Source organism: Gavia stellata, chromosome 17 (genome assembly GCF_030936135.1).
Source record: "Gavia stellata isolate bGavSte3 chromosome 17, bGavSte3.hap2, whole genome shotgun sequence".
Taxonomy (NCBI): domain Eukaryota; kingdom Metazoa; phylum Chordata; class Aves; order Gaviiformes; family Gaviidae; genus Gavia; species Gavia stellata.
In genome coordinates, this window is record NC_082610.1 from 4,551,597 (window position 1) to 4,612,544 (window position 60,948).

Genomic DNA, 60,948 nt, shown 5'->3' on the forward strand with positions numbered 1-60,948 from the left:
CCATTAGGTCCTGTAGGCTGATAAAAGGCTACAAACCACTGCATCCTCGGTGTGACTCTGACCTAAATTAACACTAGTTCCCCTCAATGGCCACTGAATGATCTATCTGAAAATCATTCTCACTTGATGAGTGTTGAATGGCCTACCTGAAGAGAACCAGCATTTCAAAAATGTGTTCAGAACACAGGAAAAAAACCTGCCAGCATAATTGGGCACTAGTTTAGCAAACTTTGCTGTAGCAAAGAATGTATTCAACAAATTGGGAAATATCTTTTAATTCTTATATGAAGACAAAGGCCTTCATTGCATTCATTCCAATAATTTGTTCTGCCATTGTCCGTACTGCCGAAGTTCTACATGTTTTATGGCAGTTGTGTTTAACCTCCAGGGTATCTGTGAGGATAGAAGAAAAAAGAAAAATGAAAACTACTTGCTTGTTTCTTTGCTCCTTTAAAAATTTGGTCATTTGGTCTGCATTATCAAAATGGACACCTGCAATAAGAATCTTGTTTTCCCCAGTTTATGTCACACATATCAAGTTGCAAAAACCGGCATACAAAAGAGACCTTCACGAATACTTACTGACTGGCAGCTGTGTGTCAAGAGAAAGACAGGCTAGGTAGCAACTTCATTATTTCTAAAGCTAGTAGAAAGAATTTGTAAAAATCTATTATTCGAGCATGAATTTTCTTTACACACCTAGTAAATGCCTCAAAATATTTTAAAATTTCAAAACCTCTATCAACTAACAGAAAGCAGCAAAATATTTTATTAAAAGTACTCAGTTTTTTGGATTGATATTATTTTAATTATTTATTTCTCATTATTATTATTATGGACGGATTAATACTATTACAGCTGGTACTCCTGTTGCTATTATTAGATGTAATACAGGGTAGGAAATACCAAAACAGCCACGTCTCTATGATAGGACAGCCCCAGCAAGCCAAACTGGCTGTTACTGCCACAGGAGGAGGTTGTGTGTGGGACAGCAGCAGCTGGCGGAAGGCTGCTTCATCCCAACAGCATCCGTCACTGTCCCTCTCTTCCCCTTACCCTGCTAACAAGAAGTGAGGTACGGCTGACTCTTCGGTTTTATCGGCACTGCTAGGAAGCCATGAGACAACTGTATACAAAAATCGGCAAGCATAGCTTTCTTCTAGGGATGGTTGGCATATAAAAATAACATTGTCCTTCCAAAACAGACAGCAGAGAAAGTTACACCATTCATTGTAGGCATCTCAGTCTGTATCGTCAGGAACCCAGAAAAGGGTCTAGGGGTCTGGAGTTTGCTGCTGCTCTAGTTTCTAAGGACCAAAAAGAGGAGCCGTAAGACTACACTTTTTTATGCAGTCAGTCACTCCCCAGGTCAGATCTTCTACCTATAGAGGGAAGAAATGTAACCCAACAAGTTCAAATCTTTCCTTGACACCACAGGGCTAATCAACCATGGAATATTGGCTGGATACTCTGTATCCCAAGTGTAAATGCAGTGTAAGCGGTGGAAGAATAGAGAGCGATTTCCTCATTAGCAGTGATTAAAGGAGACTGAAACAAAGTGCCTTGAGTTCACTAGCCAAGAAAATGGGGAAGCACAGAAGAAAGCGCTTCTTGTATAAACCAGGCAGGAGTGAAGATTGCTATCTCCTCTCCCCGCTCCCTCTTGCTTTAACCCACCACAGTTTACTAATATTATTATCCAAGCATTAAGGTAAACTTATTTTGCTTTGTGCTTTCCTGGTGCGTGTGGCATGATCCTGTTGTCCCTGAGGTCTGTCAGTGTTCCAGCTAAGCTGAAAGCAGAATCAGTTGTATTCAGTCACTTTTCCTGTCCCTCAAGCTGGTGAGAGTTTGCAGAGCTGGCAATTATGGCACAGCTTTGTGACCCTTTCCTGTGCAGTCACTCTCGTGAGCCTAGTCATCCGAGTGTCCCCCTCGCAGGGATCCTGCTTCTGCAGAAGTCATTCAGAACTGTAACTGGTATCAATTTTCACAGCTTTGTTGGAGGTTATTGGTATTTTCTGATAGTTTCTGATGGTAGTCTTTTGTCATACAATAACTACCCTTCACCAGTTTCAAAGCTTGAAAAAAGATCAAACCCAGAAAACTTCAACTGATTCACAATATAATCCTGCTATTTCTAAGCCAATCTCATCCTTTCTGAAGGTCTAACTCACAAGTTTTGAACCGCTTGTGTTTGCAATAATCAAATACCAGCTGACGTGCTTTGGTCCAAAGTAAAACAAACTGATTCAGTTCACAGATGGTACACCTTTTCTTTAAACTAAAAGCATCTACATGTCAATACTTTTATAATATTAGTTGAGAAATATTGAAATATTGATATATAATGTGCAATATTTGATATCAATGTTAGTTATTCTTAACTTTCATCAGTAACTGCCATACAGATTATCTATTTTGGTTTGATGTGTATTACAAATCTGCAGTTCAGAAAAACTCACTGAGCATGGAAATTTCTTGTGAAATAGGGTTCTCAGCCACTGCCCAAGGTTCAAGTGTAATTTAAGGAAAGCAGTGGCCATGAGATGCCTCATGTAACTCCATTTTAACACCCTTATTCATAAGAATTCTCCATAAAGATAAAATTAATTTAAGAATAGATGGGGGAAAAAATTATTCCTATCCCCTGAAAGCATTACTTATTCTAAAACAGGTTAAAAAGCTACCTTGCACTCAAAGATAAACAAGCCAATGCCTTGTAGAAGTAGGACAGGACTTTCAGATTAAAGTCAACCAGCAGAAACCCCTCATGAACAACCTGACAGACATTCTGAAGGAGTGTCATCAGCCCTGCAACAGAATTATACAGACAGTAAATTAATCCCTCGAGTCATAAAGCCTTCAAATGTCCACATCCAAAACCAACAGGCATCTAGCTGTGAGATCCCCAGAAGAGAGAAAATAGGCGGAAAATTCATAAATTCATCTTAGAAGAAATTATTCTCCGGTTCTGCAACAGCTTATAGTCATCCACTGGCCAGGCTGCATCCATCCATCATCTCTCATACTTTGCTGGAAGCTCTTTAGAGCAGGGACCATCTTTTTGCTCTATGTTTTTAGGGCAGTTAACACAAAGCAATCCCACCCATGCCTACGACCTGAAGCCCTGCAATGCTACACCAAAAATTTTAACGACAGAGCAAGGTGTTGCTGTGTGTAATTAACAAAGCCTTTTACTCATGGCTAAATGTCAGTTCTCCTGTTTCACAGAGTAGGAAAAAGGGGGAGAATGAAACGTGTCTCACCAAGTTTTAACTGCTGTATACATTAGCCAAAAAGCACAGACCTACCAGGCAGGTATTCTCTATAGGCAATGAAGAAGGGAAGAAGTGTTTCTAAAGAACAATTCATATTATCCAACAAGAAATGTCTAAGGTATTCATAAGTTGCTGTATTTAAGTTGCTACTGATCCTCTGACAGTGATCCTGTCACTTCCTCACCATTCACAGCAACAGAATATTAGACAACTAGTCCAGACCAAAAGCTTTAAATTGCGAATCTCTAAATTGTGAAATAGTACTACAAGCTACAGAGCCTCCTTCGAACACACTGGGCTAATCTTCATCCTGCCACTCTCTCTTGGTTGCTGTACTCAGTCACTATCGACACAGACCTTGCATACCCTTCTGCAGTTAACCCTGCTCACAAGGTTAGCTGTCAGAAGTCGCATCCGCTCTACCTCAGTCTGGAGGAAACAAAAACTGTATTTTCTTTAGTATGGCAGGACACCACAGTTTACCATCCTGACCTGAAGACAGACACTGTTCCTTCTGGCAACCTCCTACAGCAATTACCAACAGAACAAAGTAATAGGAAATGGTTTGCTTTTTTTTTTTTTTCTATTCCACAGGGTATGTCAAGGACAAGCTTTCCTGCTCTTGCCTTTTTATAGCTGATAACTTATGTGGCCACAAATTCTACAAGAGAGAAGGAAATGCAAAGCTGTTTGCCAAAAGACAGCAAGCAAGAATTAAAAAAAAAAAAAAAAAAAGAGAAAATAATACAATGGAAAGGAACTTGATGCCTTGTAACAACAGAAGGCTGAAGACACTGGAAAATTCACAAGCCTTCCACTGCCCATCTTATGCTGGCATTAAGGGTCAAATGCTGTGCACCGTAGTAAATCAGCCAGTTCAGAGACCAATTACCCCAAGTTACAGCTGGAACAAGGGGAGAAAGGCGTTAAAACACGGGCAGTTGCTTTTGGTTCCTAAACCAAAAAAGCTGAATCAAATCTTGGTTTCATTTCTTCTGGGTTTCTAAGTCTGATTTCTTCCAATTTCACCAGAAAAGATTTCAAAGCACTTGTTATAAAATTACAGCAGCCACTTAGAGAAGTTGATGGTTAAAAAAAGCAACACTTTAATGATATTTTAACATGAAAGAGAGGCAGTCCATCATGAGGGATCTCAAGAAAACCAAACCAATTGCAAATTGAAAGAAACCAGTCAGTCTTCAATTGTAACTTCTCTTTCTCTTTTCTGTGTGCAGGATGTGATAATAATGAGCTATAGTACCTTCTTCCTGTCTCAGCCTTAGTACAGGGAATCACATTTTCACCAAGCATCTTTAACACAGGTGTAACTTTCTGAAAGTCCCAGAGTGTAAAAAGTCCATTAAACTAGTCGTACACCTAAAAACACAGGCACATACAACACCAATTTGATAAATTAGGACTAAATTTCCACTTTTTCTTTTCTATTACTCCAAAAAGCCACTACCTTTTTCTTACTGCAATCACTAACCATTTCCACAGCATTCACAAGAGTTGTTGAGTAATAATAATTATTGCTGCAAGAAAATCCAAACTGATCAGTCAAAGGAAATAATTGCTACAGAGTACTTCATCTCCATGTCTTCCGTACTATTTTTTGATTCCACTTGCTAATTAACTTTTAAAAAATAATGAAAAGTCCTTTGGACAGGGAAAAGGCTTTGTATCATTTCCATAGAGCACTTGTAATCATGTAGGGGCTGTAGAAAAAAAATTGACAATTGTATTTCCCTTATTTCAAGCCCACTTTGGAAATTATACACCAGAAAGAACAGGAAATCCTGTTCCTGAAATGCAGATGTCACAGTGGTAGAATACAGCTCCTATAAACACAGGACACTGAACAACATTTTAGGACAAAAGTAAAGATCGGAACAATAAAGTAAAATATACAGGAGGAATAACTGGTAAGAAGAATTCGTTAATAACGCTGAAATTCACAAGTGACACACCAACTCCTGAGGAAAGAGAGATCAGCAATACAGGTACTGAATGCAAAGTCTAACCCTTAAGCAGAAAAACATATGACTCTTTAATAGGAAATGCAAATGTAAAAAATACAAAAAATAAAGTTCTCTTCCACTTTGACTTTGCCAGTTAATTATGAAGTCAATTAATAAACCAGGAGGTAGAATCTCTCTTTAGTGAAATATTAAACTTGGTCCATATTATGCTTAATGACACCCTAATGCCACACCAGATATATGCACTCAATAAAAAAAGCTCAGTTCCGTGTAGGTGAGAATTCTGTAGAAAGAGGCTGTTAAATCTATAGCCGAGTGTACTTAAAGTTATACAAGCGCTATTTCATGACCCAGTGAAAAAAAATTATGTCATAGCCTAAACTGTCTTCCCTGAAGAAGCAGGCTGATCAGGCAACGCCATCGTCCAGTTTGGGGTCACGGATTTGAAGGAGCCTGTACCAGATTGCCAGTGACCAAATGGTGTTCCCAACTGACAGTCCTTCACTGAGCTACTTGAAAAAGAGTTGAAAGCCTGCGTTTTCTTCCTGACAGACAGGTGTTCCCCTGACACAAAAAACCAACCCATCGTTGCATTTGGTTGCTAACTGGAATCCTTATGGGTAGTCTCAAAGGAAGACAATGGGTGGAAATGACCATGGGAAGTTAATGACTCTTTTAGCCCCACAGATGGTCACTCTAACTCATAACTCCGGGAAATTGTCAAAAACTCTTATTCAATTAGAACCAAAACCCCAGAAAAATCTCAGTATGGTAATGAACAATAAATTAGACATGAGTTTGCCACATGATAATGTGTAGAAAAAAGGACAAAGACTTTTTGATACTTACCCAGGCAGAGAGAAGGCATTATGTGATACCATGGAGCAGGGATTTAATAATCTCCCACCACAGGGCTGTCATGCAGTAACATTTGAATTTTGTATTCACCTTTTACACATTTCACTATGAACAAAATCTTGTCATACTGGAAATTGTTCAGAGAAGTGCAACAAAAACAATAAATAAGCTGGTTTGATAGGAGAGGTCTCAATAACTAAATGTATGTACTTTGATTCAGTAAATTCCTAGTTATTCACATATTTATATTATTTCCAGATCTTTTAAAACAATCAGTGTTGTAACCACATCTCCTAATATTCAAAGAGTAAAATCACTAGGGATAAATAATTTAATATACTGAACACAGATGAATAGCATTCATGTGTCAAATACTGACATAACAACTAGATCTTTGAAACAGCGCTGATATCTCCCTCAGGAACAGGACATAACAACTTTTAAGACAAACTTTTCAAAACCACGTTCATGATTAAACAGCCCAATCTCAGTTTCAAGAGAGACCAAAGAGCCCAGAATTAAGTTTACAAAGATTTTGCAGTGCTGGGTACTTAGCTCTCATTGATTTTTGTGTGTTAAAAATGACCGGTTCAATGTTTATAGGTATTTGGCTATCTGAAGTTATCAAGAGAGTCCTAAGTTCTATTATATTCAATGGGATCTAAGCACCTAACTTGTTTAGACACTTCTGAAAATGCTGGTAAATGCTCAACAAGAATTTCTGAAATATTTCATAATATTGGTACGGACTTGTATAGACAGGGAATAGACCAGAATACCTACCATTTTGAGATCATTTCTAACATCTTTTATTCTGTGAGACCAAGGTACATAGGAAGAGGCAATTAATTTTTACTCCTGTCAAGTTAACCTCTTAAAAATAGAAAACAGAGACTTGGCGTACTTGAAATAAAAAAGACCTAGTTAATCAGGCACAGTAGAATTACTCCTATATGAAGGGGGGTAAGCTGAAGAAAAAAAAAATCGGGTTTAGTTCATCTGTTTTTCAGAAGAAAGGATTTAACCCACTTTTCTTGGTGAATTTAGACTTCAGCCATATTCTTCCGAGGTGTGTTTCCATCTTTGTTGCTAAAGTCTGCTTCCTGAGAGAGACAGATTTAAATTTAAACTCAATATGCTGGACACCCTTTTTAATTTCCATGGTGTCATTGTTTTTGTTCTGCACTTTAAGCTGCCTGACCTGAACTTACCAATTTATCATACTGCCCAGTTAAGAAAAAAGAGTGACTGTACAATGGAAAATGTTGCTGAGGGTCTACTTCTGTTGCCAAGCTGTATCTAAAATCATTTCTTGATCAAGGTCCAGCCCATTTTATTTTTATCTCTTTCATAACAAAAGAGAAACAACTTGGCAGAAGTCTGCAAACTATTGGTGGAAAGACAGAATAGCTACCGGGTACCAGAGTATCTGGCAAGATGTACAAGTGTTCCCAGACATAGCTATCATGAGCATGTAAATAAACACATAACTTACGTATAGCACTGCCACAGCGTGAGTGCTTTTTAAATCCATCTCTGAAGCTGTGTCCATTTGTGCCCGGCTCAGCTGAGGATGAATGAGAAGCAAAGAACAATATTGCTCTTCGCTGGCAGAATACAGAATTGCAAGGCTCTCAATTTGCAGGTCACAGTAAGCATCACAACCAGAAGGTGAAGGAGGAAGCTCTGAGTCACGGGAACACACTAAATGTTAAAACTCACTATCTTCTCTAAAGAAATAATAGCCCAAAAGCAAAATTAAGAACATTTTCCTCACTCTTCGTGAGGCCCAGACTTTTCCAGAGACTGAATCAGCACACAAAATGTCAAACGGTGATATATGCCCAGGACTGACCTCTTAGATATGACTTACATCATCATATGTTGAAGGTTTCCTGACGTTAGTCCAAAAATGCACCCAAATTTTTCCTTCCCAAATCCAGGTTTGCTGCCCAGAGCTTTGGTTGACTTTCTACTATACTGTGAGTTACTCCCCATAACTATCAGAACTAGATCCCCGTCAACATTCTTCTGCATCTATTAGTTCATTATGAACACAAATCAGTAAAACCAGAATAATTTCCCAATAGAGCAGGGGTAAAAAAAAACCAAAACAAACCAACCAAACAAAAAGACCCTGACAACTAAGAGAGGGAGAATGTGACAATGTTATCCAACTAAGATCTCCGAAGTAAAAGTGTTCTTAGCAGCAAACTTGTTTGTGACAGGTTCAAGAGGCCACAGGCCAATTTATTTTATTCAGTAATTTTTCTTTTGGAGCCTAAGAAAGAAAAAGCTCTTTTAATATAACAACAGCTCAAGGTGTATAGTGTATGTTTTCTTATCATCACTTTGCACGTTCCATATCTATCCATATCTCCACTCCCCAAGATTTCCTCTCAAGGACAATTGCTCTGCTTTGACTTCCCCCACATTCTCAGATTTTATACATTAGTTTCATTGTTGGTATTTAAATGGAAAGTCTTACATTGAAAGAGATCAGTCAGTATATCTAAGTGCCTTCACATGCATGAGTTGAAATATTTACCTACGTATTTGTATCTAGACACAAGACACCCACAGTTACATTCACACAATATACGCACTTTCTACATGTACAACTGAAACCCACACAGATTGCACAATCTTTGTCAATATGTCTTCATTATGGTGTTTTACCATCTTTTCTATATTAAGTGAATTAATATATACTATTCTGGGCTTACTTGAACACTTCTCTTGCTAGGACCACATGTCTTGAAGAACCACAGTTTCCAAAGTAGCATCTGAAAGAGATTAAAGTCTTTCCCTCCTCTACAAACTTCTATCCACTACTTTCCCAGCAAAGAGTGGTACACCAGGACAAACCAGCGATACGCATTTCAGGATCAACGGCAGTTTTAAGGTCTGGTATGGCACACTGTCTTCAAGCGAGAAAAGCAAACTTCTAGTTGATTAGCCTCATATATACAGCACAGGCACCTGACTTCATCTGGCTAGTAGGTGTCACTGACTGAAAATGCTTTAGAGTCAACTTCTGCTGTAGTTGGTCTTCACAGGCTGTTGAATCAGGCTGTTAACAAAGGACCAGCTAGTTTGACAGGTAGAGTGACAGGAAAATATGTGTTTTAGAGACCTAAAATGGTTCTCAAATATTTGTTCCTAAAATATGCCCTGTAACAACATAAAAAAGAATGACAAGATGAAGAATTATATTGGGATTTTTGGAGTATCATGAATAATTTATCACATACATAAACCCTTAACTTCAACCTGGTAAACTTTTTATATCACACAGAGCTATCAGGGCCTTTGCACATGTGTGTGTGCGTGCACACACACACACAAATACAAGGGTAGAGATATATAGAAAAAATTTTATGACCTCCCTTCAAAAACATATTTTCAGGAAAGATTTGTAGAAAGAACCAAAGCCCGAGCAAGGAACAGCAAAGAAACAGATAGGGAAGAACAGTGTAATGGGGGAAAAACAAGAGCAGTTCAGACAGGTCTTTGGGAAGTGTACCCAGCAGAGCAGGAGGAAGAACATAGATGATGCCTAGCTCACGGAAGAGCACAGTGCAGCTGTCTGGCGGAGCTCCGAGTGAGTCAATAGTCCATAAGTAGCATCATCTGGCAAATTTGCTCATGCACAGTGTCCCACTGGTGCAAGAGCTGCCTTTGTAAGCACTGTCTGTAGGGTATCTCCACCATGCTCCAGAGGAAAAACTGACAGGCGTGTGCTCGGACTGTCTTGAAGTGAAAGCAAGGAGGTTCAGTATAATATGAAAGGTGTGGGGAAGAGTTCAAAATCATATTTAATCCTTGTTCAGCACATTTGTGAAATATGTGAGTTTTGTTGAAGGATAATTTGGGATATTGAACAAATACTATGACAAACAGACCGTACCTGTTCCTATTTTTCTATCATCGGCAAATCAAATTTGTATTTTAAGTCCATCGGTTGCCAATATTTCATGGGAAAGAATATCTGACCTCTATGTCAGTATGTCTAAAATACAGGATGAAAACTAGTCTTAAATGAACCCTTTCAGTGAAAACCAAACAAGCAGTTACCTGCATTAAATAGATAATGCCCAAACATAGAAAATTGATTACAGGTTACAAGTAGTCCAGATAGGCAGGTACACTCGGTCTCTCACCCAACACAAACAGATCACAGTCAGAAAAGGAAGTATTTGATTTCTGTTGACTCAATCTATTAATTAAATTAAACATAAATATTTTCAGTCCTAGTCAATTCATCTATTTTTGGCCTAGAAATGAGTAATTATCTTGTTTGTGACTAATCTCAGTAGGAAATTTATGAGGGGCAAGGGCCACTTCGGAAACACATGGTCTAATGTGAGTACCCGAGACTGTACTAGAGGTATTTTTCTGCTTGCAAAGAGCAATTTACAATTATTAACCTTTTCCAGCTAAAAAGGAATGGAAAGAATTCAGGCCTCTAAAATTATATCCGACTTCATTTCTAATCCTAAACAGCCTTCAGATTATTTCATATCTTCCCCTTTTCTCTGTCACAACCTAATAATCATTTCACACACAAAGACTCACAAATCTTACGTGCATTCTGTCAGCTTCAAAACAGGGAAAAACGGAGAGGTAATTTTTCCTCTCAGTTCTCATCAAGGTCCTGGTATTATCCTGATTTAAGGAAACACGTTATTTTAAGCCTGACATCACATATATGGTTAGGTGTTGTGGGTACCATGTGGAGACAAAGGTTCAAGACCAATTTAATCTGCAGCAACAAAATTAAGGAGGTTCAGTTACCTGCACTAAGTGAGAAGATCAGTCTTTCCATGACACAAGTTCACATTGGTAACTTTACAGTGCGTATTAACCAAATAGTTTCCAGAGACATGAATTTCATGGAGCTTTCCAAGGATTCTGAGGGTGGAAAAATATGTTCCATTTTGGAATATATTCTGTCTGTGCCACACTGCCTGCAGCAGCCAATACTTTTTATACATCTACATCTAGATCAAAGCATTCATCTCCAACAAGCATGACCATTGACATCAACAGAGGTGTTCCAAGTTACTCCAAAAGAAGAGGTGTCTGAACATTTTCCATAGGTGTTTGAACAGAGTAAACTATGATCTCATACAAAAATAGCATTAAGAAAAAGTTAAGCCACAACCATACAGCAAAGCAGAACATTTAGCTCAGAAAAAAAATCCTCCCTTCAACCAAGGCAACTCCTCTTTCAGTACTACCTACAAGGTCAGCTTCAGTAAGTTGCAAAGTAGACATACAATAGCCAGAACTTGGCAAGCCTTTTCTGGAAAGTACAGTAGTGCACCTGGAAGATTCATGTATCAGACATTCCCTGTTTGCACTGTCTGTGATCTTGATAGCTTTGATTCATGTATCGCAGGATTTGTACAAAATCCAGCTGTTGGAAGCATAATGAAATTTATATGTTAAACCTATTCTATGTGTTAAAACTGTTCTTCAAAAAGGTTATGGCAGCCCAGAAAAATCGACTGGCAGGAATTCACCAACTGTGTATTTTACTAAATTCTAGGGCTTTGTACAAATGTGTGCTGTGTCGTAAGGCTCACCAATGTCAACACATCTGCAGTCAGGATAATATTCCCCTGTGCACTCTGGCCTTGTTAGATACAGTTATAATAGCCTGATAATAAGTATACCTCAGATTTACCAAATGTATTAAGTCTTTGGAATGCTTGGCAGGGATCAGAGCATAAGACATGTTAACTATTACTATTATGAATTATCCAAGGGTGCTAGGCAAATAAAAAGATTTGAGATAAAATCCTGATTCTCTTTAAGACCAGGATTGTTTCCGCTGGTTTGACAGAGCTGAGATTTCACTCCTGATCCCTGTCTTTGGAAAAAAAAAAGAAAAAAAAAATCAAAATAAACAATTGACAGCACAATGCTGGGACGTTGACAAGGGATGATACCAAATCCAGAGACAGAACCATGTGGTTATGCAAACTTATTATGAAACATCACCATGCTTTTTCAAAGCAAATAAAATAATGACCCAAAACAGAAGGAGTGGAATAAAGTGGCAGGACTGTATTATCCTATTTCATAAAAGGGAGCACAAAGATTCACAGAGGTTTGCATCAATGTCTTGGTTTTATGAAAACCAGATTACTTTGCAGCTGAAGAAGGAATTCAAGAAGGAAATTTAGAAGCTGAATTCCTGAGAAGGAATTTAGGAAGGGTTAGGCAAGGATTTTGAAAATATAAACTTACCTAACTTTTGCCCAGGGTCAGTTAGGAGGGCCATTTCCCAGGAGAGGGTTAGGGTTTTGAACTGTTGAGTTCTGACTCCCAGCCCCACATTCAAAATAGTAGATTTCAAAATACTAGGTACTCTCTAGATATTATGAAGATCATCTACCTGTCCTGGTTGTGTCCTTGTGTATGATGGAGGAAACAGAGTTCTGCATCACACTAATTTATTTTGTTTTTTTTCCCCAAAGCAGAAAAGGAGAGGGAAGAACGCAAAGAGGCTTGGTGAGTATCACCAAACTCCAACACAGAATTGTTCATCAAGGTCTGAGATTCCCTATTGTGGTTGCGCCAAGATTTATTAAAGCACAGCATGTGTTCACTTATTTCTATCCAAAATGAACTGAAAAGGCACTTTGCATCTGCTCTCAGGAAAAAAAAAAGTTTGCTTATTTGGCAAACTTTGTTTAAAAATCTGTTTCTTCCAAGGTTTGTCTCTTTAGTTCTTTTTGTTTGTTTGATTGGGGTTTGGGGGGCTTTTTTGATTTTGTACATGGGTGTGTAGCTTTCTTCCCCTCCTGTACCTCTCTTCCTCCATCTGTTGACCTCACTTTAGCACATAGTTTCCCATTTACTTTGCCAAAAAATGTATAAAACTTGGGGCGTCTGCTCCGATTTCTTTGTGACTTGTAACTGTATCATTAAACTAACATTTGCTCTGTTATAAAGAAGTCCCTGTAACTTTAATTAGGCTCTTCTGCTCCATTTGCTCTTGCGCAGTTGCAAGTGCGAAGTAATGCTTCCACATGGAAAAGATAGGGAATGGTCTTTATTATATACAAGCCGTGTGAAAAGCCAGAAACCTCAGTACTGAGTTTCTCACAGTACCTAGTACTATAGTTTCTGCATACAAGATGTTTTCCAATGCAAAATAATATTTCCTTTATCTTGCATTTCCACCAAAGCCCCCTTCTCTCCCTCTATTGCCCCTGAATTCTGCTATTCTGTGGACAGGCATACTCCAAATCCTCTCAGAGGCCCAGGAAAAATGGCCATTCCTTGAAAATTCAGTTTTCAGCCATGGGTATGGGCCACACTGCAGCTCACTAGTCCCCTCATTCTCACAGATAGGTCTGAGGTCTCTAACACTACCCTATTGCATATCAAGAGTTGGATTAATACCCTGAAAAAGAAAGATTTCATCAGCTAGATTCTCCTGCATCAGAAGCACTAATACAGGTAGGCAATAATAATATTTACATATGAAGCAACACTACATGATTAGTTTGGGAACAAGTTTCCATAAAGTCCCAACAGAAAATGACACTGAAATAAAGAAACGTCACTAGTATCAGAATTAGAAATAATTTTTCCTTATTAAAGTGATTCTTTACTAAATATAGTATGTACAGGTAGACCCAGAGGCTATAACATCTTCTACCATTGCAAGCAACTCCCTATTATTCCAGCAATTACACACTAGAGATCATGCAGTGTTTTAGTGAACATTCTTTGAAATCAGATCTAGTTATTTTTGTCGATTTATTACCTATCTCAGTTAACATACCTCCTTTGAGAAGGAATATGCTCCGCATGCTACGCAGTTTGACATGAGGACATTACATTGTTTTACCTTTTAAATGGAATGAGGACAGTGGTGTTTCCTCTTCTACTCTGTGATCCCTTCTTATTACAACATCATTTCTTATTCACATTTTTTGTTTATATGCATTCAGCAGGTGTTATTACTGCCCTGCAATAAAGCCATAATCATTACAAGATGTTCCCTTCCTTTGCCATATACTTAAAGAAGATTTTAACCCACATGACACACATTTGATTCAAAAAATAGAAGCCAATTCTCCCAAATCCTAATACTTTGGTTTGATAACATTATCTTGCAGTGTTGGCAGGTGGATTTTCCCAGCGTTCCCCTCAATTTCTGAAATGCAGTATGAACCCAAAGGTATGTTCTCTGAAGAGCTTATACCTTGAAAGAACAAAAGACAGCATAAGCAGAAGATCCATTTACAAATATGCTGGGCAGGCGATGACTGACCACACAGCAATCCTGAGAAAGCACGTTTCATTAGAAAATTCCCAGGTAGCTTGAACGAAGGAGAGAGAACACACCTGTGGCAAAACCAGGAAAAATGTAAAATCCTGCCTCTAAGTCCATTGTTTCTTGAACAGAAAATACCTCATTTCTCTGTTTCTTAGAGTAAAACATATCTCAAGTAGTGAAGTATCTAGAGACCACTTTGAAGTAGCCATTGTTCTGAAGTAGCCCCATCAACACAGAGGTCCAAGACGTGTCAGAAGCACATGAAAACCAACCACATAACATTTCCCCCCAAGACCAGCACTGACTATATCTATGCGAGATCTCGTAGAAAGGTACGGTCTGCCGATTCAGTCCTCCACTGTGCTCAGAAGCATTGAAACATCATACAAAGCGTAAACTCAGAAGATGTGGCTTCCTGGTCCTGCGGAAAGTGGGGCTCCTACGAGCAGGTGGCCTTGGAGGTAACCCCCAACCATGATCCCTCCCGACTCCAGGCACTCTAAGGACAACCCTGCTAGCATCCAGCTTTACGAGCAGACAGTAAAGCAGTAAGCACAGAAGATAAGAGAGACACTGTCATGCCAGCAGATTTCTTCTGGACCCTGAAAAGGTTCTAGTAGCCATCTTTACCACTGTAAAATTCACAGAATATAAAACAACCATGACACCTCAAAATTACTGAGCAGACAGTAATGAAATTAATTCACCTTGCTCATTATTCAGTCATGAGTCTGGGTGACAAGGTATCTCCAGGTATCTCTTGCTTCCTCCCTAGAAACAGAGATTACTTAGGAAAAATTGATAGATGTTACTTTTTCACTGACATACAGAAAGTGATTTTTTTTTTAAATAAAAATGTGATTTCTTTAAATGAGTATGAAAAGTATATATCAACCAACCACATGAACTTCCTTCTAAAGTCCTCACGCACAAAAAAGAGAAAAAAAACAATAGGCTGATTTCTAAACAAAGAGTTGTACGTTTTCCCATTTTAAACTGTTTATAAAAACTAAAATCCAGTCAAACTATACTGAGAGTGAGAAACAAGGGCTTTCAATTCATCCATGCCTCTTCCTTCAAGCGTGCCTTTCACCATCTAAGAAAATCCCAAACAATAACAACAAACTAAAAAGCCTAAACTTTTGGCTAAGTTTCCAGCTGCTAATTTTGTCTGTCATGAGCTGCTATTGTCAGTCTGAGGGAGGGATTGTTCCCAACTTTTAAAAAAAAAAAAAAAAAAGTAGAAGATGCAAAATATACTCAAAGTAACATCTGTGTTTTCTGATTTTATTAAAGCATTTTGTCTTTGTTATACAGAAATAACAAAACACTGAGCCCTTCCCATCAGTATTCATGACGTCTGCCTTTTCATACAAAGCCCTCTGAAAGAAAATTCCCCCTGGAAAAAAAAAATACTTTCCTTATAAAAAAACAGATTGTGAGACAGATGATTGCATTGTTTAATCAAATTTCCATCTGAAAACTCTTTTCCTAGTTTTAGATTTAGCTCACCCAGTAAGACACAGGCACTAGGAAGCACGTGGAAGTATAAAGTAGCAGCTCCTCCATTTTATTATCTCCCTTGAGCTTTGCAATTGGCAAATGAGAAAGAAAGTGAGGAACAAAAGTAGTGGACATAAATTAAGCCCTGCTTTTTAAAGTTCAAACCGCATTTTCTTTATTTTTCTACAGCTGTCAGATAAGCAGGGTAAAACCACTAATGCATGTTTAATATATAAAAACTCATAATGTTCAGTAGTATGACCTCTATTGGAGACATTAGTTCAGGCCAGTGAACTTGGAGCAAGCCAAGTGTGGAAATGTGGAATTGGGCCAGTGACCCCCACCAGTGCCTGTCATATTTGCTGAAAGCAAACTTGTCAAATATAGAAGGGGCAGAAGGAGGACAAGAGTATCCTTAAACCAGGGAGCAGCAAAGATGCCCATCATCTATTCACAGTTGTCTGTTGTTCAGTAATGGCTCTGGCCGTCTCGGGGAAAAAAAAGTCTGGTTGTAGCCTCAACCTTTCAACCTTGGCCAGTCTGGGGGCCTTTCATTTCACAGGCTCCCCAAAGCTGATGAGTGATCATAAAGCTATGATATGCTCCTCGCTGTTATCATCTCTTCAAACGTACTCTGTACCAGGCAGAAGAGGAATAGAGTATTCCCAGGACTGCTAGCCTGCCATAATAAAAGAGCCACTGTTCTTCCCCTTCAGCTACAAAAACAGTCTTTAAAAATAGTTGATCGGTTGTATTAATAGTAATACCTTAGGATTTTTTTTTTTTTATAAATTAAATCATTTTAAATATCTGCCTTCCATCCCAACACTCATTTTAATTTACTCACTGTATGCTTTTCCTTGAGCTTTGGCTGTCACCTGCTTTCTTTCTGTTCTCTCAGTTTCATTTACTCACTTTTATTCCTCAGCAAAACAAGATGCAACTGCAGGGAAAAAAATCCACCGTGAGCATGTGATTTCACAGACAGGGAACCAGTTAAACCCCGTCATTGTCAACAGAAGACAGCGAACCTATGCTGACATTGCAAAAAGACCAAGAAATTTGTAGGACACATTGAGCTCTCACATCAGCAAGCTTTGATGACCCAATTAATGATTTACATTGGTGTTACTGAGAAGAAAAAGTGACACTGCAGTGCCTGAAGGAGTTTGGTATGCAGTGGTAAGGGTACCTCTTAACGCCTCGGAGCCTACACCATGCTCTGCGTGCAGTGGGTGCTTAAAGTTCCCAAGACAGACCCTGAACTACCAAAGTTTTGGACTCCACTGGATGCCTTGCATCTCAGAGATCCCTTCCCCTTGTAGAAAGCAGCAACTTCTGCCTGGTTGGCAGTACTCTGCCTCTGTTAGGTATGGAGAACTCCAGCTTTTGACAAGCTCAAAGCTCCTGCACTTTTTCCTGGGATCAGGTGCTGCTGTCCTTGAAAAAACACCAGACTCCAGCATCTTGTCTCTTGTTAGAAAAGTCGTGGAAAGCACAATATTACTCTAGCTCATCCACGTGCTTCTCCCGTTCCCCCAACTGTCGCAGCATCACGTCCTTCCATTCCTGCAAGATTATTGTTCAGTGCTTATTTCTCATTTTCAATGTATCGCTTTCATGACTATTCTGTATTTCAAATTCTCCTTTTGAAAAAACACATTGCAAGTGATATGTTGCAAGTTAGGTACCTCATTCTCTCTTCAGCAAGACATCAGTGGGGGCCCTTCTGTGAAAGCAGATCTCTGGGGTGTGTTTTCACCTATGACTCCTGATAGTTACCTGTCCTACCTATCTAGTCACACATCGGCAATTTTATCAGACGTGAACGAGCCTTACTCACTGGGGAATACCATAGTTCTGCTTTTTTAACACAAGAAAGTCTGCTGAGACTTACCATTTCCAGCTCAAAAATATCAAATTATATTTTCTGGTTTGAGGGTCTGTGCAAAAGAAAGTAAGTTTGATTGCAAAACAGAAGACATAATTTTATCCTCTTCAATATTAATTCCTGCAGATCCGTCGAGAAGCCTGATGTTTCTTGCTATGCAAAGCCCCCTTTGAATATGTCCCCAATATCTTACACCATACTGTGCAGACTGCTTACATGTGTGGTTTTGATCACATTTTCTTATCCCAAAGATAAGGTTACACTGTGATGATTTTCAGACTTCTTGTGTCATGTTCCTAAAAGATAACTTCTTAGGACAGTCATTTCCAGGCTAGGTATTTTTTAGAGAATGAGTAACAATTTTAATTTAATTTTTCATTTTGTTTATTCTATTGCATGAGAACTTCAGATAAGCAAACCTTAGTGTTCTGAATGAACTGTACTGTACCAAAACACTTATCTACAGTATTTACAAACACAAACTTGAACAAAATACATGCTGTCATGTGTATAACAGTCCCAGAGAGGTAGGTGAGGCAAAAAAAAAATCGGTCTAATGTACCTAAGAATAGATTATCAACGCAGACTTTTAAGCAAATTATTTGTACGTGAGTGCCTCCTCTTGAGTTAACTTTGCACACTTGACAGTAGCCACAGTTCTGCATCCATGCTGAACTCTCCCGCCGCCAGACTCTCTGCAGCTTGACTAGTGTATGCACTGCATTTAAAACTTCAAGCGTGTTGGTGAACCTGTGGCTGTCTCGGAGTACAACAGGTGGGAGTTTTAATTATATGTATAGTTTGCTTTTTTCAATGTAGAAAGTTACAAACTAACTTATGGAAACCTCTAAATACAGAGGTGTTAAAAAGATGGCAAGATCAAGTTCTCAAAATTCAGAAAACCTGAAGAGTCAGAAGTAAGGTTGGCCACACATCCTTTATTGAATGCTCTGTATGAATGGATCTGTATGAAAAAATCATCTATCCCATCGGTGAGCCTCTACCCCCTCATTTATCACTCACCTTCCAGCTGATCAGGCTGCAATCCCGAGTCTTCGGTGCTCAGTTCAAGCTCATTCCTGAGCGGGTCTGTCTTGTCAACTGAATGAAGCAGAGGCCCTGTGGAAAAATCATGCATTAACATGCCATTAAAGACTGCATCATAATCCATCTACACAAGTGGAGCCAATTGTGTACAACAGACAGCCAAGCTCAAGCCTGGCACTTCTTAAAGGCTGAAAGCTTGGGTTTGGCATTTTATAGTTAACACTCTTTTGTGTGTATAGCAGTGTAAATGCATATTGCACGGCTCTGTTAAGCTGCAAGAGGCATCCCTTTGGAGAGAGAGGATTTTTTGACCACACAAGCTCCTGTCACACAGCTGGGGTAGTGTGGAATACTTGGCTCAATTTCACAAACCGTATGTCCGTGTGCCCTCATTCTCCTTTGTGTTTTTGGCTCTGCCACCCAATGGGTCAGAGTGCATTACTGAACCTAATGAAAACCTCCCCACATCTGGGCAGTAATCGCTTCCCTTTCACTGCTTGTAATACAGATAAGAAAGCAGAGGTTTACTCCAAAAGGTCAGAGTGTGAGCGAGTAGCACACTCGGAGATGGGACTCCCTTTTCCTGGGAGAATTACAGACAGCGCAAATTGAAAGGTTTAGTGATATTCTTTGAGCAGATGACATTTTCCCCACACCCTTCTCTACTCCCCCCTTAGATTTGTCTTCAGTTTGCTTTCTGCTTGTTATTTTGGGGGAATGAGGTGGGAAGTGCTTGTTTGTTTGTGGAGTGTTTGGCTAGGTTGGTTGCATACTTGAGTCATTTCCCATTACACTGATATTAAACATTCTTATAAATCCTAATGCCTTTTCCTATTATGTTCCTAGCTCACTGACTCCAGTTTTTACTCTAGAAACTACTTCCTTTCTGTGCTACCTGTTTATCCTAACTGAAGACCTCATCAGTTTTCAAGAAGACCCAGTAGACAAGCATTTAAAATATAGGACAAAGTATGGTAAATTCTCAGGGTTTCAACAAAATAGATGAAATTTGAAAGGCTTCTCACAGTGGTGTTTTATGAGGGCTCATATCTCACAAGGGTTGCAATACTTGATTTAGCTTTGTCCCTAGCAAGAGTTATATAGTTCTTTTTTCCTGCAAATAGTTATCTTTCTTGATTATTTTTAAGGTTTGTTTCTCTAGCTGATGCAATATATAACTTTGGGTTTTTTTAAGATACAGTGATAGGTCCATTTCAGTGCCAAATTTTCATTGCTTGAAAATTGGTTTGTCTTTTATTTTATGTTATATATTGACAATCAAAAGGTAGTCAAGCTTGTCTAATAGAACAGTAATATTTATCTGCAGTGCAAATGGTTTTATATGGTCAGAGTTCCTCCACATACTATGACCAAGTCTTTGTTCTATCTCTTCACGTTATCAGCACCGCTCTATGGTGTTTGTTAAGAAAAAAAAACAAAACATATCCCTTAGGTGGAATTTTATAAATTGTCTGCCAATTTTGGATGAGATTTTGGTAGGCAGATCTCTGTTTGGATGAGATCTGCCTACCCCAGGCCTCTTAAGAGGCTCTGAAAACACTTCAGATCTCTTGTATGTCAGCAGTTCAAATCCTAAAGATGTAGTTTTTCTTTCTGAGCGCCATCTCCTCATTTTGTGTCTCTCTGCTTCTCCCCTGTACCACAAACATGTGTCTCATTATACTACATAACATCCATGTTTAATTATCCTTAGCAGACTAAAATTTGCCAGTTTCCATATGGCTGATCTGTTCAATCTGCCAGGTTTTTCATGATTTATTCAGAAAAAAAATGGCAATTTACAAAAACAAATTCTTTGTTTCCCCACAGAAAGACCAGTTTCTATTCTCTGAGCCAAAAAACTAGAACTAAACAATATGTACAACAGAAGCAGATGTAGCTATTATAGTGTGGCCTGGTGCTTTGAGAAAAGGGACAGCATGAGTAAAATTAATGCATTAATACATTTACTTCAATGTGTTTAACCTTTTCTACTTAACATCACTCATGTGATTCTTTCGAGAGTAAAAAAATGTAAACTTCTTCACCCCAGTTTGCTGCTCTGCAGTCCCACCACCAGAACCCGGCATTGTTATGGGTATAAAAAGGAAAACATTGAGAGTGCACATTTCTAAATACAGTCAGCTGGATCTTTTGGCTCGTAAGCAACCACCGCTGTTGTTGTCAAATTCAGCATTAAACCAATGGATCTATTTTGTATCAATACATTTTAATTGGTTTTCTGGATGACATCTCCACAGAATAATGCCAGGATCAGTAGTGAGTACCGGGGCTGTATTAGCAGAGTAAACATGAAGTTATTGTGTCCCTTTCAGAGAGCACAAAAGTTACTCTAGCTTGAAGCCATATGGCCTAGAAGCATGTTGACATATCTCAGCAATAAAGGGTTATGTTACAGAAGGGACCATGTCGAGGAGATCAGAAAAGCTGGATCGGCTACTTGACCAGTGTCACATCACTGAACCCAGCGTAAAGAGCTTGAACAAAATGACATGAACTCATCTGCGACCACTGTCTAGGAGCAGAGACCTTTAACAATGGCAGCACCTGCCAGATCGCCGTTCTCCTCCCCAATAAAGTCACCAACAGCCCCCTCACTGTTCTGTCATGTGCCTGGCACAAGGCCCCTATTGTTACCAGCCACTCTCACTCCAATAATTTCTCCTCTAAATGACACTGCACCACCACAGGTCATTTCAAGGGGACTGAAAAGAAAGATTTTGCATCTGTTTTGAGTTGTAGGCACCAAGGGGGAGGGGGCTCGAAACCCCTTGATAGCTGGCAAATGGTAATAGCAAAATGTCTCTATTGTTTGTGTCTGAACAAACAACCATACTACATGAGAGTTTTTATTGTCCTCAAGGCAATCTGCCACGAATGCTCCCTTTGCCCATACTCTACAAAGAGAGAGAAAAAAAATCACCACAATAGTCACAGTTAGGAAACCTTAGTGAGAGTTTAATGACCAGCTACCAACTAATGGATGGTGAGTAACATATGGCAGAGCTTGGCCTCTTCACATATTGATTAAAAATAATTTAAAATTTAAAGCCAAGTTTGTTTGACAAAGTTCCAGCTTCTCAGCAGCCACTTAACAATCTGAATAAATCTGAAGGGGAAAAGATTAAATTCTAACCCAAGGCAAAGCAGAACAAATTCATTGTCACATTACATAATTGAATCTATTACATTCACCCAAGATTAACAGCCAACACTTAACGATTTTCTCCCTCTACCTAAAATATTTGCTGATGTAAACAGCAAAGCAACTCTTTGTAATATTTGGTAACCTTTTTAGAGTTCCTTTATTACACCCTCTTTATTAAACACAAACATTAATGGCCATAATCAAGACCTGTTAGTCACATTTTAACCACACAATATTATTTAATGCAATAGAATCATTCCATGCTTATGTCCTTGAAGCACCACTCAAGTTAAATGGTCATATTTTTATACACATCTTTGTGTCCTTTTCTAGAGTGATGAATGTCAGAAGCTGAAGCACTTGAGATAATTGTTCCTACTGAGTGGATTTAAATAAAGTCTAACTGGATTACTTTTTATTTGCTTTCAAAACTGGCTACACACACTAGAAAATAGATCAGATAACAGCATAGAAATTACAGTACTGGTCTCTACCAAGAATCAGATGTGCAGCTGAGAAGATTCCAAGTAAATGAAAGGAACAAAAAAATGCTGGTACTGATTTTTAAATGGTGATTATTTGGAAAAGGAAAAAGGAAATGTCCCCTACAGCCCAGCTATACCCACAGTAAGGATCTGGATAAAGACTTTGGATATTTGGCAACTGACATAAATTGGTAGCTAAAGCACTAAGTTAGTATCAGGAGCTCTGTAATCTGCTCCCGATTCAGGCGCTGAACTGCTCCATAACCTTAGCCACGTCACTTCGTCTCTGGCTTCTCTCTTACTCTTTTTGCAGTGCTGCTGCAAAATGTTTTTATCTTTGTCGAGGCTCTACCCTTTAATTCAACACAAAAGAGTGACCAAAAAGAGGGTTCAGAGCTGAGACTTTCACTGATCTTCAGTCCCACTATGAACACGTCCCTTACATGACAAAGGCAAATGCCAGGTATTAAAAAGTTAAAAATTTGTCTTTTGGAGAATATTACACCCCAAGTACTGCAGAGAATGCCACGGCCAACCTAAAGTAGCAGTGAGCCACAGTATCTGCAGGATTTCCGCAGGTTACCGTGGATCAGCTGAACTGGCATAAACTGCAGGATGTAGGGAGCACAAGTACTGACAGTAGCACAGATCACCTGGTTCCTGCAAACCATTGTCAGAAGACACAGCAATACCCAGAAGCTGTACTGGGGACTGCTTTTTCAGGTGTGAAGAAATGGCAGGTAATGGAGGGGAGGTGTTAGAAAGCACAGTACTGATGACATGATGGCGTCTATAAAAGGATAATGGCAGAAATGACGGGGAAACAAACCTTGTGTCCCTTTTCTGAGTAGTAGTAGCAGCAGCAGCAGCATGGAGGTAGGCAGCGCAAGGTTGGAGATGCAGTTTGGATCTTAACCAAGAGGTCAGTCGATTACATGCTTTAGAAAAGTGGCTTTAAAATATTTTAACAGGTTTGACTTCATTACGTCTGCTTATTTCTCTTAATGGAATTACTAAAATACTCATTAAGAACTCAGTTTATTTCTAGAGCTTTTCTATTATGCCAGCACATTAGTACATGACAGAACTTTGAAAGGGATTAAGGCACATACTGATGGAGACAGAAATAGAGCTCCTAAATTGCCACAGGAGTTAAGACCTAACTTGTTTAAATGCTTTTAAAAGAACAACAACTAAAAAACACTGGATGCCAAAACACCATCTTCAAGCACCTATGCATGTGTCAAAATCTGTCTACCTACCATGCATTATTAACTGCAGAGTGTTCCTCAGAGATAACAAAGAGTTATTGCTGCATTTTACTAATTGGAAAGTGGAATGCAACAAGAGATTTTTCCAAGGTCACACAGGAAAATCTGTGTCAACACCAGGATTAGAAGTGAGATCATCTGGCTTCCAGTTCCATAAAATCATCCTTCCTCTCCAAAAAAATTAGGTTTTCTTTTCTAATAATAAAAGCCACTACAGGAAGGGGTGGTCTTCTGTTTTTGTCTTTTAACTTCAGAAATATAAGGAATGATCAGCTCTGGTCCTCCCTGCATTTGGACTTCCTAGATGCTTCCTGAACACAGCCAACGCACACTGAACACAGGAAAGAAGTTAACAGCTTCATTTTCATCTCATTCCTTCCCCTTCATGCTCCCAAACAGCAAGCAACATAAAAAAAAAATCAAACTAATCCTTGGCACACCCACTTCTCTTTTAGGTATCTGTGCGGAATCTGACCACATCCCACTCTTTAGTGTATTTTTCAAATCCACAAGGCAAGAAGTACTGCTCTCCACCAAGAGATGGGGAACAAAGGTATAGACTAGTAACTTGCTAAAAATCAGACATGAAGGTAGGTTTTGGAAAGTCGTTTCCTAAATCAAGGCTAGTGCTTTGCCTGTTGGATCCACCTTCATCTCAAAAGACTGAAGGAGATAACTGGGACTCAATGTGGATGCCAGGATCATCTCATATTAATTCATATCAGCCAAGCGTAAAACACCAAATGTATATAAATTTGGGGCATTATTGATTGATTTTGGCATGTAGTTTATATCTGATACAGAATATGTTATATATGTGTGGTTGATTTTTGTATTTATGATAACGTAATTGTGCCACAGTGGCAGGAACACACAAACAACTTCTGCAAGACTGCAGCTGCCCTGTGAGCTTTCTAGCACACCATGGGTATTGACTAAATGTCCACTGAAATTACTTTCTTGACACTGTCATACCAAACATTATAAATCTGGTATCTTAAAAGCAGAATAAAACTGAAGATCTTGCAGAATGTACAGAAAATACGCTCAGAACATCAAATGTATCATTCATTTCCTCCCAGGCAATTGTATATTGCCCACAAACATTATTAGAGTCTATGTGCACACAAACAATCTCTAAATTATTTGTCATTAAAAGTTAATTAAAATCACCTGTCTGAAGAGAAAAATAGTACTACCTGGGAGTGCATTGGGAAGCCGTTATGGACGGTCCTTGTGCTCTACGGTTGGGCACATTGCAGCTGAAATAGCCATGTGTTAGCACAAGTGTGGAGGAGCAGGGAAACACATGACACTGAAGAAGGGCAAGGGAAGGCAGAGGAGAAGGGCTGCAGCCTTTGCGCTTCCCAAGGACCTTGCATCTTTCTAGCCAACGTCAGGACGCTAGAATGTTTCATCATGGCAAATATTCTCCAAGAGAAAAAAGAAGATGGATGAAGACGTCCTCAGTGAACAGGTCCAATCCCGCAGCTTACTGAGCACTGTGAAGATCTTCTGCCTAGGAAGTAAAGGAGAGCACTCAGCACTTCTCAGGGAAAGTCAGGGAAGCACAAGCATTTGCATAACATTTGTAAAAACTGCTTCTGCCGCAGATATTTTAGGGCCATGGAGGACTTCCTCCTCCCTTTTTTGCCCCCCTTCTCCCAGCAGGTCAAGTAGAAGTCTGCTGCCCTGAGCCCTGCTATCTTTCTTAGCAATCTGATTAACATATGGACACACTCTGGCTTACTAAAAACAGGAAATCAATTTGAAAGGCAAGACAAATATTATTTGCTTTCTTCCCATCTGCTGTGATATGTGAACACGCCTGCTTTCAGCAGTGATACAGGGTTATTGATTTAGGATATTTATAGTGGATATGCCGTTATCAGGCCAGCTATCAAAGGGCTGTAGGAAAGGCTGTTTGACCCTACAGGCTATTTAAATATGTAGTCGCTTTAAAAAAAGTCAGATTTTCTTATTCAAGTTGACAGCAATACTATTTCATGTCATGCCTAAAGATACCATTTCCTGCTTTGCCATCTACTTCTGTTTGATTGCAAGTCAAATTAAATGTAATTGTTAAAGGTCTCTCCTGTCTGCATGGTGACACCAACGCATTTCCAGGCTACTGCTTTGACCCTCTGGGTCTGCAAAAAGCTGGTTTTCACAACGCCATTGCCTTTTTACCCATAATCAGGCTGAGTCACTTTGCTAGAGGGAGCACAGAAAGCCAGAGGACGCTTTACCACAAGCACAGGCTGTCTTTTAAACAGACGAGTTTTAAGAAGTCTATATATAAATAATCAAACCCAATAATTCTGAAGTGGCCACAGATAACTATCTAAAAAGAGATAGCATGGTGTGCTCCCAGTGGTAGCCTGGGCCAAAATGTGAAATATTGGATTGTATCGCTGCTGAGAGTATATAAGCAATATCTTTCATAATAGTATTGCATTTGATCCATGAACACTTCTCCGCATTGCTCAAGCCTTACTAAAAAAACCCTCAAGTTGTCAGGAGGACTTATTTTGCAATATGAACCAAATTAATGAGAGCCTGTGCTCATACAGAGCTCCATACAGCAACGCGAGGCTCTGCCGAGGGACGTGGTCCACGCACACGTATCACAGTGTCTCCCACAGCTAAGATGTGCGCTAACTTTACACAAGGCTTATGCGCATCTGGTCAAGAAGAAAAGATATAATATTATTAAATATATGTCCCATAAAGACAGATCAGCTTTAGGACAATCCAGACTTATAGGGAAATCCTCCTGAATGACCCATATTTTCCAAAACTTTTGCAAGCATTAATTAATTCATGTCCAGGAAAATGAAATTTTCCTAATTTGCTGATCCTTCACGCCTATCACATGGTTAATGGTTCATACCACATGTTTTCTGAGATGAAGGTAGAACTCTCTCTGTTTCCCTTTTTTTAACTCTTTCCATGAACTGTCAAGTATTGCCATTTAGCTTACCTTCACCAATTCAGAATTTTTGTTTCAGACTCTTTGCAAACTCAGGCAGACATCCACACTTTGGTTTCCTTCACGTTGAAAACATCTTGCCTTTGACAAAGCAATTGGTAAGGTGTTTATTTGAATGAAGTCTGGTTGTCTGGAAAACTACCAAAACACTACCCTCACTTTTCCTGGGTAGCAGCATCTTCCAGGAGGCGTGTTCCGCAGTTCGGGTGCCCTTTAAAACCGGTGCCATTCTTGCCGTTAGCCAGAATAGAGAATAACTGGATTTGGAAGATTCCCTTACACACGAGCCAGGCTCCGGTCCCTGCTCTGCTGTTTTCCTGGGCACCCAAGCCCATCACCTCATGGACGATCCTCTAGCCCAGCAAGTATTCTTAGAAGAACAAGCACCTTTTAGGAATAGCTTAGTATGACTGATGGTTCTGGAAGTACTGGGCTGTTTCTGTGACCATCTGATGTCTCTTCCAGCCCTGTTTCTCCATCTTTTTAAGTAGGAAGTAACTTGAGAAAATTACAAGGTACCGGAATATAAACTATAAATGAATATACATTAGTTATTAAGTAAAGCATTCAATAATGATCATTTGTGAATCTGTAATTATGGATAGAAATTGGATATTGAACAAGTATTTCATGTGCGTCATGCAGATAAAGCACTGAGCTGAGAGACAGAAGACCTGCATGTGGTTCTTGCTTCTACCAAGGACTTCCTACAGTCATTTAATCTGCTTATTAGGGCTGTTCAGTGAACTCCCTTCTGCAGCAGATGATAACTGGCTGGCAAACATCCGGCTACAGTTTAAGGGAAGTCCAAGAAGAAGGAATTGAACTAGCAGCAGGGTATGAAATCAGCTGGGGTTATACCATGTTATAATGTTACTCAGACGCAACAGGGACTGTTGTAAGTCACTGACTGAGCAGCACCCTGGCAGGACAATTCCAACTCTGTGCACAGTTTGTTTCTACATGTCCAAGGGTTGTGCTGGGAGTTAATCACCGCATAGACCCTGCATTGGCCTCCTGCCTAGAAATGAATTTCGACTTATTCCAATTTTCACTGTCAGTTTCTTCCATCTTTCACCTACCAAGGCATCTTGCTATCCCCTCATGCACAAGAGGGTGTGAAGGATTGCAGTCTTTTCTAATAATAAGCGTAATTTGCAACACAAGTCACAGAATTAATTTTCAGGGTCAGATAACCCTCATGTCTCAAAGACTCTAACACATTATCATGGGAACCGCTTCTCCTGACCGGAAGAAGCATATAATAGGAAATACTGACATCTGGAAGAGCACATCTGGCAACCATAATGTTTCCAAACTTGCTAAGAGTCATTGTCAGTCTTTTACACCAAATTATTACTAACTTCCTTGTGTTATGTTCTTTCTTTACAAGGTGTGCCCGTATCACTCACATTTATTCCATTGAGCAGCATCAATTATATAGTAATCATCTGTTCATCTGTAGCACAGTGAAACTTTTAAGATATTCCTGGTGCTGGTGAAAAGTCAAGAGGTTTACGGTGAGTTGCTTCTCAGTTGTTCAGAATTATATGGCTGTTGAAAATATCCAGTACAAGCTAATAAAAAGAGCATAGGAGGGAACATAAAATCTTCTGATTCAGGCCTTAAGCCAGTCTCTGCCTATAACGGACAGGAAGAATCCCTCATGTATATATTCAGATCTATTTGACATGAGATTTCTCATGTGTTTCTCTGGAGCAGTCTGGGGTTGCTGCTGTCAAGCACAACACAACATGCCCACAAAGGAATCCCTATGATACTTTTAAGCATGACAAGACCATCCTTCACACCTGGTAGAATAAATTCTCAGGGAAAAAGGATGTCTCTAAACAGTGACAGAGTCTATCAAAACACTGTGGCATTAAAAAAAAAGTTTCTGCAGCCCTTTTACCAAAGTAAATTGCTTTGGTCTTCAAAGGCACCTCATTTGCCAAAGTTGATGTGACTTTTTCCTCTGTTCAAGTCTTTTCTTGTGATCTTTTCCATGTACCAAAACAAGCTTCTCCCCTCCTGGCCGTACAGTTCTCTACCAATGTAACTCAGAGACTACCAGCACATAAGGGCTTGGATCTCTCTTTCAGCCTGCTCCTCACTGCCGTCCAAACCCCTTTTCATTCATTGCTGTTCTATCTTGCCAGCACTTTGCAACTGGAACTGTACCTCTGTACTTGCTGATAAACATCTAGCACAATGTTTGCTGGCAAATAGCTGATATACAAAATAGCACATAGAAATTATGTCTCTGCTGTCTTGTGCACAGCAACAAAAACATACTGTTATTGCTCCAAATGTATATCAAAATGGGCCAAATCATAATGGTTTTTGCCAGATTTTTTTTGACTCTTATTTAATCAAGCTTTCTCTTAAGCCAAGAACAAAGTAGAACCTGAGACTGGATGTCCCCACGCCTGGTCCAACAAAAATTATGTTTTCTAGATGGACTTAGCTGAGAGGAAAGGAGTCCTATTTACAATAGTCTGTGCACCTGTGTAAAGCTCAGCTAAAATTACAATAACTACGTGATGCTGACTGTTGATTCACAGAGTCCTGAACTGACTAATTGTTTGGTTTTCACTCTGCAACCCCAAGTAATTGTCCTCACATATTACCTTCAAGTATCCGTGCCTCGACATTTCAAGAAATACCAAAGATACTTTCCCTAACTCAATGTGTGTTCCCTGTATGGACAGAGGGCATTTCACAGGAGTCGGTGGAACAGAAACATAAACAAGCCCCGGTGCCCTGGTTAGACCTCCGAACAGGAATGCCAAACACCTCCCCCTGCTCTCTGTCACCGATACCTCCATCCCCATGGGTCACTGCTGGTGGCCACAGCTTTTAATCACATGCTGGGCCTCCAATGATTTATCACCCCTTAATAGTTTTTGTGTTGAAGATTCCCAGTTGGCAGCTCAGCTCCCCTTCCCCCCCACCATGTAGCATTACCCAAGAGCATCAAAACCAAAGCAGGAAAATATACTGTCCATGTAGAAGCAGAATTAATGCTGTTTAAGAAAACTGTTACTGACACACGTTTTTAGCAAATAATTAGTGACACCATGAAAGATTTCAGGAATTATGCAAAGATTATAAAGTTAAAGACTTGAAATCTAGTATAGCGGTATAGCGTTTCAACAGATTGCATGACTGTCTGTTGCTCTCTGCATAGTGCATTTAAAAACACAGTCAGTCTTGCTTTTTGATAAATTCTTGCTACAAGATTCACTTTAGTTTTCAGCCCCGAGCTGCTTCAGTGGAACTTCCTTCCAACTTACAGTGAAGAGAAACACTGTGCACAGGAGAAACTCCAGCACTTATAGAGTGCCAGCATGTGATGTGGTATTTCTGATCTCAGTACATAACCGAGATTTGTCTCATAGAGAAACACTGATGCAGCATTTTTCATCCACAGGTCTCAAAAGTTTCCTACACTTACCTCATTCCAAAGCTGAGCCGACTTTCCAATTCACAGAGCGGGTACACTGCCCGAACCAGGATTAAAGCCAAGCTTCCTCAATCCCCAGCAAAAAGGCTCTGCGACAGACCTAGACATCTCTCAGGAATGGATAAACTTCTTCCACTTGATCAGACTCATTGGGAAGTAACGGTTACAATTCCACTTTGAACAAAGAATAAGTAACTTCACTCGATACCAATTCCTCACACCTACGTCTCGGATTCTGGCAGGAAAGGATTCTTCCCACTCAGGTGGTAATAATCTCTGCAGGTGGTGGTGCTGGCGGTGATGAGGATAACGTTGGTCCATCTTCTTCTCTGCTGGAGTTTGTCTGATGGATCCAAACAATCCATCTAGCTCCTTTTTCTCTAAAGCAAAGTAGACACACTTTAGTTGTGGGTTCTGAACACAGTTAATCTACCCATTGTGCACAGGAGCCACGTTATTTCAGCCATTGAATGGAGGAGTTTAACCATTTATTAGGATTTGTTCCAGTGGAAAAAAGAGAGGCTCTTTATACAAACAGGTCATATTTCACTCCTGCTTCTCTTCCTCACATCTCTAACACTATTCAGTGGTCTAATGAAAGATACATAATGTTAGCAATAGAAAAATCAGGTTAAAAAACGAAAGAAAGTAATAAATTTCAGTGACAAGCTTACACTCAGAAAATCTGCAAATAAAGCCCAAAAGGCAAACAAATCCAACGTGTCAGTCGACTATCTTGGAGGGAAATTATCTGGCACGCAGGGGAGGTCTCCCATTACCAAGGTCGAGGACGCAGCTTCAGCATGTCACTCCTCCCTTCCCATCCAGATCTCACACTCGTGGAAAGCGGGGTGACAGCAGGGAAAACGGGGATGGAGATGTGTTCAGGTCTCATCCCAGCATGGAACTGTGATGGAACTGGGGGACACATGCTGATGTTAAGAGCTGAGAAATGCATGCAGATGCCACATTTTAGGTATAGTTTTAGCATTTACCAACATTTTGGAGGTTGTTTACTCGTATGACGCAAGCAGCAATCGTTATGCAGATAAGGTGTATTCTTGATACATTTAAACATAATCTCAGTGGGCTTAGTTTCAATGACACTGAGCACTCATAGCCATAAACAAAATCATGCCATTCTTGGTGATTATCATCTCTAAAAATAACTCTTTGTTATATGTAAAGTTATCTGTAAAACAATAACTCAGCATATATCTAAAGACGTCTAAATACAAACGTGGTTTAGTTCATAGAACACAACCTGCAACACTACCTTCCAAACAAAGGTGCCTATACGCAACATTTAACCTACCCAGGAAGAAAGGCAATCCACCTCTAACACAGGATTACGATACAGGCTGCCTTCTCGCATCCAGTAGTGCAGATCACAGCGTTTCTCATCACTGGTGGATCAATTTACAAAGGCAGAGAAGGATAATAACTAAATACGATTGTTCAACTTAATTGCTAGCACACAGTATATAAATAGCATTTTTGCATTGTCGTACAGCTACCGTTGCCCTACACGGTAATGGGTCCTTAACAGATAGGTGTATGTGAGAATAAGGGCAGGCCAGAACCCTTACAAAGCAAACTGATTCTTTCTTACAGTTCTACCACTTGCCATAGACCGTGATAGAAGTGCTAAAATCTAAAGCTAATACACAGGAGGTTTGTTTATTGCATTGTACGGAGCAAAGAAGAATTTCCTGCATATGACACTGAAGACAGAGGGTACAAAAGTTCCTCTGAAGTCTGCAGAGAGCGTTGAACAGACCCTCCTCTGTATTAGCCTTTTGCTCGCATATCTGTGTTTCGAATTTTAACACAGCTGTGAAAGAAAAAAAAAAAGCAACACCAATAACCTTGCCAATTGGGCATTCAAATGTCAGAGACAAAGGAAAATTTGGTAAGAAGATGAGTTTGCTGTGGGCAATGACTGTGTCAGACAGCCAATGACATCACTCCCTGTGCTGTCTCCACCACGATTTTCCAGAAGAGGATTACAGCGATGACAGATTCCATTCCAAAACTCCCAGGCAGCTCTTTACATAGATGTTAGCAGAACAAAAGCATTACACGAGATTTCCTCTCTCCGTCAAGCAGCATTTGATGTTCTCTAATCCTCACCTTGGGAAAAGCATTCAAGAACCATATGGACTTGCTGAAATCACACAGGATCTCCTGTCTCGTAGCTAAAACTCATGAGTTAAGGAACCTCTATAGGGCAAAGAGGGCAGAGAAAGTAGGTCGTGTCTTTTATTTCCAAGAAGAGAGCAGGGATAGCCCCCAAATCTATGCACATCACCGTCAGGTGCACTTGCCACACTTTTCATAGAAGATTATTCTGGTGACTTAATAGGGCGTAATGGGGAGTAGAAAACCAGAAAAAGCATCAACGCTATCTGTTGTATTAAAGAATTCTTCAGTAGCCAGAAATAAGTGACAAAAAATTAAAAATTTCTTCTACTTCCATCTTTAAAAATTCAGTCCTCCACTTGTACAGAATTTTGACCACAGCTGATTGACTGTGGAAGTGTAGGAAGTCACAGCACTTGACATTTGGATGGATGCTTTCATTTAAAATTAATAAACAGTACTTTCATGCATTTTAACCAAAACTGACCCAGTAGTTCAGAATTTATGTGTTCAGTTAACCTAGTTCCCTTCTCTAATTCAATTACCTATTGACTTTTAGCATTGGCTATAAGCTATTCAATTAATATTTTTACTTTGTATGGAAACTCAAACTTATTTGTATTTATTGTCAACCATATCATCTTAAACGTCATCAACATTAATTGTCTGCAGTCTGCTGTGTGACCCTTGAACTAAGTAGAAATTTTTTCTTCTCCTTCATGGAATGATATCCAACGAGCAAAGGAGAAGTTTAAGTCACATATTCAAAATTTGATGCATGCAATTGTGCACATAACATTTATCCCATTTTCTTGCTCTGTATATTAGATAAATGATCAGAAGCTAAAAGCAAATAAAAATAACAGCACACATTCTTTTAGAGTTACCATTTTTTAAAACTACCCTTAAAATGTTATAGCTCTATCTTTTTCTCAGCCTTCCATACTCATATACCTCCCCATTGGTATTTAGTTAATGGAAAATCAAAGCAAGTTTAACAGGTGTTATTGTAAAGAACCCTTTACACTTGAGGCAACTGCTTCACGGTCATTATCTAAGTATGTCTTGCGGTTTAGAGCCACACTTGAAAGTTTAGATTTCTTACGTTACCCAGCGCTCTGTTCCCTGCACCAGCCTCCATTTTTTTAACACCAATCAGAACAAGCCTTATGTTTCAGATACAAACTCACATGAAAGTGTCTCCTAATTCAGAGCTAGCAATTGATTCAGGCCCACCTCTGCTTGTTGTATAATTCTTCTTTTGTTCCCTGTTGTATTCTGGGTGTATTCTAGCATTTCTGCAGTGCGATGAAATTAATTTAGATTAAGAGCACAGCTACTGGCATGCTGCCCACCCCAAATGACTGAGGCACCTTCCACTTTGCTACAGTGACCTCCCAAGTCCCCAGGATTTATCTGTGTAGACAACACAATCATAATTCATCGAAAAGTGCAAGGAATGAGCGATGTATCAGGAAAGTTTTTTAACTTTTAACTGCAAGCAAAGGGTTGTAATAAGAACGTATTACATTGCCTGGCATTAACAGGCATGTCACTGCAAGTAAAAACAGTTTCACATCTTGGGTAGTTTGAGAAGCAGACAAGTACCGTGACTGTCTTTTTCTTCTTGATGTCCTTGTATAATTGATCTTGAGCTAGGAACTTTGCATTCCAACAGAAGCCTGGATTAAAAACCTAGACCAACAACAGTCAGCCATCAATCCTGAGGCCATCTATCCTATCTGCAACCATTTGTATCAGCCATTAGCTATTTAGTGACTCTAAGTCTCAGGGAGAGAGATCATCTTTCAAAGAGAATAAGCGCTCAGTGCATATCCCCATTCATTCCTCTTATTCTTTTGCTAATTCCCATCTATTACTCCCTCAGCACTTGCAGTGAAATCTCATGCTCATTGCTTCAGTCATATTTATACACCACATTACTAAGCATCAGAAAAGAAGGATTAATTGCTTTCTTTTTCCAGATACGATTTCCTACAAAAATTTAACTATAAATTTTCCAAAAACATTGCAGATCGCAATGCAAAGATTAATAACACCTTCAGCATACATCCGTAACTACTTGCTTGTCAGTTACATTGATTTCTCCTTACACAATTCCTGAAGTGCAACGTGGCACCAGTGTTAAATATACACTCACTATAAGGGTTCTTCCTCACTGCCAAAGCAATGTAAAATGAGAGGTTAGTTAATATAAAGGAGACAAAGGCCTTGCATTAAAAAAAAAAAAGTACCTCTGCGTAACAGCCTCTTTTCTTCTTCAGAAATTTTTAAGTTGTTTTTACTGTGTCTGAAAATACTATTATTTTAAATACATATATTTTACTAAGAAAACATTCCAAATTTGCATTGAAATCCTGTTTCTGCTATACTCTAGCTCTCAAAATATTCCATTCTGTGACCTCTTTACCATCACAGACTACCTCTCCCAATAAGATAGTGTCTCTACACACACACAACCCATAAAATAAAAAATGGCAAAACGCTCTTGGGCACCTAGCACTTCCACCCAGACAGCCACGCCGCTTACATCTTCATCTGAATAACAGCGGTCTCTTCAGTCAGGAGCTCATGGGATTCATTTACGTGGCTATGACCATGCGATAGGTTTGCACCTGGCATAAATAGGTGCAACTGCTTCAGTGTTATTGCAGACAAGCTGATGTACAACAGAGGGTAGAACAGGTTGACGGCTCCTCCACAGCTCAGGCAAAATTACATTTTGCTGCCAAAGTATTGGTAGAGTTATACACATAATAAAGCATTTTGCCCTCATCTTTCTGCCAGCAAAGCTCAGTTTCTCAGAGCAAATGGCAGCGAGAACACACCCTGCAGCCCTGGGACCGCTTTTGCTCCTTGGCTGCAGCAGATCTTGCCCACTCAGAATTGCATCATCGGCTGCAGGTTTCCATCTCCAACCCAGGCAGGGGGAGACGGGACATGCAAGAGAAACACTGCAGGGAGCTCAAAATGCTGTCACTGGTAGTAGCAGGGAAGCACAGGACATGCAGACTTGGGGAAGTCTGTACCCTGCGGGGCCTGGTGAGTGCAGAGGCTCCCAGGCCTCCTGAACTGGGCTTTTCCCCTCCGCTGAGCTGCACGGTGAGGAGGGCAGGGGAGGCGCCGCAGCAGGGCACTGCTGAGAAAGGGTTCAGCCCTGGCAGGAGGCTGTGCTCTTCTTAATACCCTTTTCTTTCAGTCAGTTACGCTGCACTCACGCACAGACCAAGGACTAGGAGAAGCAATGCCCATCGCTGGGTCTTTTCACCTCCCCACTTCCAGCTGCCTTTCCCCAGGCAACTCCCTGCTTCATCTAATGCCCAAAAGAAGCCCCATCCACCGAGTTTCTGGCTGCGATTGAGTTAGGATTGCAAAACTCAGCCCGGATTTCTGTTCCTCTGTTTGTACTGATGGAAGAAAGATACTATTACGCTTTCCTGTGATGAGACAGACTCCTTCAAGCCAACTGGTCACGAGCGCATTATCCAATGCATATATGTAGAACGTCAACATACAGCATACATGGCCTGCTGTACTTCCTTAGTAATTATATTACTCAAGCTAATCTTTGTAACTGTTTAGGTAAAATTTTCCAATTGTTAGCACTCCTCTGGGGTTTTCCCATTGGAATTCTTGTTCCTAAAGAGCAACAATAGTCTAAAGGAACTTCAATTACTTTGGGACTGGTCATTAACATTGTCACATTGTTTTTTCTTCTTTTCAGATAACAATTACAGGTTTTAGAATGTTATTTCTTTTTTTGAGTACATGACGCTGAAGATCTTCACGACCACAATTTCCAGGGAATATGCAACATTTCTTTTAATTAGCTTATGATTTTTCATTTAGTGCACCCTGTTGAACAATTCCTCTAAAAGCACCCCAGAAGGCAGCAGCAGTGCAGGGAAGAGTACCTGGCTCTCCCACACACCACTTTGCCGTTCTGAACGCATCTTCTTTGCTCACAAGAGAAGAGACAGCAAACTGCACACCTTCTGGCAGGCACAACACCCCTGTCTTCATCCTGCAATTCAGTAAGCTGAGGCACAGACCAACAATAAATCAAAATGCCTGAAGTTAATCACATCACATTCAGACCGCTAACTACATTTCTAAGGCATCAGATTCACAACACTTTCTGTTAAAGCTAACAAATTACTTCAAGAGATGCTTTTTAACTTCTTACAAATTGAAATCAATTTGATCAAGCCCATGAGAGATGCAGTTTTCAAAATCAAGGAAGATCATCTGGTGTCTAATCATGTCAAAAGAGTGAAACCTTACAGACTCCTCTTTAAATTCCTAGTCCACACATATTCCTTAGACAGAAACAGCAACACTGGAGCAAAAAGGTGTAAGTTATATGCAGTTTTTTCTAATATAATAAAAGCAAATTAATTTGTTTCTTTTAATATAAGAAGCACACATTTTCTGGCTAGCTTTACTTTAAAAGCATTTCACATGCACAATTAAGATATAAAGCATGGGCCCGCCTATGTTGTTAGGAATCTAAGTGTGCCAGTACTGACAAACCATTGGCGCTTAACAATTCTGCCTTTAAAATCGTCATAATTTGACTTCAGAGCACTGCGAAAAGCTAAAAAAGTTTTTAAGAGCTGGAAAATTCCTTTTCTTTCCAGACTGTTCAGAATACTATACATTCATTGTACTTCTGAAAGCAATGTGACTTGTGAAACTGGCAACTTTCCCATCCATAGCGTCTTAGAGATGTTTATAGCACATGATATTTTAATTGTCTGATGACAAAATTATTTGGAAATATATCAGTTTCACAATGCATTTGCTTCATATTTTAAATAAAAAGTATAAGGTTTGAATAACACTAAGGTCTGGATATAAGCCCAACAAAACAACACAAACGTTAGGGAAAGGTGTTCATAATCCATCACCCTTAATGCATCCATGAACCTATACGCATAAGCTTAGGTGTTGCTAGGGATTCAAACTGGCCCATAAGTATCCAGGTGCTATAGACAGGCATCATGGGTGAAATCCATGGTCCCTCATTACAGGCTGAAGTTTATTCTATGCCACGTCTTCTTAAGGGTGCTCTTCTCAAGGAAGCAGTGGCTGCCACAGACAAACATTTCTTTTTTCTGCTGAACAAAACCCTAGTAACTTCTAAACAACTACTGTTGTTTAAAATATGGAGCTACTGAACAAAGACGACAGAGTTACTCAAGAAATGCATTGAGTCATTTTACAGTCGAATTACAATAATACGGTCTGATGGGCATAAACCAGGCCACAGAAATTCATCCAACAGACAAACTGGTTTTTTGCGCATATACAAAGAAATGTTTATTAAGTAGAGTCTCTCCCTAAACCCACAGGACATAGATTGTATCTGAATGGGGTGTCTACTGCCTTCTGAGCAAAGTTTGCCATCCTTGTTTTGATGTATAAAATCCTAAAATGGCTTTGGATACGCCTACTTGCAGGACTGACTTTGACTCTATGTTGCATTCATAAACCCAGAGTCTTCTGCTTTATAGAAACACTAATGGACATGATGATGTAAACAAACTCTTGCAGTTTTGGAATTCATGCCTCACTTTCTATAAGCACTTACATATAGATAATCCAACCTGTTAACCCCCCATCAGCAGATTTGCTGTTCATATCCCACCTTTTTAACAGGTAGTCAGGAAAGTTGACTAGCTTGGTGAGTACATTCAACAGAGAGGGGAAAAAGAGGAAAACATTTTGATGATTACATTTTGTTGCAACTTTTTAATTGGAAAATTCCTTCAATTCCCTAAGTTTTTGCTTGTTTTGTTTTATTTTTTAATTATCTTACCAGGGCATGTAGGTAACCTCACAAGACAAATGGAAAGTAAAAAATAAGGAAGAAAGTCTCTTCAATACAGTCCAGAGTTTTAGACTCTTGAAACTGTTTATACAGTATCCTGTATGTGTAAAGGCTAATTTCATGAGCTAATGGATTTTTTTGTTTTATTTTACAAAGCACACCTAATATGCACCGTAGTTAATACATGCACAACTCAAGACATCTGATCAAAGTCCTATTAACTGCACTTGGCGACTTGCAAATTTAGGTCCTGCTTAAATATCTGAAAGCAAATCCTCTTATGAGTATGAACTCGATTTATAGCAACTGAATATCTAACCTAAGTGTCTCATAATTATTTGTATACAGGAAAAACATGGGCCCCGCTCCTAAACTGGGATTTTACTGCACTCCTAAACTGGGATTTTGCTAGAACGCTGTTGTGGAAAAGGAGTTACACCAGTGCTCTTTACCATATTAGAGATCATGTTTTGTAAATGGTGACAGACCCTTCACTGTACCAACACTAGTAGGTGTCACTATAATTTATCCCCTAATGGGATTTCCTCTCTCTGTGACTTCCCTAGGCCTGTGGCCTTGTTTATCAGTTCAGTAGCACTTGTAACAAAGCATGCACGTATTTTCCACAATGTACGTCACATCCTTACAAGGAGCGAGGGTAGCCAGACACCCTGAAATATGGAATGTGCATTAGCAAGCGTGGTCCATAAAATTTCAAAGCCTGAGATCTTTTCACAGCCTGACAGATTTTCCCATATAGCTTTCCACATTCCTAGCGTAACCCAATACAGGCACTGCAGGCTGAATGATAAACAGAGACTCCTTCAGGAAGTCTTGGGAAAGTGGAGCCTCAGAATATTACACTTTGCTCTAACTATTCCACAGGTGACTGTTAAGACTGCATAGTCCGTTTTTTCAACTCAGTAGAAGACAGGCTGAGAAAGTGAGAAAGGAACAAAACAAATAACTAAAAGTGTTTGTTAATGAACTATCACTACCCTTGAACACTACCTTTTACAGAAAATAAAAATACTTCAGTACTTTCCAATCCTGGAAAAAACAGAATCAGTGTTTCAGCAGATACATGATTTAACATTGCTTTTGCATTAGGTGGACCAGTGAATTTTATTGTAAAATGCGGTTAGTGATACCTGCAAACCATGAGAAGCGTGAAAGCATAATTCTACTACTTGACTCACTTCTATTTCTTCCATTTACCAGCCGTGTGCTTACCAGCTATAGCTTATACATATATTCATTGCAGCCCCAGCCACAAGCAATGTGCATGCAACACAGAAGCACTCAGAAAACCAGAGTCTCAACGGAGCCAGCATACACTCACTGAGCCAGGCTCTCAGCAGCATTCTAAACTGCACAAAATGAGCCCGGAGTGGAGCCAAGGCAGGTACACGCTACCAGGGCTCCCCAGACCATGAGACTGACTATCCTCCAGGTCAAACCCTAGTGTAAAGCGGAGCATCTTCAGAGCTGTTCTGCTTTACATCAGCTGTCAGTGACTTAGAGCTAGTGCAGTTTTCAGGCATTGTTGGGATGTTTTGACCATACTCCCTTGCTTACAGACTTGCACACTATGTAGCATAGGACCTCTTACAACAACAGAGTGACAGCAAAGGATTATCTTGCTCTTAGGCTATCTTTCATGGTATAGATCCGGTAGACCAGTGCAAACTAACTACAGCATAGCCAAGAACCAGGGCCACGATGACTAGTAACCATCTTCCAAGCAGGCACAGCACATACTAAGAGGAAAAAATATAGAGGATTTTCAAACAAAATAATACATAATACAGCCCAGCCACTATATTGTGCCCATATTAGAGTGGGGAAAGCAAGGTTCAGCTGGTAATATTTTCAATAGCTGTTGTGATCAATAGAGCAAGTACGTAGTTCCCCATCTTACAAAACCTGTCATGCCTGTTATTCAAAATTGTCTGTTAAAAAAATATGTACAACCGTATTTCTGACCATGGATTTGGGCAAAACACTGAACTGGATCATACTTTCATCAGCTGTTATTCTTGTTTGTGACTGGACGGCAAAATCAGATCGCATTGCCTCTGTTTCCTCATCACACAACTATGTGTCACAAACAGGAAAGATTTCAAGATGGCTGAACAGTATTTCCAGGCTGGATCTTTAGGCAGCCACAATCTGCAGATTTTTTTTAGGGTTTCTGCTGCTTTTTGTAGTGAAGAAAGGTTTGCAGGCAATAGACTGAAATGCTGTGAGTGTAATTTAAATAATTGTCATGCTTTCTTTAGCATTCATTTAATTTGTATGCAAATGGAGAAAACAGGTTAATTAATTATTAGATACCAAGTACAGGTCCACATTCTTCACATACTCATACTACTGAGGTCAAGATGCTAAATGGCTAACCCAAATTTCTGGTATTTAGTACAAACCATAGGTATGTCAACATTTGATTTAATCTGGGAAATTATATCCCCTGTACTGAAAAAAAAACCCTGAATGGAATGAAGGAATATCTCAGCCCTCCTAGGTATGCTTCCAGTTCTGGATCAAAGATAATTCCACTATCATCAGCAACACAACACTGTTGTGAGAGGTTATTAACCTCTGGTACATGTAGCTGCCTAAAATACAACCTGTGGTATATTATGATTTCCACTGATGGAAGTAAATATCAGGAAGTAACTGACAATTCAGAAGATCATCTCTTTCAGTGATTTTGCTCACATAAGTAATGCAATGAGCTATTATTTGCATAAGAACTGACAGGATTTCCAGCTCTCCTCTAAATGACATCAGTTTAATCTGAAGACAAGGAAATAAAAATATTCAAGGGAGGTTCCTCCCCTTCCACACACAACACTAGACTGCGGCAATAATCCCGGCTTGTGAGGCATCTCCTGGGCATACAATTCCCAGGTAGTGGGCTGAGGGAGAACTTGGCAGGAACCAGTGCCCCAGTTCTGCTGAAGAAAGCTTAATATTTAAAAAAAAAAAACACCACCATATCACCCTTTCACTCCACATAAAAACATCTCTCCAGTTTTGATCTAGAGACAGTGATAGAGTTTAGCATAGCTAAAAATTCACAAGACTCACATAGGATAGTGTCAGTCTCTCATTTTAACAAGATGGAGTACGGATCTGGACTTGGTCTGTCAAATTTGAGGTGGCTGCGTGAGGGAGGGCATTAACTACACCAGAGCCCTGAGGCACAGTTGCCCCTCTTGTTTTGAGCTTAAATTTCAGGTTGGGATCAAAGAAATCTTTCCAAACAAAATTTTTAATTGAAACTTCTCCACCTTTTGAATTTGACAAGTTAGTATCTTCCTTTTTGAAAGCCTCTGGCATCCAGAGACACAATAACTCTCACATTTTCATGAGTCCTTTCAAAATGCAACTCAGCTCTCACGGTCACTTATCTCCTGGTTTGATTTGCATAGACACAACTTGTTTCCTGCACACAAAGCTGCTGATCCTGAGCTGTGCTGCCACAGAATGACAAGGCTCAAAGGAAAGGAAGGCATTTCTGTATTTTCTCCCTCTCCTATCTTGGTAACTACTCAGATGAGTTCTGTTATAGGCCACTGAACAAGATAGTATAAAATTCATACAACTCATTAGCAAAGAGCAGAGAAACACTGACTCCATTGTAGTACTCTTTGGAGGCTATAAACTTCAGTATCACAGCAGCTCACACAACAGGATCTAATGTTTTCAGAGTGTGAGGTACTACAACAGAAATAGTATTAAATGCATTTTTTTTTTCTTTTTGCACATACTTCTACCTATGTGTGGGTCAACGTAGAGGATCACCAGTCTGAATCACATAGGCATTACTGGCACATAAATTATCATCGTTGTATTTAGGAGAGATCTCACAGCTCCCAACACTGGTCTTTGAAATTTTTTTAAAGTAATGGAAAGAAGTATTATGACAGGTTGTCCAACCTAAGCCACAGCCTGTAAACGGTAAATATGTGTTTGTACATATAATTATATCAAAAGGTTATATATTTCAGAGTCATTATGTACTGCTGAACTTATTTTCTTGTTGATAATATTACAGTAACACTTACATGACAGAAACTAAATTCATCACCAATACCCATGCACTACTTTGCACCAAAAGTAAACTTAGCTGTTTTTATGGTGGAGAACTACACTTGGAATAACTCTACATTTTTGGAATCCAGCCTGAAACCTCAAAACTTTTCCCAAATGAAACTATGTTAATAAAAATCTCAAACTCATCAGCACCAAAAAGTTACACATACTCTTAGCTAGAGAAAAACATAATGAATAGAATTTGGGGGCAGTTAATTCCCCTGAACACACCAGAAATGTGGTAAGCATCTTCATCTTCATGTTCAGTAAGTCTTTTCCTGTCTTACTGAAGAATGATAATCATTCTTACATGATTGAAATATATTTGAAATAGCATTTTCTGAAGTAATCCACTGCTTGAACTTTCCAATTAATTCACGAGAGCCACGAAAATGCCTCACATAACATTATAAAATCATCTGTGGTCACAGAAGATAACCAAGCTAACATGTGGGCACATAATCTCCACCAGCGGTTGAAGACCAAGCCGCAGAACAGGTGATGCCACCATGTGGAGCCTTGACTGCTAAACAAGGTCAACTGACAGGCATTATTCTGAAGGAGGAGGACAGAATGGAAAGAAGAGCCAAGGTTGGAAAGGAAGCTTTAGGAGGCTGAACAGCAGCAACATGGGCAAGCTCCTTTTGTGCTTGAAAACATAAAGAATTTGACATCTGACCTCTCCCGGGAGAAACCCAAGCAACATCTCCAAAGTAGGCAGTGAAGCATGGAAGTGCACTATACACACAACAAAGAACAAATAAACTAATGCACACTGGAAACACAGATAAACAGGTGCTTGCTGGACGTCTTTGAGAAACCCCAAAAGATTCATGCTGTGAGAAACGGTACTTGTATATCACATGAAAAGTTCCTAAATATCACTGAGACTGCTCCTAAACCCTCAAATTTCACAGTTCTGTCTTGCATCTTTTTACAGTTTCTCGACCCACTTCTCCATAAGAATTAGCTACAAGCCTGATTCTTATATCAAGCTATATTAATATATTTGTATTTGAACATCTGGATGCCTGCTTAAGTGAACATATCAAGTCAATAAAATAATCTGAGCAGAATTCTGAGTTGTATCTAAGGTCCTTGTCTGCCTTTGGACCAGAAGCCCAGCAAAGAGTGAATGATCAGACTCCATTATCCAGGGCTCTGATGAAGCAGACTTCAAAATGGAAGGCTTTTGAAAGTGACTGGATTTCCTGCACCAATATTTTGAGTAGTGGCTTCTTCTGTCAATTATATATGACTCAGGGGAAGGTGGAGGGAAAAGACCTAACTGACTTGAGGCTACTAACAATGAATCCTGTCACACAGATTTTATTTCAAAATTTCTCTTCACTGCAGTGTAAATGCTCACATGCAGACTCAGGAGAGGTAAGTAGGTTTTTTTCCTTTTTTTCAAGTACAGTTGGCAGTGGATCCTACTCATGGTCAGTTGCTTGGCAACAAAACAAGTTTCTCTGGCTACAAAATAAATATTCCACGTCTGAAATATTTGAGAAAACACTGTTTTTCCTAACTACATTCCATAGTACTTGGGCCACAGGGTTTCCCAGAATAGTCTAAAATGTTAACAGGGTTACACAAAGGACGACCTCCAATTAGATTATCACTCTGAGACAGACAGAGATACGTGCCCCTACACAACACTGTTCACATATTCTTAAAATAGTATGTTAAATCTACTCTGTGGTCTGGTGCTCATATACAGTAGTTTAACCGCCTAGGAATAAATTAGCTAACTGGATCCTGCGCCCTTTTAAATGTAGGTGTGGTGGGAGACATTTTGCAGGGAATAAAAATCTGGAAGTTGCTATATTCAGTCTGAGATGCATGCCAAAGAAAGCACGTCTAAAGAAAGAGGCAGTGAGCACAGATATAAAATCAGATATCTCATCAACTACCAGATCCACGGAGGTATGCTACTGGAAATACCTGCTCTGGAATAGGTATAGATAGTGTTAAATTAAATGTCTTCAGGTAGCTCACAATCCTCACTGCCATCTTTCTCTTCATCCTTTCAGTACAACATCGCTTTGCTGAGGACACAGGCAGTAGAAGCAAGTTCTTCCAACCCTCTGAAAGCATTTGTCCCATTGACCAATTCTAAATAATGTAATGGACAGATTTGTATTTTTCAGGTGCAAAGAGAGAATGTCCTGGACCAGTAGAGAAGAACCCTGCAGAATCAGCTAACTCTACCATGTCTCATCGTGATCAACAGTTGATGTCTAAGAAGAGACTAAGAATAGGACAAGCATATAGTGATGCTTCTTTAATATCCTCTTCAGCTTTTGACATTCTGTAGCACAAGGACTTCCTGCATTCAATATCCCTTGATGAATCCATCTTCCATGAATTTGTCTTAATACAAAGATTAGGGAGGAGAAATATCTATTTCTAGATTATTTGTTAATAATTCCGAGAATACAGCAGTAATTATTTGGGGATATTTTTACAATCTAGTGACAAAGAAAAAATTATTCTTGAAAGAACAAAAGAGAGACTATCCACCTCATGAACATCAATTAGAAACTTTGATGAAGAATTTTAAGGCTGCCAATTCTCAAAGGGAAGGCAATCAGGAAAACAGCCTCTTAAGTCACATAAGCGAGTCCTAAGTTGAAGCATTCCTTTAAATACGGGACCTGGGCTCCAAATTCACCTGGGCCTTTCCAAAGAAAGGACTTAGATACGTAGCACTGATATACAGTCTAGGGCTCTAAGGCCAACATGCAAAACTAAAAATCTCCCAAGCATGCCTAAATGCTATGGATGTATATCCTACATAAGTTTCCCTTTTTTTTTTTTTTCTTCTGCATACACCCAGAGCACTTGCATCTCTGTGCTGAAAGCCCCACATCCATCACACGCTCAAGTACGAACTGAATCTAGAAAATAAGCAGTACTAGACATAGCTGGGCACTCATCTCATTTGAGTAGCCTAATCCAGTAGACATGTTAAGAGCCCACTAGCAGCTTAGAGAAGCAACTTCTATGACATGTGGGGAGGAAAAGTTATTTTCCCTCCATTTTGTTATACTCATTTGCCACATAGATTATTTTTTCCAAGGTATTCTTGCCATATTCAGTGGACAGGATGGACAGTGCTTGCTTAATGAGTTGTCATGTCTTCTTCATTATCAGTGCTTGGTCCCCTGTGCAAAAATAATTAATTTCCTCCTGAATGTCCTTTAATGTTCATGTGTTTTGCAGATGTTAATCAACATTTTCGTTATCTCCACATTATCTTTTTTTGCAATAAGAAACCAAAGTACAGAAGAGTTACTCTTTTTGCATCTATTTATTTTAGATGTCTCCCTTCAGATTCTCAGAATTTGAATTCTCAGTGTACCAGTTTATTTGTTACTGGTACTAGTTTATCCAGCCAAAAAGCAAAGAAAACATATCTCTAAGTGTTTTCACTTAGAACTCAATGACAGGCAAAGACAGAATTAATTTCCTCAACACTGCACTCAAAAACTTAGTCTTCCTAAAGCTCTGTCTTTCATACTCCATCTTTCCATTTCTGGAAAATTCAAAGCATTGTTCCTTCAAGCCTTAATCCCAGAGCATTTAATCCTGTGCAATAAATGAGCAAAAGAGTCTGTGGAAAAGTGCAGTTTAAGACTGTATCATAATACTCAGGGAGCAGAACAAAAACTGCACATAAAGTCTTGATTCTATCGCTGTCTTAATCTCAGTGCTCAACTTTGTTACATCCTATTAACACGGCCCTGTAGATGCTCAGTGTACAATGCTACACTGACACTTCTGTGTTTCACCAACAAAACTGGAGTACACAGATTCAGAGCACTTTATGCTAGAGGATGAGTGGTAGATGGGATGGAGGAATTTTTGACAGTAAGTTTCACAGAAATTTGCTGATAGCCAAAAAACAATGAAGCTTGAGTCCCAGGATTTATATTGATATTTTAAAGGGAAAACGATCCAGCAGACATTTTATCCAGCTCTTATTCCTTTGACAATTCCCTGGGCTTCTTGTTGCTGGTCAAATCACTTTGCTCAATAAATCCTAGCCTCCCAATTTCAGACTCCACTTTTGTCCTGTCTGCTAGCCCAAACTATCCTAATTTCATCCGGTCTGTCTCCTACCTCAGCCAGGTGTTCAGTCAACCACTCACCCACTTCTATGTAGGTTTTGCTTTCAGCCCCTATATCCAGCCACAGTGTCTATGTCCTCACTGGCTGTTCTCGTTTCAGCATCATTCCCTGCTTCTTTCTAGCTCTCCCTGCTATACTCTTGTTCCTTATCAGATCTGTACACACAGCCTCCCTCAATTCCTTCCTAGTATCCCATTATTTCTCTGCCCCAGTTCGTTTGCCTGAACAGTCCTTCATTCTCACCACCAGCCCAGTGGCTCCTGTCCACCCTCTTTATCTCTCTCTCTCACTCATAGTGCCAGTCTTCCTATGCGGTGCAGTCCAGCTTGCCTATCAACTACGCATGGCCCACTTCCCCTCTCTAACTAACACCTCATTACAGTTTCTTTTTTTCCTGCCAATTTCCTTATCCTCATTTCTCCACATCAGATCTGGTCTTGGTCCCCTTGAATTTGAAGTAGGTAGTTATGTAATTTCATTCATGTGAACAAGAGTTACATATTACTGATGGGGAAGGGGACAATCATCTCCCAGAACAGGACAACTACATCTTTTCAGAGAAAAACATTGCCAATAATTTTTTAGCATGGATAAAACAATGTATTTTTCTCTAGTCTTGTTCTTGGAAGACATTAAACTGTTCTGGCTCAAACTTTCTGAAGAGAATTCAGCCTGAGGCAGACACCCAATGCAACATGGAAAAATTTAGTTTGAAAAGCTACTTTGACAAAGTTGTGAACAGCTGAAAATAGGGCTTTAGGACTGGAAGTGCCTGGCAACCTTACTAATAGATGCTGTTACTAGCCCTCCCTGTAGTGAGAGTCAAAGGGCCACCCTATAAGGTCACCCACTTTGGTGACAATCAAACATAAACCAACTGCATTTTATGGAGTAACTCAGGGTTCCTGCTAACATAACCGAGATAAGACTTCTGCCATTTAATTGTCCAATAATTTGATGCCTACATGAATCTTGATAGAGAGATCCTAACAATACTTTTCTGTTTCCTAGGGCTGTGCCACAGAACATGAAGGCGGGTAGCAGCGCTGGCTACAAGATTTCCCCTGGGCCTCAGTTTATGATGTGGCAGTTCATTGTAAACAGTTGGCGGACAAGCCACCGGGCCCCCAGCTGTTGAGATTCCTTCTGCGAGAGTCAACATAATTGTAGCCCTACTTGTGTCTTCAGCTTCTCCACTCTGAAGCTTGCTGTAATGGACCTACCTAAAGTACTTAGGCCACCTGTTGCATTGCCAGATCCATTTAAGGGAGTCCTTCTGCAGTTTGGTTTACGTGGTTTGACAGTAATTGTTTAAGTGGATGCCATTGTAATGGCACTGCAAAATAAAATTGTAGAGTTATTTTAATCAATAAATATAATTACATGGTCATCAGACCATGAGCTTATCTGTAATTAGTTCTCCATACTATAATGCAGTCCATAAGCCCAACTTTTTGCACGTTACAGGATGTCGGACAGAAATGACATTTACAGATGACAGGATATTTACAACCAACTGAGCTTTTACAGCTCAGAAAGATTTTGAGCCCTGGCCAAAAAAAAAGTATCAATTGTGGAACTTGAAAATGGCTATTTGGTTTGGGGCCAAATTACATTACTACATTATATGTAGTGGGTTTTATTCTATGTATATAAAATATAATTAATTTTATATTAGTAAGGATTTTAATATCATTTAATATCATCACAGTATTTAGCTATTATTTTTCTATTTCTTTACACACACCTTTGTTTCATGTCCTGAAAGGGGGCTCCATCCTGCAATCTGCATTCATACTGTCCACAGCTCAAAACTGCCATGAGACACATGCTTATTTTTAAATATATCCTTAAACGCAAACAAAATCAGTGGGGCGTAAGTATCTTCTTAAATACCTAAATGAAATGGAATGAATTTTAAAAGACTCCGAAGTGATTTCCAGTCAAACCCAAACAAATCCCATTGAAATATGGGCTTCAAGATGGATCTTAAATAAGCTACAGCTACTTGACATGAAGCAGTTATTCCCCAAAATTTTTTCTTCTGCTGCACTCTGTCCAGTAAACAGAAAGTAACTTGTAAAGCACAGGAACAATCTAACCTTTGAATTTGAAAAAATAAATAAATTACTTTTAAAAATATTATCTTTGTATTATATTTTCTTGAAGGAAAAGGTATGGTTAAATCAGAGTATAACAGGATAAAACTAAGCCATCTGTGGCAAAACTCCTAATAAGCATAAAGGTACCAGCTTTCAGATGCCAGAAAAGTTCTTTGACGATACTTCAGAAAGCACAAAGCAGGGCCAAACACACCATTTGCGGTGAAAAATATCTTCATTGTGGCTACTTCAGGAGGAAGGTAGGTCAGAAGTCGGCTCCAGGTGAGCTCCCTCCAAACAAACAGAACAATTCTGGTTTGTATCCTGACTCTACACACCAACTCTTGGGAATAATGGGATGCTGCCTATCAGCATCAGAGACTCCCCACACTCCAGATGAGTTGGCCTCACTTTTTTGGGGGGCAGAGAGAAGCCCCCTCCAACTGTTACAGAGCCTCAAGGAATGCTCCCAAAACCACCCCTATTCTTTGCTACGTGGGAGTGGGGCCCAGGCATAGCGTCCCCCAGGTTGCTCAGTGTAGCGGCTCACACATACAACCTGTAATGACTAGAGGGCAACGCCAACCAAAGCACGGCCAGCCCAGCTGGTTTATCAACACGGCACAGCCCAGCAGACACGGCTTTGGGCCCAAGATTAGTCAAGACACATTGACACAGACTGGAGTGAATGGAGCCATATCTCTTTCAGGTCTAGAGCGAGCATTCTCTCTCTTAATTTGGGCATCTCGGCATAGTGCTCCACAGGATCACACCAGGAAATATTAGTAGAGACTTTCACATCATACCAGACCGACACTTAAAGGCCCTAGATTTTTATTATCTCCATGAAAAGAGAAAGGGCAAATGCCTATGGGAATAAAGAGGAAGATCCTCCTTTCCTTTATACTTTGCACTCTTGAAAGTGTGATAGCCCTAATTTTGTAATGACAGCACAAACAAGACGGCCTCCCATATCGAAAAGGCCCTGCAGCACTGGCTAAAAACCATACGAATCCACAGAAATTAACCAAGGTGCTATTAAAATTACTTTGAATGCATAAGGAATTTAATAGGTAACAAGATCCCAATTAATTCTTTAGTCAAAATATATATTTTTTTACTAAATTAAATGGGCCTCAAAACTTCAATGTTCTAATAAACTCCTTACAGTTCCAGCCAGTTTTACCTGTATAGGATGCAGTCCAATATTATGCCAAACACTGGCCAGATCATTCTTATAATCAGAGTGAAATTCACATAACTCACAAAAGGTCCAAATCAAACAATTTAAATAGACAAATACCAACAGAACCAGCCCACTGACAGACTGTTCCCCATATCTGGCCAGTGCCCAGTTTTGGGACAGGGGTTGTCTACAGGATAGACACCTCCCATTCACTAAGTCTACCAAACAATAAGTTCATCCAGTACCAGCCCTCTTTTTCCCCATAGTCAATAAGGGGAATGCTTATGACTTCTCAGACATGACAACATTCTGATGATTCCCCACCAACTGTGCCACGGAGATCAATGAAAATTTGGCCTGTGTAAGAGTATGGTCCATAACAAGACCATGCTCTCTGATTTACATGGAAAACTTAAGATGCTGCTCTGCAGCGATAAAGGAATCAACGCTGTGAATTCCATACCAGTGTCAGTTCTGTATCTCACCAAAAGTTAAAAGCATTAACCCGCAACTTCACACGTACCATTTCTCATTACATCCACATTTTTAAACAATTAATACAAATATGACACTGTCAAATACAATTTAAATGTAATAAAAGGCACTACCAATTTCTCTACAAATTTTGTTTTGTATACAACAGCTAAGAATAGCGATGATTAACTGAAAGAAGAAAAATGGACCCCTGTGCCTATTTTTCCAGTTACTTATTATCACAGGTATGTCTGCACATCAAGTAGACAATATTTCACTTTCCCTTTGTGGTCTGCTGGTGCTGGGAAACAAAAAAAAGGTCAAAATCATCATCAAAATGAAGAACCACAGAAATGGACAAGGGGGTTAGTTACATCTACGTTTAATTTATTGTCACCTGGCTAGATTTCAAGTCAAGGACATGCACCTTCAGGCATTGCAGGCTGTTTTGTAGATTGGTCATCCACCATAAATAAAATCTGAGGCTGAAATCAATTGACTTGACATTTACCCTGTTCCACGGCATAAACACATACCACCTCTTATGTCTGAATTTCAGGAGGCTTCAAAAGACAAAGTGATAAGGGCTGATTAACAGTTACTAATGAGACAAGCCTGTAGGAGTGTGCGAGTCACGAATGGGCCAGAAACTCTTTATGGGAATACTGTGGGTTTTTATCTAGGCTGAACTCTGATATCATTGTATGAGCTACCAAGACATATAGAAGCCAGTTTATGAAGCGGCAACCTTCATTTTTACATGACATAGAAAATTGTCAACCTAAAAAGGACTTTTTTTCTTTTAAAGGTGACTGGGCCACTGCATTTCTCAGGCAAGGCAATACAATTTTCCTACTTTTACTGTAGAAAAACTGAGTTCTTAAAAGCAGATGTTAAATTGAATGGTATATGCAAGTAAGATGTTTCGATGTTTGACTTCATATACATCCATTTGAAAGCAGAGAGTTCACTTGGAACCACTTATTTCACTATGCAAGACAACCTAACCAAAAAACCCTAAGTCACTATAGCCTTGGTGTCCTTCAGTGTCCTAGTAAGCTCCTTATTAAAGGCTAGAAATGAAAGTACTTTCCAGGGCTTTAGAGTCAAAACTCACTGCACATCATGCTGTCATGTGCCTCCCACCCCTAAGCGCTGCCAAAACACAGCTAGAGTCTGTCAGACAGTTTCTGCAGCACAGATCTGTTCTTCATGGAACAGACTACTCCAGTGGTGTCCAGCTCGTTCCTGTACGCAGATATATCACTTGCTAAGACATGTGAACATTCAGCAGGTTATAGTCAGTTAAAAATCAATTTGTGCCAATTCAGATCCGACTGACCAGGAGGAACCACGAGGAATTTGGTAGCGAATCAGCCAATCAGGTAAAAACCCACTCCTGCAAGTCCACAGCATGGCACGTGGACACTGAGCTGGGCCAGTAATCTTCAGCTTCATTCAGGTGCGGTCAGTTGTTGCATCCAGACAGGCTGTGCAGCTGACATGTTGACATACAGACCAGCAGTTACTCCAGCAGGCAGCACGCCATCACATTTCACGTATCAAGACTGGGCCACTGGCAGTCTTGGACTGCCCAGCAATAGGATTCCTTCCAGCTTGTCCAGATCATTTAATTGGCAGAAGTCCACAAGTCTGTTCCCAACAAGAAATTCATGCCCGAGTTTGACAGGAAGTCATTTGACTCAATCAGTTGTCAGTTTTCCTCCCCCCCTCTGTCAGCAGGAGGCTTTCTGAAGAATCTTCACTCAGTTTCAGTCTCAACAGGTCATTTCTCTCTCATCAGATCCCATAGTAAAATCTGCTCTAGCTCCATTTACCTTATCCAGTTCTCGCCATTGTCAATTCAAATCTGAACAAGCCTTTTGAAGTCTCTCAGTCCTCTTTTCTTGTGTCAGGAAACCTTCGGGACAGTTTATAATCTATATAAGCACTAAGACAGGACCACAAAATGAATCGTATTAGTATAATTACAACCAGTAAAATCATCAAAAGGGCTGATTCCATATTTAAGCTAGAATAATGAGGTAATGCAAAAAAAATACTCTGGGAGATCTAATTATATAATGCAGTATTCAGTTCTGCGTGGCCAGCCCAGCAATTCCTGTAACATTCCAATCAAAGTGATCTCACTAGCATGTGAGAGAAGAGTCCAGCTGACAGATTTGGGACATGTAACGTACTATTTAGTCAAGAGGCCCCATGTGCTATTCATAAAGAATTAACAACTCTTATATTGACAATGACAGTATTGTCAGAAGACCTTTGGAAGGGGGAAAAAAACCTCCATAAACTCCGTCTCTGTGAAGTTGGACTTTTTTTTTTCCCCCCTTTTTTCCAATGCTGATGTAATCTCCAAACATCTCCAGCAGCAGCTGCTCAGCGAAACCAGGCACCTTCTCCCTAGTCCCTTTCAGCAGCACACGCAGCACTTTCCAGCTCCCTCAAGACAATCAGGGCCTTTCTTTCACCAATTAGCTATCACTTCAAGAGCCCTGCGCTGTCCAACGAGCTCTTAAGAATGGTCTTTGCAGGAAACAACACAGGAGGAGGTTTTTTTCTCCTAGACAAATTAAAAGGGGAAGGCGGGGGGGGGGAGAAAAAAAAAAAGCACAACAAAACAAATCAGAACACAGAATCTGTCCAAAATGCATCGCTCATTTAGTACATCGACAAATGCAGAAACATCCTCAAGAGCCAGTGCTAGATAGAACAAGGCACACACACAAAAATGCTCCTACTTCCCTTAGGAGATAGTTTGTTTAGTTGAGTATGTTAAACAGGTTTCATAGAAAGAAGGGCTCTTGTTACAGCAAGTCTCTGAGCTATACAAACTAAAAGGGAAAGAAACTCCTGGAAGATTATGTTCTATTCCCTTATTTGGCTCTCCAAATGTAAAGCAGCATTATTTGAAGTAGACATTATAGGAAAGAACGTGGTTTAGCTCACTTTAAATATAGATGGATTGATGAAATGAGTAATTACTGGAACTGCTAAGATCTTTTTGAACTTACTCAACTAGCAAGCTCCTTTCTCCAGAAACCGCACTTTCCATCTAAAAAGAAATTAAAGCCTGATTCAGAGATGTAAAGCTCTGTGAATTTTACATTCATTTCCCTTTAAAATCAGGGAACAGGTACAGTAATACCTTGAGGTCCCCATTGATGCCAAGTCCCCATTAGTACAAGTACAATCTCTAGGACCCAGTTCAAGAAGAAAACAAGGAACTTTTATAGATGTTGAAGTAATACCTTGCCTGAGCCTGGACTTCAGCAACTGGACCTGGACAAGTGGAGTTGTGAAGGCAGAAATGTGAAGGATCAGCAGTAAGTGAAACGACCTGGACAAGGCCCAAGCAATAGCAGTGTCAGGACTGCTTCCCTGATTTTCGAAAACTCTGCATTAAACCAAGTGGCGTACCAAAATATTGAGAGACGGTATTCTCTTGCAGTACCATTTTCTGGTCAAGTTTGTCCTGATTAGGGTAACTTCGCAAGAGTCAACACATTGCTTTCTACAAGAACACCACAAATACATTTACATTACAATTAAAAAAAAAATAGTCTGTTCCCTTTTACTGACTGTGTATCAGGAGCAAAGCTCCAGGCTTTGTAAACAGTTAAATGGCATGGCAAAGCAAATACTTTAAGGGGTTTCAGGAGTTTGTTCGCACTAATGGATGCCCTTAACAACTACAGGGATTTTTTAATGGAGTTGGAAAGTGTCAGAACTGATCAAATTGCTTAAAAGGAAAGAAAGTCTCATGTATTACCCTATGTGCATTTATGAAGGAATGTGAATCAACTCAAATTCCTCTGCACAGGAAGGCTCAACCAAGGGATGAGTACACACAGTCAGGATTAAGAAGGAATCTTTGTGGAGGTGCACTGAACAATGAGTGTCTTTTTATACCTACAGACTTCAAAAGATGCTGAGTTTAAAGGGACTACTCCCTTCAGCTAGCAAAGATTTTGCAGAAAAAAATGCAGCAGGCTGAAGAGAACAAATATATATACCTATATACATTACTAGGGCTGCCTCCAGTTATAGGAAAAAGGATGAAAGGGACTCAAAAGGTCTATCAGCTTGTCCTAAAGCAAGATCAACCATGCCATTCCGAACAGCTGTTTCTCTAACCTGTTTTTTTAAGAGACCTACATCCACACAGATGAGAAGAAAGGAAATCTTCGTCTCATCTGAAAGGGATTTAAGCAGGAAAAACAGTTTGACAAATTGTTCAGTGTCTTTATCTGCTACAATATCACCACTGTAAGCCCACAGCCAGGGGCTCTACATTACACACTTACTTGGGCAACTGGCTCATCTTGTGGCTGTAAAGTAATTTATTGTCGAGGCAATGATATCTGCCTTTTTTCAGAAAAGCACAAATCTGTATGTCTGTCTCCTCTGGAGGGATGTGATTGCTATACGTGAAAGTGTATCTTTGGTGACAACCATCTTCCTTTACCTTGGTGCAATCCTGCTGTCCATACTCTAGCAGGATTGCTGAAAATCACTCGCAGGGTTTTACTGATTTCAATATCAGCTAACGGGACTGCCGTGTAATACAGCACATCCTATGCCTTGGCCATCAGCTCCAGTTCAATCCGTTAGCGGTGAGAAGCCCGGTGGTTACTTAAAGGCACGTGAGAGACGAATTGGTGGTTCATTCCAGTGCCAAGTGAACAGGTGCCTCCTCCCCGGGCTCACAAGTGGTTCTCAGCTATGCCATATCCAGCATTCCCCGAGAGGTGTCAAAGCCAGAACAGAAACCGCACAACGCTCATGCCTGGCGCTGGGCTCTGCTTGGACAGGCTGACAAAGCCGGGTAAGCTTCCACAACGGCTGCCTGGTCAATAGCAGTTCTATGGCTCCACATGCCCCGGCTGTCAACTTGGCACTCTTCATAGGTACTACATTTCTTCACACAAAGGAATACTGCATTTCAGTTGCTGAAGATGGAAGGACAGTGCTTTCCTGCTTAGATTTCACTTCTTAGGACAGATTTCCTCCCACAGAACGTTAATGGCAAAGCATAAGCAAGGCAAATCTACGTGCCAGATGAAAACATTGTGCGGCTAGATTTTAGGAAATGCATTTTAATATGGATAGCTGTTCTTCACTCCTTTGTAAAGGATTTTGAGACTGAGTGAGAAAAAGAACTAGGTAAAGCCTATATATTGATAATTATTATTTGGATTTTCCCAAATATACTTTTTTACCCAACAGATGTTCCTAATGTCTGGCACCATTTTTAATGATTTGCCTTTTCAAAGACTGTGTGCTGTATCACACATAAAAGCATCCTCTTTGTTCAGAGTTTATTTTGTTAAAATCATTTTTTCAACTAATCACCTCTCTAAAGAACAACGGCATGATAGAACAGTATTCCTGATGGGTGATATTTTATTACTAACATATGTTTTCATCACATAACCAACATTATTACCCTCCTCTGCTAAAAATATTTGTTAAAATCCTCTAATTTGAAACTATTTCCAAGACAAATTCCATATTTTGCTTTTAAGTTATCACACAATTAATTGTCCTGGTAATCAATTCCCATTGAAAGGTAGTTTAGCAAAAAAAAAAGTACATATTATGCTTTCCTGTTGACCTTTAAAATGCAAGACAACAGATTCCACATCTAATTTTCCAGTTCCAAGTATAAAGCAATCTATCTCCTAAAATATCACTACATTCCTAAAATTTTAAAACATCAAGTGAATTTACAAGCAACAAAGCAGATAATACAATAATCATAAAACATCCACTGTTATAATCAGTTTTAAATATATCCCAAAACATAAATAAATTAGAGTTAAAAAATAGGATATTTGACTTACTGTATTTACCACACATTCAAAAGTCAGGATAGCTACAAAAGAAAATGGGAAAGAGTTGCAGGTGTCGGCACGGCTAACAAGTTCCAAGTTCATTGTTAAGAAAAAAAGAAAAATTCAAGACCAGCACTTATCTCAGAAGCATGTGCTTTCTATAGTTATCAGAGTCAAAAAGGCACCTTGCTCCAGTTTACATAAGTGAAATCTCCTGAACAAGTATTCTACGTCATGCTGAAAATAAAATACCACCTAAAAACAGCCAGATCAAGGTATTCGTAACTTTAGAGGACAAAATCTGACATTCAAAGTCAATTCCTGCTTCAAATAACTTATGATAATATGTACATATCAAGATCATTCAATGTTGCATTGAGTCAAAGGAAGGCAAACACCTGCCCCACTGGTTTTCTACTGGAAAATCCCCAAACATACTCCTCCCACTGCAGTCAGTTCGATATGCCCATTTCCATGATCAAGAAAAACAAGGACAGAAATAAGATACTTCATTTATTATACACTACTTCTCTTCAGAATAACTTCAGTGTCCATAAAACCAGAAGTGTTTGTAAAATTCTAGCTCATCCTCAAAGGCCTCACAGTCAAAAGTGACACTAAAAGCAAAAAAAAGAACAGATTGTAGTAAAAACAATAATAAAAATGAGAAAAAAGGACTAGGTGGAAATGAAACAGAAACTTATAAATCAGTCTTAAAAGTGATTACCCAAAGAGATCTGTATTTTAAAAAAGACTTGATGAGACCTTCGTGGTTACAGAGCTGTCACTCCATTATCACCTCCACAGGCTGCTGTATGCTGCAATGCTCAGCAGTAGACATCTTGCTTCTCTTTCATTTACAGGAATTTCTAACTAGGAATGTAATCAGAATGTGATCTAGAAGTAGCAGAATAGACCATGCCTATGTCATGATATTTAGTCACATGAATTGGATTAGTAATGTCCAAAACATCCACCTAATGGTGAACAAACATAAAAATACAGAAATACTTAGTCACTCAAAGGAAAAAAACCTAGCATAAATATTTAGAATTTATTTTACAAAGTTCAGCATAGCTTGTTATCAAGATATTACTGTGTCTATTTCCCTCTTTAGGGGTCAGAGGCCCTACACAAGTTGCTAAGTCTTCATACTCAGTTAGATGCCTAGTTTTTTGGTTGGAAAGAACCTCTGGAATTTTGCTGGGGAAATTAAGGAATTATCACCGAATTCAATCAGACATAATGGGTCTAGCCCTAAACCATCCTTTCTCAATGCTCTCCTTTCATCAGTAGGTTTTTTTTTCCCCCCACTGAATTAACAGAATTCACATCAATCTAGTAGATAATTTTATTATGATTATTTTTGACAAAACAGTGTTTCAGCTGAAATACCAGTTTTTCAAAACCAGAAATCTGGCAAAACATGCTCCAGCTTTGATGAAACATTTGTCAAGAGTCACTTCTGAGATCCATAAAATTCAAGATCAGAACAAAACAGAAAGATGGATCAAGCTCTTCAGAAGATTATACAGTCAAGGCACTCCTGCATAAAACTACAGTTTGAATATTTTGACGAGTACTGTGCCCACCTATCTTTGGACTATTCCTGAGTCTCTCATAACTTAAAAACCTTGCTTCCTTCTCATTCTGTACAAAACAGGGCTGGGACCTTAAGAAACGTCACAGGATGGAAAACCCAGTTCCCTCTAGTCTCTAACTAGGTGTCTTCGGCAGATCAAGCGCTTATGGAAGGGGGCTGCTATGTGCTACATTTCCTCTAATTTCACACAGATGATGCTCCTCCTGTGCTTTACCAAAAAGAGATCAGATCAAAACCTGTCTCTGGTTTACAATTAAATTTGGGTTTCCTAGTAGTCATTTGTTTTGACAGCATAAGCCAGTATTGATAGAAGCGAACAATGACGCAACTGTAATTTCCATACAAGGTCCAGCGTGTGACAAACTTAACTACTAAATAAAAGTTAAAGTAAAGGGTGAATTTTCTAAAACTTACCATAGACAAAATGTGCTTTGGCAAACTACAGACCACAGAGAGAACTTGAAGATGGTATCACACCACCCATAAAATGCAATTATTGAAAAAAACTGTTATCCTTTATAAGTGATAGAAGGTAAATAATTCACATGCTGTACTGACACAGCTCCAAACCTTATTTTTCCATTTAAAAATGAAATTAAATTATCTGAAAGGTATATTTGAATTGTTTCTCATAAAGGTTTACTTGGAAAATAACAGGGTTTTGGAAACTTTGAAGATAGATGATCAAAAATACGATTGCATTCAACAAGGTCTTTATTAAATACTCACGTAACTAGAAAAAACTTCTTAAGTTTATTTACAGCCATGTGAGTAATAATGAATTAGCAAACCTACCATTATCATAGTAAATTTAAAAAAAAAAATTGGTGTGGGATTGCCTGGCTTAGGCTTTATGCTCGGGCTTTGTCTCCTTAATCATTTGCTTTCTTAAGTTTCATTTGATAGCCACACAACACCAGATTTACAATAAACACAGGCTGATCTGACTATCTATGATTTTGGAAGTTTCCATATTCCAGTCTGAACTTTGCATCAGAGGCTTTGTGGCCAGACCCAGAGCCAGGCATTTAGCAAACTATATTGCATTTTGAACAAGTTTGTCATTCTACTAACAGGTTATGCAGCTTATTTTTAAAGTCTCTTTGCACACAAAAAGAAGGGGAGCTGGGGCAAAGGAGGAAAGAAAAGAGTCCATTTGAAAAAATTACACTGCTAGATTACAAGAGTTGAAAGCTGGTATGTAACTTTGCTCCGGGTGATCAAACTGCTAATCAGGAATGCTGTCGGGAACAGAATGGAATTCTAAATAAATTAGCCATGTCCAAGAAGCCAATACAACACAGGATTAAGGCTCACAAAGAAAACAAATTTATTCAGCCTACTTTATCAGAATTCTTAATAACGTGTACTAGTTTTTCTCATCGCAGTCTGAGCTCTTCCACTGGAACAGTGTGGAGAAGGAAAAATGAGTCACACTTCATAAATCTCCTACTTGTACAGACACCTAAAAATGTTATATAGAGCAAGACACAAAATACTATTATATATAAATACATATGCATATCGCAGTTACAGTAGAAACGTGCATTTTTACTTCTCCAAACTTATTTCCAAGGCACCTGACCAAAGAAAAGACACTACACACGTCTGTCAAAATCTACAAAGCTGAAGAAAAAGGTTAGAACTGCGTTGATCTCCATACCAAAATGAGCTTCAATACCATAGCATATAAACCACTGAATTAAATAACCCACTACAAAAATAAATCTCTCTCCTGTATGACCATGCCATGCATCACATTTTTTATCAAGTATAAAAAGAAAAATTCTTATGTCCACACACTGCAGCAAGGAATACTGTGGCTGAAGTACTGTCTGCAACTCAAATGCATATTCTATTTTTGCTTCTGACACCGTCCCAGAGAAACTTTTCAGAGTAGTTTATGCCAAAATCACAGGAACATTAAAATATGTGCTTAAGTTTTTGCGTTTCCTTGAATTGCAATTTTAATCTTTATCAGACTGGTGTTTCCCATCTATGAAATAGAGATGATAATAGGCTCTTATCTATACAGTTAGTTGAAGACAGACCTAGGTTTTTTGAAGCCTTTTTGTAAAAATAAAAACGTTCTTAAAAAAGGAGATAAAGTACTCACAAAAAGTACTTCAAGCAGAATCTAGGCACATATAGCAAAATTGTCCTGTGAGGGAAGTGCGTATATCACCTTGGCTTCTGAAAAAGAAAAAAATAAATCACAAACATACTCTAACTTCAAGCTATTGCCTAGTGCACTTATTCACTGGAAAATAAGAGACTGAATACGGTACTGCCTGCATTTATGTGACTCTGCCATATTACCTTAAGACTCTGTGCATGTGCATACATGGACTTCCTGTAATAAAATTCATCAAGCAAACCACACGTTGAGTGTGAGTAGTAGGGATTAGTTTGTCTGGTGGTTCCCAGACATGGCATTGCCCTGCTTTCCAGATGACCAAGCTGCACCCACAATTTCATATACATGGTTAGTGTCAGGCATTTTCTAAAGACTTTTTGTCCCAGATATAGGGGACTCCCCATAAGACACCATTTGTGCCCCCTCCCCTTCCCATAATGAAACTAATTAAATGCTATTTACTATGATCACTGTATCTATTATCTTATTTAAGTGCAAAAGCACACATTTCCACCAACTGTGGCTTAGTGTAAGACTTTTTTTGTCGAGAGGTTTTTCGTCCCCGTAAGAAGATATTTGCACAAATATGGAAAGAAAAGCATACATCCCCAAATCACCTTCTCTGGAAAGGCACCTCCAGAGGGCAAGGGTCAAATGATGCAAGCTATTGCTGCACAATTGAGACATGTGACTGGAAGGGTTCTGTCTACACCCCGATGCCTCCATTAAAGGCACATAAATAACCATTTGATTTGAGTGAAATATTTTAAGGGAAATATAAACTATGTTGTTTTCTCAGGAAAATAAACCAAGCAAGGAACAAGCACAACCAAAACTTTTCATAAAGCCCAAGGAAAAGTCTTGATTTTAATTTTCGAAAGGGTCTCTTTAAATAGGAAACAGATTTGTGTTATTAACTACTGAAAGAAATGTTTTGATTCAGGGGACAGTAGAAGAGACATTTTTGCCAGCTAAAACAATTTCCCAGAGCTTTGGTACACATTCATAAATAGCTTCAAACCATTTGAGACAACAATAGTGGCAAATGAACTACTGGTCTAAAAAATTGTTACCCTGTTCTACCTTGATCTGCCAAACGGTGCTGTATAT

The 60,948-nt window shown here is 39.4% G+C and overlaps 1 protein-coding gene across 1 annotated transcript; it reads right to left on the reverse strand.

The window, feature by feature from the left end:
* Nucleotides 1-52,136: 52,136 nt before the first annotated feature.
* On the reverse strand, nucleotides 52,137-52,268 carry SMIM38 (small integral membrane protein 38). The gene has a single exon (XM_059825673.1). It carries the CDS (start codon nucleotides 52,266-52,268, stop codon nucleotides 52,137-52,139), a length of 132 nt encoding a protein of 43 aa, XP_059681656.1.
* Between the last annotated feature and the right edge of the window lie 8,680 nt (nucleotides 52,269-60,948).

Excerpts from the sequence above, each read along its gene's own strand:
- SMIM38 (XM_059825673.1), bottom strand. The coding sequence starts at position 52,268 with ATGGAATCAGCCCTTTTGATGATTTTACTGGTTGTAATTATACTAATA.